This window comes from Rhinichthys klamathensis, unplaced genomic scaffold, assembly GCF_029890125.1.
Source record: "Rhinichthys klamathensis goyatoka isolate OS25496 unplaced genomic scaffold, OSU_Roscu_1.1 h1tg000708l_1, whole genome shotgun sequence".
NCBI lineage: Eukaryota > Metazoa > Chordata > Actinopteri > Cypriniformes > Leuciscidae > Rhinichthys > Rhinichthys klamathensis.
In genome coordinates, this window is record NW_026607127.1 from 237,796 (window position 1) to 309,884 (window position 72,089).

A 72,089-nucleotide genomic window follows, 5' to 3' on the forward strand; every position below is an offset into this window, starting at 1 on the left:
CTTAAACTGCAAGAGTTTAACTCTTTGGAGATTAGCATGTTTTTGATTGTTCCTCGTGATTATTTTGGCCAGTAACAAGATGTTTTTTGTGTGTTTGTTTTGCAGAAAATGAAGATTGTGTTTTTCAGCTTGACTTTTCAAGAAAGGATTTCAGCGAAGATGTGTTTTCATCTGTTCATATGAGTGAATATACTGATCAAACTAAGATCGCTGGAGATTCACTGAGCAGTCGAATGAAATCACAAACTCCAGATGTGAAATCACCGCAGATAAACAAGGATTGTGCGACAGCAGCACTGCTGTGTGTGAAGGCCGACCCGGAGACGGAGGACGGATGTGCTGTTGACCTCTCCAATCCTCATGCTTCTCCTGAACACACCGATCAAGAGATCAAGACGGAGAATACAGAGGAGAACTCTGACTGTGATCGCCAGCATATATTCACTCGTCCATTAGAGCCGGAGCTCAGCGACTGCGATGTGAAGGTGACGGTGGTGTCCGACACACACCTATATCCCGATACACACCTGTATCCCGACGGCCCGGAGTCATCAGAGCCGGAGCTCAGCCTCATCTCTGATGAAGAGTCTAATCCAGACGGACTGTCTGACGAGGGATTCTCTGGATCGTTCCACGTGATGGAGTCTCTGCAGGTCGCTAAGCCGGATCTCTGCTGCGTTCAGTGTAACCGGAGCTTCAAGCACGAGGCGTCGCTCCACATCCACCTGAGATCCCACGTCTCAGAGAAGACACACACTTGTGCTCAGTGCGGGAAGGGCTTCGACCGCGCCGACCTCCTGAAGAACCACCAGCGCACACACACCGGAGAGAGGCCGTTCGCCTGTGAGCTGTGCGGGAAGAGCTACGGGCACCAGGGTCAGCTGACCATCCACCGGCGGGTCCACACGGGCGAGCGGCCCTACGCCTGTCCTCACTGTGGGAAACGCTTCAGCGAACACAACCAGCTGAAGGTGCACCTGCGCACACACACCGGCGAGAGGCCGTTCCCCTGCTCCGTCTGCGGCAAACGCTTCACCAACGCCGGTAACCTGCGCAGCCACCAGCGCACACACACAGGGGAGAAGCCGTACGGCTGCGAGCTCTGCGGGAAGCGGTTCAGCGGGACCGGAGACCTGAAGACTCACACCCGGATCCACACCGGAGAGAAGCCGTACCGCTGCCAGCTGTGCAGCAAGAGCTTCAGCCAGGCCGGACACCTGACCATCCACCGGCGCATGCACACGGGCGAGAGGCCGTACCCCTGCGGAGACTGTGGGAAGAGCTTCACCGTGGCAAGCAGCCTGAAGCTGCACCAGCTCGTGCACACCGGGGAGAAGCGGCACACCTGCGGTCACTGCGGGAGGAGCTTCAGCCGCGCCGGACACCTGAAGCGACACCAGCTGACCCACAGCAGAGAGAACCAGCACACCTGATCCACACCGGGGAGAAGCGGCACACCTGCGGTCACTGCGGGAGGAGTTTCAGCCGCGCCGGACACCTGAAGCGATACCAGCTGACCCACAGCAGAGAGAACCAGCACACCTGATCCACACCGGGGAGAAGCGGCACACCTGCGGTCACTGCGGGAGGAGCTTCAGCCGCGCCGGACACCTGAAGAGACACCAGCTGACCCACAGCAGAGAGAACCAGCACACCTGATCCGCACCGGGGAGAAGCGGCACACCTGCGGTCACTGCGGGAGGAGTTTCAGCCGCGCCGGACACCTGAAGCGATACCAGCTGACCCACAGCAGAGAGAACCAGCACACCTGATCCACACCGGGGAGAAGCGGCACACCTGCGGTCACTGCGGGAGGAGCTTCAGCCGCGCCGGACACCTGAAGAGACACCAGCTGACCCACAGCAGAGAGAACCAGCACACCTGATCCGCACCGGGGAGAAGCGGCACACCTGCGGTCACTGCGGGAGGAGTTTCAGCCGCGCCGGACACCTGAAGCGATACCAGCTGACCCACAGCAGAGAGAACCAGCACACCTGATCCACACCGGGGAGAAGCGGCACACCTGCGGTCACTGCGGGAGGAACTTCAGCCGCGCCGGACACCTGAAGAGACACCAGCTGACCCACAGCAGAGAGAACCAGCACACCTGATCCGCACCGGGGAGAAGCGGCACACCTGCGGTCACTGCGGGAGGAGTTTCAGCCGCGCCGGACACCTGAAGCGATACCAGCTGACCCACAGCAGAGAGAACCAGCACACCTGATCCACACCGGGGAGAAGCGGCACACCTGCGGTCACTGCGGGAGGAACTTCAGCCGCGCTGGACACCTGAAGAGACACGCGCTCTTGCACACCAAACAAGATCTACAGCGACCACTCGTCCCTGAAGAAGGGTCGGAGCCGCGGAGTAACGGGTCGGAGCCGCGGTGTATCGGGTCCGAGCCACGGAGTAACGGGACCGAGCCGCGGAGTAACGGGTCGGAGCCGCGGTGTATCGGGACCGAGCCACGGAGTAACGGGACCGAGCCGCGGAGTAACGGGTCGGAGCCGCGGTGTATCGGGTCCGAGCCACGGAGTAACGGGACCGAGCCGCGGAGTAACGGGTCGGAGCCGCGGTGTATCGGGACCGAGCCACGGAGTAACGGGACCGAGCCGCGGAGTAACGGGTCGGAGCCGCGGTGTATCGGGACCGAGCCACGGAGTAACGGGTCCGAGCCGCGGAGGAACGGGTCGGAGCCGCGGTGTATCGGGACCGAGCCGCGGAGTAACGGGACAGAGCCGCGGTGTATCGGGACAGAGCCGCGGAGTAACGGGTCCGAGCCCCGGAGTATCGGGACCGAGCCGCGGAGTAACGGGACCGAGCTGCGGAGTAACGGGTCCGACCCGTGGAGTAACGAGTCCGAGCCGCGGAGTAACGCGACCGGTCCGTTCCTTCGACTCTAAGAACGAGCCCAGATCATTATGTTTGCTACAGTGACTGTTTGGTAGAAATTATGTACCTGTGACTAAGAAAAATAATTTTGACATTTAATGAGTAGATCCTTCGATGATGATGTTCAGCTCTAATAGCAAGATGCTGTTGGATCATGTCACTTCTACCCCATTAACATATTTGGGCTGAAGGACGAGATATGGCACACATACTGTACTGATGTTTACGGAAGCCCTGAACCGCAATGTAAAAAGAAAAAAAAATTATGAGAATAAAGTTGATTAAAAAACTTCTACGAAAGACTGTATTTTTTAAATATTTCGACTTTATTCTCTAAATATTTCGACTTTATTCTCGGAATTTTAGGGGGGGGGGGGGGGGGGGGGGTTTGCACTGATTTTAATTTATTTTACGTTTCGGTCCAGGGCTTCCCTAGATGTTTGATATGATGAGTCTTTATTGATTTGGCGGGTTTCTTCTGTCTGTGACTGTTTGAATTGTTCATTAGAAATTAATGCTGTCTTCCTCTATGACCTGGTTTGTTACATATTAAGAAGTTATGATATAAGCACATCTTAGATGAAATGCAATTTAATTTATGAATATTGTATAATATCTTCTCTATGTACAGCATTGTGTATTTAATGTTAATTTAAACTATTCTTGAATGTTTACTCTTCAGCTTCAGTGATAAAATAAAGCTTTCTAAATAGTTGTTGCATGTAGTTTTGATGTTAGATTGATTATAGTTTGAGCTGGTGATCATCACTGAGACCCGTGTGTTTTAAGCGCCTCTAGCGGCCTCTAGCGGCCACTCGTGGAACAGCACCAGTTCATCACTACAATAGAGCCAGTTTGGTCACTACATAGTTAAAATTTTAAAACAAAATCGTCTGGCTTTTAGCAATGATTATTTCCACATATTGTGTATGATTTATAGAATTACTATACCTATTATCCAACTTTTAAACTCTCACTTGCACTCATATAGCAAGATGTTTTCTTTGAGGTTTCCTCTGTTTTTGCTGTAAATGCACTCAAAATCTTCATATTTTTCAATCTCTTAATCTTCCGCTGAAGAGAAGTAAATCACTCTCACAGTTTTACAGAATGGGATATATATATATATATATATATATAGTTAAACAAATACATTCTATATTAATGTAAAATGATGTATGTATGTAGGATGGGTATAAATATATATGTGCATGTGTAAATATATAAAATATATTTATATATAAAAATTGTGAATGTATATTACATCCTAAGAAAGATTAATATTCATTGATTTTAGATGCAACTCAAACGTTCTTGGCAGCAGATCAAGACAAAATATACAAATAAAATCCAAAGTGGTGAGTATTAACCACAACCTTTTATTATCTTTACAACTGTTATGCTTTACATTGGACTACTTTAATTAATTATGGTGAAGCGAACGATGAAGCCGCTGATCTGAGACCGTTGCTGAGGCTCTGGGCTTTTTATTATGGCACATATTTGAATGTGTGGGATAAGAGAGAGACTGGCTCTTATCTCTTAGGCCTCGACCTCAATGGAAGAAATGTGAACAAGGTGTTGATTTAAAACCCTGACATAAATCACAGTCAGTCCTGTGTTTGTAGGAAGTCATGCCACGCTTTGAGATTTGATTAGCCTCTAAAAGCTCATGTTTGTGGTGGACAGACTCGTCAGGGCCTGAACTGTAGTGCACACTAAAGCTGAGGAGAAAACTAATGAAACGCATTAAACCCGAGACCAAACAGCTGGAAAAACAGATCTCAGAATGTGAACTTATTTCACCAAGTAACACTTTAGTATGAACACTATGAATATTTATTAATGCAACTTTCTCTTGCTCTCTTTCTCCCTCCCTTGCCACAAAACCAATAAAACCGTTTGAGAGCTGCAGTTTCCATGTGCTTTTATGAAGTGTAATATAGCATGCTTTCAGCGGAAGAAGCTGGTTTAGTGGAGCTCGCTGCTTTCTGACAGCGGCAGTATTGAGAAGAATCGCACATCTATCTGTGATGCCGTGCCTGTAAGAGGTCAAAGGTCACCTGGATCGCGACCCTTACCGAGGGCAGGACGGGTTTCATCATGACCCGTCTCTCACCGTCGTAGAACAGAAGAGGGGGAATTGTGTAGGTTTAGCCGTCACAGTTAAAATACACTTTAAGTGTTTAGTATTGTACCGAACTGAACTTGCCCTCCTCAAAGCGCTGACACACACACACACACACACACACACACACAGAAGATGTGTGCATCATGATAATGTGGCATCCAAGCAGGTGATATTAGGAACAAGCTTCAATAAAATAAGAGTTTTGTATAAAGAAAATGAAAAGAAGAAAATATCTGTTTATTCTGTAAATTAGTGTTTAAACCATTGAAGAAGAAAGCCCATCTGCATTCCATTTTTTTTTTTTTTTTTTTTTTTATGAAAACGGAATGGATGAGAAAACAAATATCAGTGATATAGTGACGATGGCGTTTGGTACTGGATTATAAAGAAATGTTTACAAGTTTAGTTTTCTTTGTGCTTTTTCAAAAATATGCGGGAAATTTGACTGGCTTTTATGATATTCAAAAACTTCTCCAGCAAAACTCAAACTATTGTTGCTGTTGTTTCAGCCAATAACGTTGAAGCAACTCTCCCTTTAGCCAATGAGCGTGTCGCCAGCGCGCAGGGCGGAGCCTCAGAGACTCGTGCGGGAGAGAGAGAGAGAGACGGAAGAGAAAATAAAACTCAAACTGCCGAAAGGAAAGAGAAGTTATTAGCAGAGTCGCTGTTCTGTCAATAAAATAACTTAATGGCCTTATTACAAACAGATCCGAACCGCCAAAGGAACGGACTAACCAACGCTCTTCAAAGTGGCGTGAGAAAAGCCTGTCCCGTGTATAACCCCGCGAGCGCGCAGCCGAGGGACCCGGAGCCGGAGCTCAGCACACACGGGCTCCCGAAAGCGTTCCTTCACAGCCTGAGAACCCTATTCGACATCCTCGACGACGGAGGCCGGGGGTTCGTCCAGCTGTCGGAGATCGAGAGCCGGTGGCGCGGCGCGGAGGAGCGCGATGTCCCCGCGGGGGTTCTGGAGGGTCTGAGGCGGGTCGCGTCGCGGCACGGGCGCCTGAGCTTCGAGCGCTTCGTCGCGGGACTCCGATACTCGATGTTCAACCCCGAAAACAGCAGCAAAACTCAGGCTAATAACCCCCGTCAGCAGCAGAACCCGCCGGAGAGATCCAGAACCGGGACCGGGCGGCCGCTGGAGTGCAGAGTTCGGCCGCTCGGACCGAGTAACGGAACAAACGCAGTCCACACTCGGAACAGACCCGACAAACACAGCTATTCTTCCCGTTACTCGGTCAGATCCGATCCGGTCCACAGCGAACATCACGGCCGATCCACGGAACCCGCTTCGGAATCTCCCGATGGACTAAACACAGGTGAGAGATGATTGACATCCGTTCACTTTCGCTGTGTGTATCAGAGAGTGGTGACAGGTAAAGATGGTGTGTGTAAGGTGTGTGTGTAAGGTGTGTGTCCTTTTCAATCCTTCACAATGGCAGGAATGTTTGGCATGTTTAGTGACGAACCCTTTAAGCGGAACTGTTCAAACACACATCAGTCAGTGCAAAACAACGCGATTTTTTGTTACCTTGTATTTCTCAATTTTTCAAATTAGGTATAAATTTTTGTGACAATAAAAATAATGTATATCTGCAGTCTGCTCTTAATGCATAGAAATCTGCTGCAAACTAGATTATTTTGTGACAAAAAGCTCTCATTTAAATGACAGAAAACCCTGAAGAAACTAGAGGAACTGGAATATGTGATGGTGAAGATGAATGATGAAGAGGATGATGATGGTGATGAATGATGATGGTGATGATGACGATGAAAGATGAGGATGATGGTGAAGATGGTGATGGTGAAGATAAATGATGAAGATGAAGATGGTGAAGATGAATGATGAAGAGGATGGTGAATGATGAAGGGGATGGTGATGAAGATGTTGAAGATAAATGATGAAGATGAAGATGGTGAAGATGAATGATGAAGAGGATGGTGAATGATGAAGGGGATGGTGATGAAGATGGTGATGGTGAAGATGAATGATGAAGAGGATGGTGAAGATGAATGATGAAGAGGATGATGATGGTGATGATGACGATGAAAGATGAGGATGATGATGGTGAAGATGAAGATGAATGATGAGGATGGTTATGATCAGGGGTCTCAAACTCGCGGCCCGCGGGCCATTTGCGGCCCGCGGGGTGATATTTTGTGGCCCCCTACTTGACATTAAAGTGTAATGTTAGTGTGGCCCGTCGTTGCGTGTGCCGCGTTTTAAATGGGCTACCATACGGTGGGTTTGTTGTCAATAGTTGCCATAGACAACCGCTAAGTACAAACATACTGCGCGCCTGGAAAAAATGAGCGCGTCGCTTCAATTATGAGCGCGCTTGCCGCGCACGCGCACCTACATTTGAAATAACGAACTTGAGCGCGCAAAATATGTGAGCGCGATATGTGAACTGCCCCTTGTAGAGCTACCACCAACCAGGCCGCGAGCTACTGGTAGCTCGCGAGCGACGTGTTGGAGAGAGACCCTGCTTTAAAACAATGTGAGAATAATCATTTTGAGCTTGTAATATGTGTCTAACAGGTTGATAAGAAGGTTTGCTTTGATTTGTGCACTCAGTAATTTGCCTGAGACACTATACATGTGTAGAAAGAATTCAATAAGACGGGCAGACATGACTGCAAATATTTGTATTTCAAAAGCAATAATTGTTTTTCTAAGTATATAATAAAAGGAAATGTGCCTTCCAAAAAAAACATTCAATATCATTAATGTGTTGTATAAAGAAAATAAAAAGGACATTAGCAAATATAAATATTACAAATATGTGTTATAGACAAAGAAAGTTTGTAAAATGAACTTCAACTGTCAGAAGGACAGCTCATGAAGAACCAATCATGTACAGAAAGGAATGTTCAAATTCAGAGGAACAGTTCAGAAGAAACGTTAATAATAAAGATTGAGAAGATTGGATCAGTTGTGCTCCTTTTTTGGAATACTTGAATACTCTTTTTTGTGGAATACTTGATGCGGCCCGCCTGACCCCGACTCTACCTCCAGCGGCCCCCAGTTAAGTTGAGTTTGAGACCCCTGGTTATGATGAAGATGGTGATGGTGAAGATAAATGATGAAGAGGATGATGATGAAGATGGTGAAGATGAATGATGAAGAGGATGATGATGGTGATGATGAAAGATGAGGATGGTGATGGTGAAGATGAATGATGATGAGGATGGTGATGGTGAAGATGATTGATGAAGAGGATGATGATGGTGATGAATGATGATGACGATGAAAGATGAGGATGATGATGATGAAGATGAATGATGAGGATGGTTATGATGAAGATGGTGATGGTGAAGATAAATGATGAAGAGGATGATGATGAAGATGGTGAAGATGAATGATGAAGAGGATGATGATGGTGATGAATGGTGATGATGAAAGATGAGGATGGTGATGGTGAAGATGATTGATGAAGAGGATGGTTATGATGAGGATGATGGTGAAGATGAATGATGAGGATGATAATGATGATGGTGATGAAGATGAATGATGTTGGTGATGATGATGAAGATGAATGGTGATGATGATGATGGTGATGATGAAGATGGGCTCAAGACTGAATGTGGTTCACAGATATGAAGGGCAGGGAAGCTGCCTCTGCTCCTGGGATTGGGAAACACACTCTGATCTTTCCCGGATCAGGATCCGCTTCGAGAGCTTGAGCATCTAAACCGGAAACTTGAGCTTTCTCTAATAAAGTAAATCTTCCATGGGTTTTCTACTTCAGTAAGAAACATCATTTATGTTATATTAAGCCATTCGAGTCTTAATACCCGGGTTCACTTTCAATAAATACTGGTGACAGTAAATAATTTATTTTAATATTATTTTAATATATATAAATATAAAAGACTACATTTCACTACATTGTAATTTTCACATCAAATTCCATGTAAGGTCCATATAAAGCTAATCCGAATAGTTTTAGCAATATAATCGTCTTAATGTACCAGTGAACGTTTGTCATGTCGAGCCTTTAAAGCATTTCAATCCTCTTAGAATCTGAACCTCGTTCCGATGGATATGGCACAAATACAGAAAGCTGAATCACTATCACATCATCATATTCATATTGGAACAAAAATTAAAACACAATTTTTAAAATCTTTAATCATCAGTCTGAGTCTATAGAGTAACACGTCGCTCCACCACGGCGATGTTAGCAAGCTTAGCTGAGCTGCTTTTATTCTAATGTTTTAATTCTATAGTTAATGAAACATGTCATATTGAGCCTGAATTGTCCTGACGTGTGTGTGTGTGTGTGTGTTTGTGTGTTCTGGGTCAGTCGAGAGCCTGGTTCTGCTGCGCTCACACAGCGAGTCGATGACGGGCTTCGCGAGCTCGCGGCGGCACACGGGAGACCAGCGGCGCCGGCACACCATCACGAGCGGAGTGGATTACGGGATGGTAAACATCAGCTCTTTATAATGTTTGTGAACATTTCGCTTTATTTACCACAGGTATCGTGGCTAGGGTAAGGGCCGGGGTCAGGGGTCAAGGGTCAAGGGTCAGGGGAAGGTCATTCGTACGAACTCATGCAATAATGAAATGCGGAAAGGAAAGTCGTATAGTGGTCGACCGATATATTCGTTTTTCTGATTGGCCGATGTGTTGGAAGCCGGATCCCAGCGCTCACACACACACACACACACTCTCCGTCTTCAGTGGTTCACCGTCTCTGCCAGTCAGATCTAATGCTGTGTTAGACAGAACTGGTAAACAACGAAAGTAAATGGTGTGCGAAAAAGTAAAGCCTTTGCTTTTATATCATTTGTAACAGAAAAGGCAAACAATCAGGCTAAAATACTTTCCCATTCACCGTCAACATTCAGCAAATGCACATCGACACCATTTACACAAATGTATCTAATATATAATATCTACTAAACATTTAATTTCACCAAGCTTGCAGATTTAACGAACCCAGCTGTGATCTGTTGTGAAGTGAGCATGGCCGTGCGGAGCGAGTGGATCGAACAGAAGATCAGCTTCACACGAGACGCCATCCAAACACTTCAGATATGGGTGTCTATCACGGCTAGGGTTGAGGAGACGAGGACTCAAACGCAGAAGAATAGGGCTTTTATTCATCAAAAAATTTAATAAAAACAAACAAAAACTACCCCGAGGGGGAAAACATGTCTTGACTGGGTCACAGGAAGAACACACAAGGATAGCATACATGTACTAATGACAACGAACCAGCACACTTCTTCTTCTTCTTCTTCTTCTTATTGGTGACTTGCAACCATATTGTTCTTGTCAAAGCAAACTCCGTTATCCTAAGCCCTCTAATTACCACTGTAATAAACCAGTCTATCCTGTCCAGCGATGTTCCATCTGCTCTTAAAACCGCCATAATCAGACCACTTCTGTAAAAACCCACTCTTGCTCCTGATATATTATCAAATTATAGGCCAATTTCAAATCTTCCGTTCATCTCAAAAGTCTTGGAAAAAGTTGTTGCCATTCATCTCCAGGACCACCTCAAAAACATCCACCTATTCGAAAAGTTCCAATCTGGTTTCCACACAGCTCATAGCACTGTCAGCACAGCTCATAGCACTGTCAGCACAGCTCATAGCACTGTCAGCACAGCTCATAGCACTGTCAGCACAGCTCATAGCACTGTCAGCACAGCTCATAGCACTGTCAGCACAGCTCATAGCACTGTCAGCACAGCTCATAGCACTGTCAGCACAGCTCATAGCACTGTCAGCACAGCTCATAGCACTGTCAGCACAGCTCATAGCACTGTCAGCACAGCTCATAGGACTGTCAGCACAGCTCATAGGACTGTCAGCACAGCTCATAGCACTGTCAGCACAGCTCATAGCACTGTCAGCACAGCTCATAGCACTGTCAGCACAGCTCATAGCACTGTCAGCACAGCTCATAGCACTGTCAGCACAGCTCATAGCACTGTCAGCACAGCTCATAGCACTGTCAGCACAGCTCATAGCACTGTCAGCACAGCTCATAGCACTGTCAGCACAGCTCATAGCACTGTCAGCACAGCTCATAGCACTGTCAGCACAGCTCATAGCACTGTCAGCACAGCTCATAGCACTGTCAGCACAGCTCATAGGACTGTCAGCACAGCTCATAGCACTGTCAGCACAGCTCATAGCACTGTCAGCACAGCTCATAGCACTGTCAGCACAGCTCATAGCACTGTCAGCACAGCTCATAGCACTGTCAGCACAGCTCATAGCACTGTCAGCACAGCTCATAGCACTGTCAGCACAGCTCATAGCACTGTCAGCACAGCTCATAGCACTGTCAGCACAGCTCATAGCACTGTCAGCACAGCTCATAGCACTGTCAGCACAGCTCATAGCACAGGAACAGCACAGCTCATAGCACAGAAACAGCACAGCTCATAGCACTGTCAGCACAGCTCATAGCACTGTCAGCACAGCTCATAGCACTGTCAGCACAGCTCATAGCACTGTCAGCACAGCTCATAGCACTGTCAGCACAGCTCATAGCACTGTCAGCACAGCTCATAGCACTGTCAGCACAGCTCATAGCACTGTCAGCACAGCTCATAGCACTGTCAGCACAGCTCATAGCACTGTCAGCACAGCTCATAGCACTGTCAGCACAGCTCATAGCACTGTCAGCACAGCTCATAGCACTGTCAGCACAGCTCATAGCACTGTCAGCACAGCTCATAGCACTGTCAGCACAGCTCATAGCACAGAAACAGCGCTCGTCAGAGTCACAAATGACCTACGAATGGCAGCTGATGCTGGCTCACCTTCCCTTCTCATACTGCTCGACCTGTCCTCTGCTTTAGACACTGTGGACCATGGCATTCTACTCGACCGGCTGCATCAAACCACCAGACTGACTGAAATAGCCCTGGACTGGTTCAATTCATATCTGACGGACAGAAAAGAGTACATTTCGCTTGGAAAATCAAGGTCCCGGGAACACACAGTTACCTGCGGAGTACCTCAGGGGTCGGTTCTTGGCCCCATTCTCTTTATCATTTATATCCTGCCACTCGGACATGTCATCAGCCGCCATGGGGTGTCTCTTCACTGCTACGCCCACGACACACAACTGTACATGAAATCCCATCCACAACCAACTGCAGCACCGCCAACATCACTCCGTCTCCAACACTCACTGCCTGTCTCGAGGAGATAAAGGTGTGGACGAAACAGAATTTTCTCCAACTAAACAGTTCCAAAACTGAAGCAATTCTCGTTGGCACCTCGCACCAAATTCAGTCATCCTCACTCTCCGGTATAACCATCTCTGGCCAAGACATTCCCCTTTCCACAACAGTTGCCAGTCTCGGTGTGAGATTAGATCCACAACTCACCTTTGAAGCCCATATCAAAAATCTCTGTAAGATCTCCTTTCATCATCTCAAAAATATCGCAAGCTCCGTTCTACACTTACCTTAGCTGATGCTGAGAACCTGTTCACGCCTTCGTCTCCGCTAGACTGGACTACTGTAAGCTCTTCTCATCGGGGTCCCCAACAAGAGTCTGCTAAAGCTACAGTACGTCCAGAACAGCGCTGCAAGGATCCTGAGGAGAGTGCGAAACCATGAACACATCACTCCCATCCTCCACACGCTTCACTGGCTTCCCGTTTCTGCTAGGATCGAATACAAGGTTTCACCAATGCATCTATGGAAACGCGCCCCCCTCCCTGAAAGAGCTGCTTACCCCTGTTTCTACAGCACGATCCCTCCGATCACAAAACTCAAACCGGCTCTTAATGCCAAAAACTGGACTCTGCACAGTGGGCGATCGCGCTTTATGCTCTGCCGCTCCCCGGGTTAGGAACGCCCTCCCGGACCATCTGAGGTCACCACAGACCATCGAGACTTTTAAAAAGGGATTCAAACATTACTTTTTAGCAGATCTTATGGATTGTAGAATGTCTAGATAAAGTGCTACAGGTCTGATCCTAAGAACAATGAGGTTTTTTCTTAAAATGTAAAGTGCTTTTACAAATAAAATGTATTATTATTATTATATGGAGCATTATCGCCACCTACCGTATCTTAATTACAGATACTTAAATCCTTGTGTTGTGTTCAGTCCAGTTCGTTGTAAAAAAGCTGAGATGAGTTTAAGCACCATCTTTCCGGAGTTATTTGAGAAAATAGTTGTAATGTCCATTTGTTTAATTCCTTCATTCCAGTCCATTCCTTAAAGCCAGTCTTTGAGTATTTAGTGCACACAAACAGCACATGGTCCACAGTCTCCAGTTTGACTGCATGTCTCACAATTTCCAGATGAATGTTTTCCAATAAGGTGCAGAGATGCATTTAACTTTGTGTGACCCAGTCTAATTCTGCTAAATTGACACTTCTCTCCTGCTCTTCCCCAATGACCCCCCCCCCCCCACACACACACACACACACACACTTTCTGCTGTATCTTGTATAAATGTCTTCCTTTATTTCCATTATCCCAAAAACTCTGCCACTGTATCGTAATTGTGCTCTGTATATACGATTTGATCTCTACTTTGCTAACTGGTTCTGCCACCTCTACCTGATTTACTTTCAACCCATTTTTAGCTAAAGAATCTGCCTTCTCGTTCCCTTGGATGCCAATGTGTGCTGGGACCCATAAGAACTGAACATCAATCCCCAGACTACTTACTCTGTATAAAGATAACAAAATTTCACTTGACTTTGCACTTTTGAGGCTAGCCAAAGCAGCACTTGAATCTGAACAAATTAGCATTGTCATGGGTTTGACTTCCTCTAGCCACTGTAATGCAAACATGATTGCCATCATTTCTGCTGCATACACCGATACATGATGGGTTAATCTTTTAAACACCTTAATCTCTAATTCTGCTATGTAAAAAGCACAGCAAACACAATGTACAACAGCTGATCCAAAAATTCAATTCAGTTCAAATGTATTTGTATAGCGCGTTTCACAATATATATTGTTTCAAAGCAGCTTTACAGAAAGTGCATTTCAGAAATGTACATAGAAAAAATACAGTTAGTTAATCATGTACTAATTTAGGGCATTATTTATTTTTGTTTGTTTTTTGCGCACAAAGTATTCTCGTCGCTTGATAAACTTAAGGTTGAGCCACTGTAGTCACTCGGACTATTTTAACGATGTCTTTAATAACTTTTCTGGGCCGGCCGGTTTCGATCCCTTAGAAGCCTATGGAGGAGTGATCCAGCTCTCAGATTTAATCACAAATATCTTAATTTGTGTTCTTTAGAGTAACCTCTGCTTTTCGCCAGTCCCTCACAAGTTTCTCACTCACTCCAGACTTTCTTTCTGCTGCTCGATTACCGTTTTCGCCTGCATATTTGACAACCTGCAGTTTGTATTCTGCAGAATAGGATTTTATTTTGGGGGGCATTTTGTTTGTGTTCAGTCTTTTTCAGTTGTCTTTAAGTTAATGTTTCAGTTTATAGTTTTTCAGTTGTTTTCAGTAAATGTTTTCAGGGCTAGGCTAGAGGAGCAGCATTGAGCGCCCTCTCGTGGCTGTAGACTGTAATGTTTTCTCTTGGTTCATGTCAGTCAGTATGAATTCATTTTGATATATAAGTCGCACCTGACTACAAGTCGCAGGACCAGCTAAACTATGAAAATGCTTTGTGAAGCTTTGGAACCCGTGTGAATCATTTGTCTCAAATCAGTGATTCGGAGCTTGTATCAAACTGCTAAAGTCACGTGATTTCAGTAAACGGGGCTTCGTTACGCGTCATAGCTGTTTTATTACAACACCTGATTAATTACTGTCTGCTTGCATACAATGTTTAAAATGATTTCCACGTATCTCCACCAAATATGTAGCAAATTAGCTCAAAATAAATATTAACTATTGTAATAATTGTAATAATTGTAATTAAAGGGGTCATATAATGGTACATGCACTTTTACAAGTTGATTGTACTGAAATGTGTGTTGGCAGTGCCTGTACACAACCATCATATAATGATAAAAATCCATCCAGTGTTTTTGTTTTAATCTCCTTATATGTTTTCCCCTGCCTCAAATTGAGCCGTTCGTTTTTGTGACGTCAATAAAACGGACGCCCCTCCCGCGATTGTTGATTGACAGCAGTGATTCAACACAGACCCGCCCTCGCTCGTCCTGTCAATCATAGTCGGCGCGGTCATTGTTGATATGCTGGAGCACTGTCTATGAGCAGAATGGCTCTAAGCGATTGTGGTGTTCTGTTCTTGGGTGTAATAACGAACACAGCAGTCATTCTGATGTTCCTAAATCCGAACCGCTGAAGACGCAGTGGCTGAGTTTGTTTTCGAAGGGAATATTCCCCACGAGCAACGTCAATGCTCTCATGTTTGCCGAATCATTTCTCAGTGGACTGCTTTATAAACGAGGATCAGTATAAAGCTGGTTTTGCTGAGAAGCTGCACCTGAATAAAGGATCGGAACCTATTCGTGTTCCTGCTGAACCTTCAGAAGAACTAAAGTGAGTGTAACGTTTTATTATTCTTTATATTAATATTTATATTAATCTTTGCAAATCGCCAGCTGCACGCTTCATGATGAATGCGTCGGTTTACACTCAGGGTACATTACAGCATGTTTTCTATGTACAACGTTCTCAATATAATTCATAATCCCACGTTTATAATGAACAACGCGTTATGGTTATTGTGTTATTGTGTTACAAACGGTGTATGCGCAGAACAGAGAGGCGGAGTCAGCACAGCTCATTATCATTTAAAGTCATATGCACTGAAACGGCGTGCTGAAAACAGAGCTGTTTTTGACCAGGTAAAATAAGTGTTTTCTTACAATACTAATGAGAATTTTTAATTAAAGTATATTACAAACTTTTAATTTAGACCCTAAAGAATCATATTAGCTTGTACAAAAATGGCATTATATGACCCCTTTAATTCTAAGAAATGTTAATTTCCGGGGGAGGGAAATGTCTTTCTTTCTGTACAGTACTACTAAGTGCATGTAGTCAAAATCTAAATCATAAAATAAACTTTGTTGCAAGCTGAAATTCAGAACCAAATATGTATTGTGCACAAGTTTTATTAACTAAATCACAAACATAACTAATCTAAACACACATATAATCACATACATGGGTAAAACAAGTGACCGAATGAAACGGGGAGCAGGAAATGGAACTATGGAAAAGATCCATTGATGAAATTGCCTGGTTTGTTAGACTCTGTTCGCATGGCTGGAGTGCAGACTGGCCTGGGCCGGAGAGGCCAAGAGAGGGAGGGGCTTGTGTAGAGGCAGTTTAAAGCCTGAGAAAGGTCCCACCTCTCAGGGCTGGCTCGACCAATAAGAAAGGTAGAATTTCCAAGCGGGAAATTCCTCTGTTGGAAGGGTTTATGAATCCAGTGTGGTTAGACATGGATCTTGCCGTTGGTCCATTTATACTCGGATAGTTATAACAAACCCGGACTGCATTTTATGAGAAGGCGATGTACACTAAAGTGTGAGTCATTAAATGATTAATTAGATGAGAGACACGATATAAGTGGGGTTACATTAACTAGTAGTTCTCTCATAAAGCATGCATGAAATAAATACAAATGCAAGAGACAGTATACAAGACGTAATATTATCACACACAATGTCCTGGGATGCATGTTCATTTATAGATCAGTTGGTCTATAAACTGACCACATTTTTAACAGGAATAAAACCATCTTATCTGATGGTAGTCATGGTTCTTGCCCTAGTTGGGGGTATGGGACCATAGATCCCAGAGTGAGTTTTAAAGATTATTTGTTAAATATAACAAATAATTGTGTCTCAGTTGTTACAATCGCTACTGACAGTTTCTGACATTTATAGTGCGTGAGATTGTCCTGTTTTGTTGTTGCCAGAGCAGGAGCTCTTGAGGCTCCGCCCTCTTCTGGAAAGGGGGCGGAGCAGGAGCTCTTGAAGCCATCTCATTTGCATAAAAGGGACACACAAAAACAGTGCGTTTTTGCTCACCCCCAAAAAGTGGCAATTTTAACATGCTATAAAAAATGATCTGTGGTGTACAGAATAGTTACAAAGTGTAACTTCTGCCTATTATTTTGGAAATCAGTTTTTGACATTTGTTAAACAATTAGAATCTGTATAAGATTCTAATTGTAAACAAAGAATTGATTAAAATGATTAATTGATTCACAATATGTAAATAATTTCCCCACCCTTAATCGTGGTGTGAGCGCAGTGGATGGAAATGTGACGTTGTGAAGTTTTCATGGATGTTGATAGTTTCTACATGTAGGAGATACTCAACCGGGTGGTTTGTGGTAAATGTCATCCGGCTGCTTCTAATGTTGTTTCTTATGAGCTTTATGATGATGATGATGATATGTTGATGTTATTAATGTTTCTGTTCTGCTACTGCATCATGACAAACTTCTGCATGCTGTTATAAAGTCAGTGAAAGCGTCGACTCAACAGATGTGAGTGACTGATGTGTTCAGTGTCTGAAGCTCCTCCCCTCTCATTCTCTGCGGTCGCTCCTCCCTGTGTACACACACACACACACACACACACTCTCCCCCCTGTGGTTCCTCTGGTTTGTCTGCTGGGTTAGGGTTAGTCTCTGTCCCTCCTCCTGATGGTGGTCGGTCGGCTCGGGCCCCGGGGCCTCGACTCTGCCGTATGGGTCGCTTACACCACCGTCTTCATCCCTCTGAGCAGCCGCCTGTTCTCCAGCAGAGCCCTGACCTTCTACCTCTGGGTGAGTGAGACAGGCAGACACACACACACAGACAGAACCCTAACCCTGCACTTCTACCTCTGGGTGAGTGAGACAGGCAGACACACACAGACAGACAGAACCCTAACCCTGCACTTCTACCTCTGCGCGAGTGAGACAGACAGACAAGGGAAGATTGTGTATGATGATTGTGTTTGTGAAGGTATTTACTGTGATGTTATTTCTCTTACAATGGCCGTTTACTCTGCTTCTTCCTGACGGTTCAATACGCTGTCTTGAATCGTCTGTTCTGCGAAACTTTCCACATATTTGAGTATTTGTGCAGGACAGAAGTGTTGACAGGCTCTTGCTCATCTGCCGTTTACATAGTTTCTGTTGCAACAGTGGTTGTGTGTGTCTCTGCTCCTCATCCCTTTTTACAAAGAGGATTTTCCCTGTCGACGGCCCTCCACACAAACACACGGCACAAAGCCTCGCCCTCCCTTTATTTCCCTGTTTCACTCTCGCTCCGCTGTAAAAACAGTTGAGATGACAGTTCATCGTTCTGCAAAGGACTGGACTAAATCACATCTTGATGCGCGCTGCTTTATTAATCCATATTTTGTTCATTGAAATGCTCTATATTAAACATGTTCAAGAGTTTCTTAAAGTTGTTCTCTTCAAAAATAAAAATAAAAGTTTCTCCCTTTTTAAAATTTCTACTTTACTTTTGAATGTGCTGAAGTAAAACCTCCTTACAACCCCCAAGTGCTGAAGTATGTAACAGACTACAAGTCGATATAAAAAAAATCTTCCATAGCTCAGTTATGAGCCTGAATCATGATTGCACTGTGTTCGTTGATGGCCAGAGGAGAACTGAGCGACTGAGCCTGGTTTCTCACAAGGTTTGGGTTCCTCGACACTGTCGCCTCTGGCTTCATTAGTTGGGGACGCTTAATATTCAACAATATTATTGATTTGACTGTACTGATGCTGTTGGATGAGGAGAAAACTACTTGGTTACTCACGTAACCTCAGTTCCCTGAGTTAGGGAACGAAGTATTGCGTAGCTATACGCAGTGGGAAAAGCTCCTTTTCCTCGATTTACTGAACCTATATGTAAAACACATTTGCAGCTGCACAGCTCGCACATTGAGCGTCTGGCTCGCTCATAGGCTGTGCTGCAGCAACTGCACATCCAATGGCGCGGGCGCCTCTGACGTGCGACCAATGAGATCACTCTACGTCATTACACGTCATAGCCCGTCATAGGGGCGAGGCCTCAGCCTATATTAGCCCCTGAATTCGCCATTATAGCAGGTTTATACGACTGAAGCGACAAATATCCAGTTAAAACAGTGCGGCCGGCTACGCAATACTTCGTTCCCTATTAGGGATGGGACGGTATGGAAATTTCATATCACGATTATAGTGACCAAAGTTATCACGATTATCAATATTATCACGGTTTTGTTAAAATGAGATGGAAATGTTCAAAAAGAACTGATGCTCACCCTGAAAACATTTGAAAATCAACAAACAAAAAATACAATTAGCAGGCTAGCAGCTATATGCACTTTTTTAAAGCATAAATATTATATTAACATTAACATGGAGCCCTGAGAGTGAGAGGTATAAGTTTTCCTAGTGCAGGTTTTAATGAACCCGTCATTAAACCCTATCATTAATAATGATAATAACACTTATGGATGTGTGTATGACTGAATATTATTATTATTATTATTATTAATAAATAATAAATCACTTTCTCTCTCTCTCTCTCTCTCGCTCGCACACACACACTTTAAATGAACAAAATATGTTGGTTGGGTCAGGGTGACTAAACTACTGGAATACTTATAATGACTGTTGTAAATAGCAACGCACTACACAGCGCACATCCATGTCTCGGATCACCGTGGACGCAATCTCTGGTTTCATTCAAATGTGTAACCTTATGTCTTGCGCCTCAGTTTTGATTGTATTGAAAATTAAATCAGAGTAATTTAGTATTAATACTACTACAATATTGTTGTAGTGATCACATTTACTTTACGATTGATTTGGACACTGTAACTTGTATAATGGATTTATAAACCGGCAAGATTTAAAAACATTAAGTTAATCACAATTCAATATTTCATGTCCCTGAAATTATTTCTGTGGTAAAAAATAAAACTGTAATAAGTTAACTATGAATGAATACAATACATTATCCCTTAAATGTCACCCTTAATAGTTTGAATATGTTCGTTCGTCTTGGCTCAAATCCACTTGCTGTAAAACTTTTCTCTTCGCGGAAGCTTTGCAATAATTACAAGTGAGATAATGAAATAATTCATCTCCAATAAATTTTTTGTCGAATTATTTGCCCAAGTTAGTTGTGGTATTAAGGTAAAAATTAACTCAGTGGGTGGTTGTCACGTAGTTAGATGACTTAGCAGATTTGACGTGTTTCCCCCTTTTGCAGCGACTTTCTTGCAAGATTTGCAGACAGGATGCCCATCCTCGATTAAATTGCCCTCGGGACTCTTGTAATAGCCAAAATACGACCATACCTCCGATTTTGTCCTCTTGGATGGCTGAAAAATCTTCCGTGCGCTGTCACTGCCTTCCGCCATGTCTTCTCGCGCAAAAAAACATTGCATCTGCGCGCCTGCTCGCGCTTGCGTCAGACTGATTCTGGCTGGACAGGATTTACCGCGAGTTTTCAAAATCACGATAATCAAACGCGGTTTTTATGATAATTAAATTTTAAACGATAATACTAACCGCCAGGACATTTTATCGTGGTTTATCGTGAAACCGGTAATCGTCCCATCCCTATTCCCTAACTCAGGGAACTGAGGTTACGTGAGTAACCAAGTAGTTCCCTTTCGAATGGTCACTTCGTATTGCGTAGCTATATGCAGTGGGAACGCTATGTAAAACGCCGCACTGAGTAACTGGTTGCCACTGCAACTCAGGACCCCTGAGCATACAGAACAAGCCATAACCCACATAATATGTATATACCAGACCAGACACCGTCAGGTCTAGGATAATACATACGTAATCACAACATACCATATCCACGGACTCCGACACCGTCTGGGTCATAGAATATAACACCACCAGCCTAAGCGGGTTTATAATGTGAAAATATGACCAGCAAAAAGTGGGCTTATATATATGTGAATGTGGTTGTGCACAGTAACAATTGATAATAAGACCAAACTAAACCGGGCCCTTATCATACCGAAAGCACCCTCGCCTGCAGTGAAGGTACTTCCATATTATAGAATTTCATAATGTGGATGGCGAGGCACAGCCGGCCGCATCACAAATGTCTTGAATGGGAAAGCCAGATGACCACGCCCACGACGAGGCCATGCCTCTGGTCGAATGGGCTTTGACACCTATAGGGCAAACCTGACCCACTGAGGTATAAGCCATAGAAATGGCCTCCACTATCCATCTAGACAGTCTCTGCTTAGTGACAGGATCCCCCTTGGATCGACCACCAAAGCAGACAAAAAGCTGTTCTGATTGCCTAAACAATGCAGAACGCTCCAGATAGATTCTCAACGCCCCGTAGTTCTCTGAACGCCCCCCCCCGTAGTTCTCTGAACGCCCCCGTAGTTCTCTGAACGCCCCCGTAGTTCTCTGAACGCCCCCGTAGTTCTCTGAACGCTCTGAACGCCCCCATAGTTCTCTGAACGCCCCCGTAGTTCTCTGAACGCCCCCGTAGTTCTCTGAACGCCCCCGTAGTTCTCTGAACGCCCCCGTTGTTCTCTGAACGCTCTGAACGCCCCCATAGTTCTCTGAACGCCCCCGTAGTTCTCTGAACGCCCCCGTAGTTCTCTGAACGCCCCCGTAGTTCTCTGAACGCCCCCGTAGTTCTCTGAACGCCCCCGTAGTTCTCTGAACGCCCCCATAGTTCTCTGAACGCCCCCATAGTTCTCTGAACGCCCCCGTAGTTCTCTGAACGCCCCCGTAGTTCTCTGAACGCCCCCGTAGTTCTCTGAACGCCCCCGTAGTTCTCTGAACGCCCCCGTTGTTCTCTGAACGCCCCCGTAGTTCTCTGAACGCCCCCGTAGTTCTCTGAACGCCCCCATAGTTCTCTGAACGCCCCCGTAGTTCTCTGAACGCCCCCGTAGTTCTCTGAACGCCCCCGTAGTTCTCTGAACGCCCCTGTAGTTCTCTGAACGCCCCCGTAGTTCTCTGAACGCCCCCGTAGTTCTCTGAACGCCCCCGTAGTTCTCTGAACGCCCCCGTTGTTCTCTGAACGCCCCCGTAGTTCTCTGAACGCCCCCGTAGTTCTCTGAACGCCCCCGTAGTTCTCTGAACGCTCTGAACGCCCCCATAGTTCTCTGAACGCCCCCGTAGTTCTCTGAACGCCCCCGTAGTTCTCTGAACGCCCCCGTAGTTCTCTGAACGCCCCCGTTGTTCTCTGAACGCCCCCGTAGTTCTCTGAACGCTCTGAACGCCCCCATAGTTCTCTGAACGCCCCCGTAGTTCTCTGAACGCCCCCGTAGTTCTCTGAACGCCCCCGTTGTTCTCTGAACGCCCCCGTAGTTCTCTGAACGCCCCCGTTGTTCTCTGAACGCCCCCGTAGTTCTCTGAACGCTCTGAACGCCCCCATAGTTCTCTGAACGCCCCCGTAGTTCTCTGAACGCCCCCGTTGTTCTCTGAACGCCCCCGTAGTTCTCTGAACGCCCCTGTTGTTCTCTGAACGCCCCCGTAGTTCTCTGAACGCTCTGAACGCCCCCATAGTTCTCTGAACGCCCCCGTAGTTCTCTGAACGCTCCCGTTGTTCTCTGAACGCCCCCGTTGTTCTCTGAACGCCCCCGTAGTTCTCTGAACGCCCCCATAGTTCTCTGAACGCTCTGAACGCCCCCATAGTTCTCTGAACGCCCCCATAGTTCTCTGAACGCCCCCGTAGTTCTCTGAACGCCCCCGTAGTTCTCTGAACGCCCCCGTAGTTCTCTGAACGCCCCCGTAGTTCTCTGAACGCTCTGAACGCCCCCATAGTTCTCTGAACGCCCCCATAGTTCTCTGAACGCCCCCGTAGTTCTCTGAACGCCCCCGTAGTTCTCTGAACGCTCTGAACGCCCCCATAGTTCTCTGAACGCTCTGAACGCCCCCGTTGTTCTCTGAACGCCCCCGTTGTTCTCTGAACGCCCCCGTAGTTCTCTGAACGCCCCCGTTGTGCACAGCCTCGTGCACACCTGGATGATTATCGCACGCGCTTATCGTCAGTGGTTTTCGAGGGGTTTTTCGGCGCGTCTTTGTGTTCATACCCAAGCGATTTTCACTGGCGATGCGCTGTGTGAACGTAAAAAATTCACTCCCTGACAGTAGATGGCGCTTTTTACTCACCATCGAATCCTATTTGATCTGCAATTCCTCTCCATAACATCTCCCTCTTATCAAGATTTTTGTAGTCGCTGTGGCATAGTCATACAGTTCATTGTGTGCAGACACCAGAGATACCAGTAGCTCTACATTCATCTTGCCTCGTTGCCTCTTCTTCTTCATCTACTTACTTCCTCTTCGTCGTCGTCTTCTATGTGTCGGCAAGACCATTTAGTGCTTGAGCGCCACCTGGTACTGTAACTTCAGCAGCTCCAGGCACGTGAACAAAAGCGTTCAGAGACTTATCTCACAAGACTTTTGAAAATTGTATCACATAGTCTAGAATATTTGCTCCAAAACTATGTGAGAATCATCCTGACTACTCATTTAGATAAGTCAATAAAGTCTTTTAGAATGTGTATGACGTGTTTTGTTTGAGAAAGCTTTATGCGAGGAGGCGTGATCTCTCATTAATATGTATGGCATTTCACACCTGAGAAAGACAAAGACCCTCCCATAATGGCCCTATTAGGTGCTATCAGGCCCTATCATTACGAGGAGCCTTGCACAAAGAATGAGGAGATTTAAAAAAGAATGGCTTTTAGATTGTTTGGATTTATTTACAACACAACATAATCCAAAGATACACAACAAAGGGAAAAAAAGCACATTAGTAAACACACTGATCTAAAGACAGAGGCTTGAACAGTCACACAGCATTGTCTCATTCCTGAAACATACCTGTCATTTCCACGGTGTTTGATTTTTCATTACAGTCTCCTCTGAATGTTGAACTCAGCAGCACTCTTTTTACATTTTGTCCCTGTAAAAAAAAAATAATAAACACCTGTGAACATGCTGATATCAAGAGAAACTTTATGGCTGCACGACTTTGGGCATGCATTGTAGATTTTTCTGGTTAAAATAGCTTTTTAATTATATATATATACACACACACACTGCTTAGAATTAGAAGTGAACACACCCATGCTAAAGTTGACTAAAAAGAGGAATAAAAAATCTTAATGCCTTAATTAAAAAAATGAGGAAAACTCCGACCTTTAGGGACATGAATAATGTCCCTGAATTCTTTGTGAATGAATAATGTATCGCAAATAATTAAATGTTCTTCTTTAAAATACAGGGTGCATACGTCTGGACTAGGCTTGCCGCGATAGACAGTGTTGACGGTGTTACCGGTTTTAAGCCCCATCACCGGTGACATCACTTTCCCACCGTGACACCGCGATGTCTTGACTTTTTTAAAGTATTCGTTTTTGCTAAAATATTTATTTGAATTAATTAAAAATAATAATTATCAATTATTTAGTTCAGAAGAGAGCATACATTATAATTAAAAACTGAACTGCGCAGTGCGTGCCAAGAGCCAGTCACGTCACAGATCGGCAAGCATCAGGATTCCATTTAGCACGTGTGGAGATGAGAACGAGTCAAATTACAGAAAAGCAAGATAATGGTGGAATGTGTAATTTATTTAGGCCTGTTTTATTTTCTTATTCGTTAATAAACGTTTTATGGTTCTTATTTTTTTGGGCCCACAGTTTGACGATTTTCAGCCTATGCATGGGGTTATTTTTATTCGTTCGTTATGCTAATAAAAGTTCTGTCTATAAATAAAAGTTTTATTATCAGCGAGCCGAGTTTTTTTTTTTTTTTTTGTCCATTCAAGCAATTGACGCTGAATTGCCAATTGACGCTGAATTGCCAATTGACGCTTATTTCGAAAGTGAAAGTATAACGCGCACGCATTTAAAAGCTATTTAACCCACCCGCCCCGCCCCCCACGGTGACACCGGGATTACCGGTGTTGTGACACGTCGATTAACCGGTGGGAAATTTTCCTCACCGCGGCAACCCTAGTCTGGACACTTCTATCCCCAGAAACTCCTAACAAAAGCTGATGTCTTTATTTTGAAGCTTATTTGAAGCTTATTTGATTTGAAAAACTTTATCCAAAACTAGTCAACGAAATTTTGTTTTATTTCGTCTGTAACAGTGCGTATCTGTGCGTTCATTCACTCATTCATACACACACACACACACACAGAGAAACATGATTCACATTTAAACAGTATGCTATTTTTCCGTTTACAGACACTAACGTTATTCTATATCGCGATTAGAACAAAGCACAAAACACTTACACTTCTCAGCTGAATCTGTTGCTCCTCTTCGAAGTGAAAATAAACCAGCCCTTCTGTGGTAAATGTCCCAGGATTATTCCTCATAGCCGCGCAAGACGAATCTTAATCTGACTAAAAAATATTGTGTGCTTACAGCATTTGCCTGGGGGCGTTTATCTATAGCATATGGCCTCAACACATTATCTTATGAATAGCGCGCTCTGCGAGTGGGTGTGAACAAATTAACGATAATAAGCTGAGACAGGAGAAACTGTACTTCTCTTTAGTTTCAGACAGATTACATTGCAGGAGAATATTTGTTTTAAATGTGAATTGTTTTATTTAAAAGTAGAAATTTAAAGTGTTCTTTAGACGTATGTTTCATGTTTGTGTGATAAGTATTAGCGGAGTTTCCGTTCATTTTCCAGACATGTTTCAGAAAGATTTTTGCGGAGACAGAGTGGGCTGAAAGCGCACCCTGTTTATTTTATTTATAAAAAAAAAAAAAAAAGGTTTTGATGTTAATGTGAGTGTACACAAAAAAAGAAGACCCTCTATAGTTTATAATCATGTATTGATTTTATTTATATGACCATAAATGACGGAGTATTTTAAGTCTATGTTGCTGCTATGTGAAAAAAAAACAGCAAAACGCGCCGGCGCGTTCTTGGTCCCCAGAGGGTTAAGGGAGTTTAACGGTGTGTTTGTGTCAGCTGAAGCAGATGAAGGAGCTGGAGCAGGAGAAGGACTCTCTGCTGGCCGGCCTGGATGTGTTGGAGCGAGCCAGAGAATGGTACCAGACCCAGATCCACAACATCACTGAGACCCAGAGACTCGTGGGCCAGAGCCGCCACTCCACCGTACGTTTCCCATCACTTTAACACGCTGTCATTACTGTGCTCATCAAGACATCTCATTCAAAACCGCTGTCTTCCAATGGGAGCATTTATTTATTGATCGTTTCTAGCGGTCTGAGAGTCTGTCTTTCTGACTGAAATTAAGAACACGAAATCAACCAGAGCTCTGACAAAAATGCTCTCCTTTTTTTAATGATATTTCATTGTACTCTAGTTGTCGGTTTTAAAACCGTTCCCAGTAACTCAAAAAGTATTCTTTCAGAATTAATCATATTTCAGAGTGTGGAGTGCAACGAACGACAGCATAACAGTGGAGGTTTGCATTGAAGTTTTAAAGCAGTTTTCGTTCAGATGAGGGTTAGGGTTAGCTTCGAGTTTAGCTTCAGTCCAGTGAGAACTACAGGCATGCGTGTCAGAACTAAACTGAGTTTGAAGATAATAAAAAATACTTTGTCAAGGAAAAATTCTAAATGCTAATTTGATTTCAGTGTTTGACGTAAATGAACAGTGAATGTGTATTTCTGTGGTTAATACAGATGCCCCAGAAAACCAATTCCAGGGATCAAATACTGACCTCATTAATCTAAAAGCTCATTTCTGACACCATATTGTGTTTCTTCAGGAGTTTTTGGGTGAATCTTGTCAAAGTCGAATAGATGTTCTTCTGCCAAAACTGCAGGAAATCACGCGCTGCCTCAGTGATTTAATTTCCTTTTCTGGGAAGGTTCGTATAAACATCCTTATTTATATATATTATTTATAGATATATTATTGTGGTGGAAAATGTGAAGGTGATTGACAATAATCAAGTGATGTTGCTTTAGTTTCCTGACAATTATTCTACAGCTGAATCAGTATCGTGTGTGTGTGTGTGTGTGTTTGCTGTTCTCAGACGGTCTCGTCCTCGGACTCGCTGTCGGCCGGCGTCTCGTCCAGCACTGCTCCTCCTCAGGCCATACACACACTGAAGGAGCACAACCGCTTGCTCACACAGGTCAGAGGTCACACACACACACAGCCGGACCACACATCACTCCTAACACCCGATCAGATCCGTGAACTCGAATAAGAGACAGTTTCCTGTTTCATTCAGAAATGCATCACATTACAGTGAAGGACTATAATGCGTTAAGAGCTCGCTCAAGCACTGGGAGCTAAACCATTTAGTGCTTTGTAAGTAATCAGCTATATTTTAAAATTTATACGATGTTTAATAGGCAGCCAATGCAGTGTTGACAGAACCGGGCTAATATGGTCATACTTCCTGGTTCTGGTAAGAACTCGAGCTGCTGCGTTTTGGACCAGCTGGAGTTTGTTTATTAAGCGTGCAGGGCAACCACCCAGTAGAGCATTACAGTAATCTAGCCTTGAGGTCATGAACGCATGAACTAACTGTTCCGCATTCGTCAATGACAGCATATGACGTAATTTAGATATATTTTTAAGATGGAAGAATGCGGTTTTACAGATGCTATAAATGTGGCTTCCAAATGAAAGATTGGTATCAAAGAGCACACACACACACACACACACACACACACACAGGTTCCTAATCGACGACGAGGACTTGACAGAGCAGCCATCGAGTGTTAGACAGTATTTTAGGTTATTATGTGCGGAGGTTTTTGGTCCACTCATTAGAAACTTTGAAACTTTTTCAGAATTTAGTAGTAGTAAATTACTAGTCATCCATATTTTTATATCAGCTATGCATTCCGTTAATTTTGTGAATTGGTAAGTTTCATCAGGGCGTGAAGAAATATAGAGCTGAGTATCATCAGCATAACAGTGAAAACTAATGCCATGCTTCCTAATGATATCCAAGGGTAGCATGTACAGAGTGTGTGTGTGTGTGTGTGTGTGTGTGTGTGTGTGTGTGTGTGTGTGTGTGTGTGTGTAGCATATACAGAGTGAATAGCAGCGGTCCTAGTACTGAGCCTTGTGGTACGCCATACTGAACTTTGTTTACTGCTACAAACTGATAAGTGATAAGTGTGATTTGAACCATGCCAATGCCAATGTTTTAAAATGACTGATTTGCTCTGATAATCTGTTTGGGCCCAACCTACATGCTATAGTGCATAAATGTTCGGTACCATCGATACTTGCGGTACTGTAGAAAAACAGGTACCGTCAGGATTTTAAAATGTTGATACCGACTTGGTACCGAAGGATCGGTTCTCATGACATCCCTACAGTATACGGCTGAAATAAACCAGTATTTCCACTTGCCATCGAGCAGCATTTACTACGGTAAAACTGACTGAGTGGATCTCTGATCCCTGAGCTGGTGTGAGTGAGTGGAGGCGGGGCTATTTGCATATTCATGTGTTTTTCACTTACAGGAAGTGACAGAGAAGAGCGAGCGCATCACTCAGCTGGAGCAAGAGAAATCTGCGCTGATCAAGCAGCTGTTTGAAGCTCGCGCTCGCAACGCTCACGACAGCAGCGCACTCGACTCCACCTTCATCTGACCATCATCATCATCACTCCAGAGACCAGCCCAACACCACTGTTCACTTTGAGCCCAATCACGCTTTCATCTGAGGCAGAGTTTACATGTTTTTCAGTGCGATTTGAACACAATAATGCCAGAGAAGCACCAGCGCAGTCTATACCAACCCCTTCAGCTGGAGCTCCTCCATCTCAGCTGAGACTACATGCGCAAATACAAGAAATAAGCAGAACAATAAACTGGATTCCAGCGCAGGGCGGTCAGATGGCATGAATAAACACGTCGGTGCAGAGGCTGCTTTTAAAGTTCACTACACGTTTCTTCTGGACAGTCTGTGTGAATGGAGCTTTTATCTGAGCAGTCGATCCGTGAGATCAACGGTTTGGTGCAGATCTTTCTTTTAGTTAGGTTTTTCAGTTGTGGTGCTTTGATTAGCGTGCTGTCTTTTCAGAAAAAGTTGCATTTGTAAAGTTCCTCTCCTCCATCCACACACATGCAGACGTCTTTGGCTGTTTTTGAGCATCTCGCCATAAGCTTTGCTGTTAAAGATGGCATGGAAAGTTAAAAAGACTTCTGAAAGGTTGCAATGTAACAGAAGTAGCAGCAGATCTTTTCTTCTGTATTGTGCCTTACATCTGAATGAAACTGATTATGGAAATCATTATGGAATTATGCATTATGGAAACGGAAAAGAAGAAATGTAGGGCGGGGCTTGGTTCTGTCCAGCAGTTGCTGATTGGATGGAGGCGGGTCTGAATGTAAGGGGCGGGGTTTAATCGCACTGAATGATTGGAGAGGTCCTGCACACATCATCACCATAGAGAAGTCTGTCCTTTCGCCGGACGTTATATTTTGATTTTTTTAAAGCACCTGAGGACCCCTTCATTCGGGCCCAGTCCAGTGCTCTCCGTAAGAAACCACATGTTCAGGGTTCCTTAAGACTTTTCTCTCAAAGGAATTTCTTTGAATGCGTGCGTGACTCGCTGTCTAATACCATAGACAGTTGTTGACTCCTCTATTAGTTTGCAGAACAGAAAGTCTTTATAATAATGGAAGTCATTCTGTTTAAACGCAGAAATGCGAAGCTTGTGTATTTGTTTAAGCACTTGTATTAATTCTTTAGTTAAACATGAGTGATATTTACACTAAGTTGTTCTATGAGGCAGGACTAATGAGTGAAAATGATTGGCTGTGGTAAATGACCACTCAGCGACGCCCTCTACAGATGCGGTTTAAAAAATACCTGGAATATTCGTTTATGCACAATTGTTGTTTGATTCTTTGAATGCTCATTTTCACTTCATGTGTGAAGATTAATTGAACCTGAATTTATGAATGACTACAGCAGTGACTTACATGAATCACTTACTTCAGAGGACTAGATGCTTCCAATCTATATTTACTATAGCCGTATATAAGCACAACGTGGCATGAAAGTGCATTTCAGACCTGAATGATGTGAACATTACTAAAAAACTTGGTCAGTTTCAGCCCTGATGGAAGGAGGTCAACACGAGAAAGGAAGGATGTTTGTGGACGTGATCTGGACAGCCAATATTAGATTGCGATCATCTAAAGATGGTTGATGTTGGATAAGGAGAATGTTTGTGGGGTTTACAAAAGTGGTGTTGAAGCAATTATACCTGTGTGAAATAATGCATTTAATTTTACCTGACCTTTATAAAGCACTGAGGATCTGGCACATGATTTTCAGTTATTGCATGGAATAAATCAGCAATTCGGTTTACAGGAGCTAAATCTGTTCATGAATAAGCAAAAAGAAAAGACAGACATACAGTATGTAGTGTTTTCACTTCCATCATTCTGTGTGAATCTGAGCTGATAATGAAGAATCACTGGAAAGATCTCGGCGTTCTCAGCGGTTCGGCGTCTGGAAGCTGCTGTGGAAACATGATGGTTTAATGATTTAAGTGATCATTAAGAGACATTAAGGAGACCAATCAATGAAGCTGAAGGGCAGTAATGTCATTAGAGGCTTTATATATATGTGTGTGTGTGTATGTATGCTGCACATGTAATGTAATGAATATCATTATACTGTTGATCTCAACTCTCATGTCTTTTATGTAATCCACAACAACTTTTCCATTATTAAAGCAGGTCGTTCATTAGTGACACGTGTTCTTGAGACTCTTCTGTGTCAGTCAACATCGCAGAGGTTTATTTTCGCTTTTCTACAGAAGACCTGTAGGTTAGATTAGTGTATCGTGTAGGTTTTGGTTTCAAGTTTTTTGCAAAAATAGCTAGTAACACTTTATTTTGATAGTCCATCTGTTGAGACTACTAGTTATTAGTAGCCATTACAGTACCATAAATGACAACAGATTAAAAACTGACAAAATCTTTAGTTTACCATCTGTTGATAATCAACTAAAGATTAGCTGCTTGTCAACAAATATATAGTTTGCAATCAGCGGTGTGCACCAAATGTCCTAACCTCGATTTAAATTGGACAGACAAATTACCATACGATCCAGTGACACCATATCTAATCAAGCTCTCGAAAATAGACTGGTAAAACAAGTACATGATTCTCTGATTCACTCCGAACGCTTTTAACCTGCGTAGAAAGTATAATCTCTGCTGTAACCTGGAACAAAAATTGTTAACATGAAGAGACCAGGGCCGGGTTTCCCGATAACGATGTATCTTAGCTCTTAAAGGGGTCATATAATGGTACATGCACTTTTTCAAGTTGATTGTACTGAAATGTGTGTTGGCAGTGCCTGTACACAACCATCATATAATGATAAAAATCCATCCAGTGTTTTTGTTTTAATCTCCTTATATGTTTTCCCCTGCCTCAAATTGAGCCGTTCGATTTTGTGACTTCACACGCTCGGAAGCCCCTCCCACGATTGTTGATTGACAGCAGCGTTTCAACACAGACCCGCCCTCGCTCGTGAGGGAGCTGTCAATCATAGTCGGCGCGGTCATTGTTGATATGCTGGAGCACTGTCTATGAGCAGAATGGCTCTAAGCGATTGTGGTGTTCTGTTCTTGGGTGTAATAACGAACACAGTCATTTTAATGTTCCTGAATCCGAACCGCTGAAGACGCAGTGGCTGAGTTTGTTTTTGAAGGGAATATTCCCCACGAGCAACGTCAATGCTCTCATGTTTGCGCGAATCATTTCTCACCAGACTGCTTTATAAACGAGGGTCAGTATAAAGCTGGTTTTGCTAAGAAGCTGCTCATGAAAAAAGGATCGGTACCAGCTATTCGTGTTCCTGCTGAACCTCCAGAACAACTGAAGTGAGTGTAACGTTTTATTAAACTTTATATTAATATTTATATTAATCTTTGCAAATCGCTAGCTGCACGCTTCACAATGAATGCGTCTAAGGTTTACACTCAGGGTACATTACGGCATGTTTTCTATGTATGATGTTCTCAATGTAATTCATAATCCCACGTTTATACTGAACAACGCGTTACGAACAGAGAACAGAACAGAGGGGCGGAGTCAGCGAAGCTCATGATCATTTAAAGGCATATGCACTGAAACGGCGTGCTGAAAACTGTTTTTGTAAAATAAGTGTTTTCTTACAATACTAATGAGAATTTTTGATTAAAGTATATTACAAACTTTTAATTTAGACCCTAAAGAATCATACTAGCTTGTACAAAAATGGCATTATATGACCCCTTTAAGAGCGCTCTCTACGTGCAAGTTTACGAACGCTCGCCGCAAACGTGTTCTACGTGCTACTTAAGCGTCGCTGTCCATTCGTGAAGTGCTGAAATATAACCTTATATGGAATCGTATTCTGAACGTTTAACCTAATAATCGTCATTTGTTGTGGATTAGAAATCAAGACAAGTCTATATGGATATAAAGCACCTATACAGGCTGACAAAATGGCTGAACAAAAACAAAAAAACAAGAGAAGATACCTTTCAAAAAGATCAAATTAATGTCTTTTTAGAGGAGATAGAGGGAAACAAAGATTTTATTTTTAACAGATTTGAAGGACACCATACAAATAAGGAAAAACAAAACATCTGGAAGGACATTGTCACATTGCAAACTAACTGCAACCGTGTTCAAAGATCAGGGAAGGAGGTCCGCAAGAAATGCCCAATACATGGCTGGTTTTCGTGCACGTCAGCAAGTCATTGACAGCTTTTTTTAATTCATCCCTATTTTGCCCGGTCTTTAAAGCATGTTTCCCAGATTACTTATTTTATGATTTTTTGATTTTTGTTCATTCGTTTAATTTAGATGTGTATTTCTATTTTTTTCTTCCCTTTTTAATAATTTCATTTATTCATTTAAACAAAACACGAGTACAACAAAGTGTACAATAAAGTACAATCAAAACCTTATATTATACTTACGTTGCAGTGTAATCTGTTAAATCTAGATAAAAGTGTAATCTGCCGGTTGTCCTGCAGTTGAGCTCATAACTCTGTCTTCTTACGATGCACTTGGGGATTTACGATTACTCCAGAGCACTCGTAGTTCTACGAAGATTTTCTAGTGCTACTTAAGTTACGATGCTTTTGGGAAACAGACCATAATATTAAGATTAGTCGTACGATCGTTTTTACGATCAATTTAGGCTTACGATGCTTTTGGGAAACGCAGCCCAGCATAGTGAATTATCTATATAGACTCCCAAGTACTTATATGAAGGAACCTGTGCAATGATATTACCATGTGTCATCACCGGACTATGATCCTTCTTCTAGAATCGAAAATCATCTCAACCGTCTTAGTTCCATTGAGTATTAGCGAGTTATTGTCACACCAGCCTACAAATCTGTCCACCTCAGAGAAATAATGTTAAGCATTGTCTTTCCTATTTAATAAGCTTAAAATTGCTGTGTCATCAGAAAATTTGATTAAAAAAGTACTGTCTTTACTTGCTATGCAATCATTGGTGTATAATGTAAATAAAATTGGTGAGCAAACGCATCCCTGCTGGTATGGATTTACCTTAAGCTCTTTTAACTTTGTGGTCAACAACATGGGATTCAGGGTATTAAACGCTGAACTAAAATCAATAAAAAGTTAATGGCATATGCTTGAATGTCTTCTAAATGACTAATATCCAAATTAGAGATTAATGGCATCTTCAGTACCTCGCCTCTCCCTATATGCGAATTGGAACGGGTCGAGTAATTTGACTTGATCCTTTAAATGATATGAAAAGTGTTAGTTATTATTTTAAGAGGTGTTTTGGGGAAGTAAAAGCAGGAATCGCGATATGACTTAATGTATTTAATAAACTTCAAAAGGCTATTTTATTTGAATAAATATGTGAGCAAACTTACACGTTTCAACGTAAAAAATCTAGCGTTCAGCGTCAGTTCAGGCAGGCCGCGTAGTCGAGCTCAGCTATCAGCTGATACCCAGTCTATCAGCTGATCTGATTCATACGCCTTCAATTAGTTCTTCAATCAAGGGCCTTATTTAAAGGCATTTTCAGTCTGTCTGCTTAGCTGCTTCCACTGCATGCTTGCTAACGTAGCTTCTCGCAATACGATGAGATTACTCCTATATTTTGCTGTACTCACTCAACTGCTGATCATGTCTACCACCGCAAATAATGAAGACCAATGGCAAGTTGAATCCATTGAAGAATCCCAGCAACAATTAAGTCAAGCAGAGGAAGCCTTTCAAGACGAAAGCAACGCTTCTGTCCGTCGGAGCTCTCGCCTTGCGAGGAAATCTTCTAGTCCTCCTAGCATCATTGATTGGCCACTGCCGAAGTTACTGGAAACCTTGTATAGACACGATATCCCGGCACCGACTGGAGCTACGCAGCAGCAGATCTTCCTCCTCCTCCTCCATTCTCCAGCAGGAAACAGCCGCAGAAGAGAAAGAGCCTCGACCCGGCTTTTACTTCGTCTGATGTTGCACCCAAGCGGGCAGGTGGTCCAGCCGTCTCAAACCGAGCAGTCTACTCCTCTTCAGTCCAAAGCAATGGCCCAGTGTTATCAGCATTGTCCAGCATTCAGTTTTCGCTCTCCGGCATGAACTCCAGAATTCAGGCTTTGGAGTCCGGTTCATCATCTAGGTCCTCGGCAAATCTTCTCTTCTCCGGCACGTCTTTCGAGAACTGCACTTCAGGCCCGGCGCGGCTGCCCGTGTTTACTCCGCAGCTGGATGATGACGTCGTCAATTCGGCGACTATTCCGCGAAGAACGATGGGAAGTGCAGTTCCCGTGTCTTCAGGCTCTCCATTCTTTCCGCCGGCCGCGGCGATTTCTCATCAGCTGAGAAGCCAAATCGTGGCAGGTAATGATGTCAATCTTGTGAAAATATTACTGTGCTCAGAATGAGTGAGAAGCATGTTGTTGATTGCGGCGATGTGTCCGTTATGCTTAAAGACAGCGATCCCCGGCTTTCAAAAATGTTAACACTAGCTGAATTTAACGTGGCATTTGGGGTTTACAGAGATGTCATTTGCGAAATCTATCCGTCTCGTAGAGCCGAGCTGGACACATATTTAGCAATTATTTCTGACTTGGCTTTGACTTATGGAGGAACTCTCTTCTATGACTATCACAAATCATTCTCTGCAAAAGCTGCTATGTTTATTCACTGTTTTAATCAGAGACTGGACTGGTCTGTAGTCGACTTAACCCTCATAAGCAGACATTTCACTGGTCATCAAGCTCTCTCCTGCTCGATCTGTGGCTCTCATTCTCACACTCTCAATCTATGCCCAAAATCTGTGTCTCCTCTAACTTCTAAGCCTGGTTTTGATTGTTGACTCGAAGGTAACACCATTCGCTACTCCTTTGTGCTATAATTTTAATGAAAATGTTTGCAAATTCTATAATTGTAAATATGTTCATGCTTGTAGTTACTGCGGGGACGGCCACCCAAAATCTGTGTGCCCGAGACGAACCCGCTTTATGAAAAAGGAGAAAAAGAAATAAAGCCATCAACCCCAGTCAATGTTCAAAGCTGGGACAGGCACTGAGAAATCATCCTAAGCGCTGCTTCCATAGGCGTCATTTACGGGGGGGACGGGGGGGACATGTCCCCACCACTTTTTGCCAGGGTCGATATTGTCCCCAACACTTTTGAAACATCTCTCGGCACGGATGTACCAATACAAATAAAACATCTAACTAGCAGCATTCGTTTCATTCATTTGTTAAATAAGAGGCGATCTAGCGCTGAAATGTGTTGTCTTCACTCGGACGCGCGCTTAAATCCGTTGCGGAGATTCTATTCATTCCGGTGAAATCACAAATCAAAATGCACACAAACGTGTCCCTGCTTCCCGGTATACGAGTGCTTATCCGCACTCGTATAGTTTTTTTTCCCTCATCAAAACCGATAATGTTTATCAGTGATAAAGTATATCAAGATTCTTGATATACAACCACTGATAAACATTATCGGTTTTGATGAGGGAAAAAAAACTATACGAGTGCGGATTAGAACCCAGAACCTCCGACACGCTTGGCAAAAATTCTGCCACTGGACCATTACAGTACATGCGCAACACTTGCGGATCTATATATTTATTCACGTAAAAATTCACGTTATTCAGCTCATTCATTGCGTATAGGGGCTGCTACAACGGCTGCTTCCTCTACTCTACCGTTAAAGCTATGGGAAGATGGTCTTCGGCAGCTTATGAACGGTATCTCCGGCCAGATACTCGAGCCATCCTTGAGGCTCAGAAAGCTATGAGTGATGCTTGTGATCTGTAGTTGAAATAAATATTGCTTCAGTAATTAATTGGCTTTTTTAATTACAGCTTCATTAGATCTAGCTTCATTTCTCTTGCTATCTTCACGTAAAATTTTTAGCTTATTCCTATAACTAAATAAGGTTGGCTTCTTGAACGCTCATTTCGATCCTCTCCTGGCTCTTCGTTTTAGCAAAAGAGCCAGGGATGATTGCCTAGTATGGTCTATTTCCCAGCTTTAAATGGGAGATTGTCCCCAGAAGCTGCTGCTGTTACCTGACTAGCTTTCATGGAGCTCATGAAAAAGATGGGTAATTCAGAACAGAGCCATACCGCCAAAAAATAATTGTTTTTTGGTATTTTTGACTCAAGTGGTCCTGACTGAAATCTAGCGTTCAGCGTCAGCTCAGGCAGGCCGCGTAGTCGAGCTCAGCTATCAGCTGATACCCAGTCTATCAGCTGATCTGATTCATACGCCTTCAATTAGTTCTTCAATCAAGGGCCTTATTTAAAGGCATTTTCAGTCTGTCTGCTTAGCTGCTTCCACTGCATGCTTGCAACCCACCTCCTCCCCTAGCTCCTCCTTTAACTCTGTTTAACTTCATCAGTGTCATTCTGTTTTCACTGATGCATGCTCTGTTCTCAATTGGCGGTGTAACGAAGAGGCAGAGTCGTGCGGATCCATTCGCAGTAACTTTATTAAACAGAAAAGCACACAGAGAGAAAACAGGAAAACCCGGGATACTTGGAAATGTCTGCAGGGCAAAACCAGACTTCGCACTGGACACAGGGATAACTCAGGCTTAAGACAGGTGCGCTAAACAAGATAATCAAACACAGGTGCATCAAATCAACCATAATCAGTTCAGGGTAAAAACATAATGGAAATAATAAACTAGGAAGAAGTGCCCCCCAGAGGCTCAAGCGGGCACTCCAGCCGCAGATCATCACATAGCCCCCCCTCAAAGGAGCGGCTTCCAGACGCTCCTAAGAGCTCCGGGGGGAGGTCAATGGGGGCTGGGATGGAGGGCCAGGCCCGTGCAGGGGAACGGGACCAGGAAGTAGCCCAGGCGGGCCTGGGCCGCAGAGCTTGGGCGGACCAGACTCGGCCGGTGACCAGGGTGGAGCAGGATGAGACGAAGGCCAGGGTGGAGCCCCCTCAGGCTTCCCTGGGTGTGAAGACCTCTCGGGCCGCCATGGCAGAGAAGACCCCTCAGGAGACCATAGCAGCACGACATTCATGGTCCCCTCGTGGATCCTACCAAAAAAATACTTGGAGGAACCTACGGGGACAAGTGTTGGAACAAGAACCGGCTCTGGGACTGACAAGGGCTCTGGGACTGACAAGGGCTCTGGGACTGTATGTTCGTGAAGAACAAGATCGTCAAGGCTGTCGTGAAACTCTGGCTTGTCGTGGCTGACGTGAAGCTGTGGGACAGTCTCATGGAGCTTGAGAGACGGGGCCGGCAGGGCGAGGCGCAGAGGCGGGGCCGGCAGGGCGAGGCGCAGAGGCGGGGCCGGCAGGGCGAGGAGTCTGGGTACGCTCACCGGAGCCTGGCGAGCCGAACGAGTCCTCCTCCTCCTCCTGCGGCGGCGCGTCACAGGGCTTGATTCACTCGATGCACTTGATTCGGCACTCGATGCACTGGACGATGCACTTGATTCACTGGAGGATGCACTTGATTCACTGGAGGATGCACTTGATTCACTGGAAGATGCACTTGACTCGGCACTTGGCACGCTCGACTCGGGACTCGGTTCACTAGACTCGGGATTCGGTTCACTTGACTCGGGATTCGGTTCACTTGCCTCGGGATTCGGTTCACTTGCCTCGGGATTCGGTTCACTTGCCTCGGGATTCGGTTCACTTGACTCGGGATTCGGTCCACTTGACTCGGGATTCGGTCCACTTGACTCGGGATTCGGTTCACTTGACTCGGGATTCGGTTCACTTGACTCGGGATTCGGTTCACTTGACTCACTTGACTCGGGACTTGACTCACTTGACTTGGCACTTGACTCACTCGACTCGGCGGCACTTGACTCGGCTGGCACGCGCTCAGACTCAGTAGAAAACTCTTGAGGCAGGAATATAACGGAGCTTACGTGAAGTGTTAGAACGTCGGGATTCACATGTTGCGTGGATACGGCGGACCCTTTACGAAGCGCTGGTTCAACTGGGCTTTCATGTAGCGCAAACTCGGCGGAGCACGTGTGATGCGCTGGTTCACCGGGAGACAATTGATGCGTGGATTCAGTGGGTACCTTGTAAAGTGGCGAATCGTCGGGTCCTTTGTGAAGCAAAAGTTCCAAAAAACCAACAGTAAAAGGCGAACCGCTCATGGAAAGGGCCAGGTCAATATATTGGCTCAAAGTGCAGTCAGGTTCAGGGTAGGGCATCCTTGAGCGAAGCGGTTCGGACAACCCTCCGCGGAAAAAGATCTTTAAACATACGGTGGTCATTCTCGTGAAACGTGCGAGTTCAACAAACTCCTCGACATACCACTCAATCGAACGACCCTCTTGACGTAAACACATGATCTCTGCTCCAGTATCCGTGTCGTACTTCACTGGGCGAGCTTCTTAGCCAACCTCTCAACCGACGAGGTGAGTTGATTCAGTTGAACCTGCTGTACAGCGCTCAGATCTGCATTGGCTGACTGGGAGGCATACAAGGCTGCTGGATCCTGTTGGGGCGAAGTCTTCTGTAACGAAGAGGCAGAGTCGTGCGGATCCATTCGCAGTAACTTTATTAAACAGAAAAGCACACAGAGAGAAAACAGGAAAACCCGGGATACTTGGAAATGTCTGCAGGGCAAAACAAGACTTTGCACTGGACACAGGGATGACTCAGGCTTAAGACAGGTGCGCTAAACAAGATAATCAAACACAGGTGCATAAAATCAACCATAATCAGTTCAGGGTAAAACATAATGGAAATAATAAACTAGGAAGAAGTGCCCCCCAGAGGCTCAAGCGGGCACTCCAGCCGCGGATCATCACAGGCGGATTTGTTTGCTGCTTTCCCAGCTTTAAATGGGAGATTGTCCCCAGAAGCTGCTGCTGTTACCTGACTAGCTTTCATGGAGCACATGAAAAGGATGGGTAATTCAGAACAGAGCCATACCGCCAAATTTAACTTTAACAATCATGCAAATAAATATTTTGGAAAAATAATTGTTTTTTGGTATTTTTGACTCAAGTGGTCCTGACTGAAATGATGGTGCGGTTGCGGGCTGTAGTGTGTGCTGTTTCAGAGAGTTGGCAATGAATACACACCTTCGTCAAGTGATCCACTGTTAATGAATGATGACAATGTATACTTATGGTGTTTATATTGTAATTTATTGTAGATCGTTGCGAGAGTGCCAATTTATCACGATTCTATTTTTCTATTTTTATACGTTTGAATAAGCAGCTGGAAGTAGTAAAAACATATATTTCAAAATAAAAGTGATTATGTATTTCGGGTTTGTTTATAATGAAAAGTCACACATTATGCATACAAATTTGGTAACCCTTTATTTGAATGCCCTTGTTACACGTTACATGTATTTACTATAGTAATAACTATAAATTATGCATAATTACATGCAACTAACCCTACACCAAACCCTAATCCTACCCTAATGCTATAGTAAGTACATGTTGTTAATTATTATTACTTAGTACTTAAATGTATAATTACAGTGTAACAGGGATACATTAAAATAAAGTGTAACCAAATATTTTTTCCTAGATTATCATCGCTATTTTGGTTACATAATAAACTGTATCAAAATATATTGAATTTAATTTGATGTAGCTTCTCTCTGGGCTGCCCTTCACAGAAAATAAGAACATATAACATAATTTAACACATAGATTTTACTAGTATCAGCACACTAATTTGTTTGCTGTCTTTTTAAAAGAACATTATTGTATAATTTAAAAAAAAAATATTGCTCAACATCTGTATCGACATATTGGTACTTACTTAACATGATTTTTACACAAGCTTTTGTTATATAAATGATAATTTATCGTGTGTGTGTGTGTCAGGGTTCTCAGACGAAGCAGACAAGGTGGTAAGTTATTAGTGCTTTTATTGCAGCAAAGATCGCAGTCAGAGATAACAGGTGAGAAATCAAAGGCACAGAAACATAAAGGAAGCTCAGCTGAGGATAATGTCCTTCTTCTCTTTGTTGTAGGTGGCTTGACGGAGGTTCAGAACAGATGGATAGAGCTTGACGGAAGGTAACAGGTAGGTAATCTGAGAGTCTGTGAGCCATGAATTGACGAGACCAGACAAGTGACTGCAGTGAGAATTAATGTTTTATAGTCCATGTGGGTGATGGGACACAGGTGACGGTGATTAGTAATCAGGGGATAATGAACGGGGAAATGTCCGATTGGATGAAAGGGAATGAGTGGGCGGTGATGATGATCGTGGTGGAGATGGAATCCTGACAGTACCCCCCCCTCCCGAGGCGGCTCTTGACGCCTGAGAAGGGTGCTGCCGGCGGCGAGGTCGACCACGACCCCTGGGAGCAGGGCGGTCTGGATGATCACTGTGGAACTGGGCGAGTAGAGTAGGATCCAAGATGTCATCTCGCAGGACCCAAGAGCGTTCCTCTGGCCCGTAGTCCTCCCAGTCCACCAGGTACTCCAGCCGAGGACCTCGCCGCCGGTAATCCATGATGGTACGGATACGATAAATCGGATCCTCTTCGACGGGAACGGGAGGAGGAGGCATGTCCGTAGTAGGGTTATCTGAGGGAAAAGGAGTAACAGGGTCAGTGAAAGGTTTGAGCAACGAAACATGGAATGAAGGAGAAATCCTGTAATGAGGGGGAAGGTTGAGCCTATAGGTCACTTCGTTCAACTGCCTCTGGATGGTAAACGGCCCGATGAATCGAGGACTCAGCTTACGGCAAGGCAGACGGAGACGGATATCCCGAGTAGATAACCACACCTTCTGTCCTGGCTGATACAGAGGTGTATCGAGTCGGCGACGATCCGCTTGTTCCTTGTGTCTCCGTACTGCCTGTTGGAGATGCACATGAGCTGAGTCCCATACCCCCTCGCTCTGATGGAACCAGTAGTCGACAGCTGGTACCTCTGAGGGCTCACCCGACCAGGGAAAGAGTGGTGGTTGATATCCTAGGATACACTGAAAGGGGGTGAGCCCGGTGGTGTTCTGCCGCAGGGAGTTCTGAGCATATTCTGCCCAGGGGAGGTAACGGTTCCAGCTGTCCTGGTACTGATGGCAGTATGTTCGCAGGTAACGTCCAATCTCCTGAATCTTCCGTTCAGTCTGGCCATTCGTCTGCGGATGGTAGCCTGAGGAGAGGCTGATGGTGACCCCGAGGAGTTTGAAAAAGGCGTGCCATACTCGAGAGATGAACTGAGGTACCCTGTCCGAAACAATATCCTCTGGGAGGCCGAAGTTCCTGAAGACGTTGTGGAAGAGAGCTTCTGCTGCTTCCAAAGCTGTGGGAAGACCAGGTAAGGGAATCAGCTTGCAGCCTTTGGAAAACCGGTCCACAACGGCGAGTACACAGGTAAAGCCTCCTGACTTGGGTAGATCAGTCATGAAATCGATCCCGATATGTGACCACGGTCGTCGAGGAAGAGGTAATGGCACAAGCTTGTCCTCAGGGAGTCTCCTCGGGGTGTTGGTTATGGCACAGACTGAACACCCGCGGACGAACCTGGAAACATCCTCCGAGATGGACGGCCACCAGTACCGTTGACTGAGGAGCGAGAGGGTACGCTTGCTACCCGGATGTCCAGAGCCCGGAACTGTGTGAGCAGAGTCCAGAAGGGGAGTACGAAGATGTGGAGGTACGAAGAGACGCCCTTCTGGACCTCCCGGCGGAGCGGGTTGGCGTGTAAGTTCCTGGGTGATCTGTTGGTCGAGTTCCCAGACGATGGGACTGAGGATTACGGCTGGAGGGAGGATAGGTTCTGGATGAAGGTCTTCAACGGAGGCATGATAGAGTCGAGATAGCGCATCTGCCTTGCAGTTCTTACTCCCAGGTCGGTATGATACCCCAAAGTCGAAGCGTGTGAAAAACAGCGCCCAGCGGGCCTGCCTAGGGTTCAGTCTTTTAGCCTCTCTTAGGTACTCAAGATTACGATGATCAGTTATCACCTCAAATTGATAGTTGGCTCCCTCCAGCCAGTGTCTCCACTCCTCGAGGGCCAGTTTGATGGCCAGAAGCTCCCGGTTTCCGATGTCATAATTCCGCTCCGCCGGGGTTAACTTCTTGGAAAAGAAGGCGCATGGAAGGAGTTTGGGTGGCTCACCCTGCCGCTGAGATAGAACTGCTCCCACTCCGGTGGAAGAGGCATCCACCTCTACTACAAACGGAAGGTCCGGGTTGGGATGAATGAGGATGGGAGCAGTGATGAATGTTTCCTTTAAGCGCTGGAAGGCCTGGACTGCAGTGGGAGACAAGGACAGAGACTTGGGCCGGCCCTTGAGAGCTGAGGTGAGGGGAGCTCTGATCAGACTGTAATTTCGGATGAATCTTCGATAGAAGTTAGCAAAACCAAGAAAACGTTCCAGTTCTTTTACGGAGGTTGGTTGTGGCCAGTTCTGGAGGGTTTCCACCTTCCTCTGGTCCATCTGAATGCCTCGTTGGTTGATTACGTAACCCAGAAAGTGTACGGTAGAGGTGTGGAATTCGCACTTCTCCAGTTTCAAATATAATCTGTGTGCTCTCAGTTTTTCGAGGACCTGGATGACATGTTGATGGTGTTCAGACATTGAAGACGGGTATATGAGTATATCATCAATGTAGACGACTACGAAACGGTTGAGGAATTCTCGAAGGACTTCATTCATTTACCCTTGAAAGACGGAAGGAGCGTTGGACAATCCGAAAGGCATAACCTGATACTCGTAGTGGCCTGAGGGGGTCACGAAGGCAGTTTTCCACTCGTCCCCACGCCGGATTCGGATCAGGTTATATCAGGGGTCTCAAACTCGCGGCCCGCGGGCCATTTGCGGCCCGCGGGGTGATATTTTGTGGCCCCCTACTTGACATTAAAGTGTAATGTTAGTGTGGCCCGTCGTTGCGTGTGCCGCGTTTTAAATGGGCTACCATACGGTGGGTTTGTTGTCAATAGTTGCCATAGACAACCGCTAAGTACAAACATACTGCGCGCCTGGAAAAAATGAGCGCGTCGCTTCAATTATGAGCGCGCTTGCCGCGCACGCGCACCTACATTTGAAATAACGAACTTGAGCGCGCAAAATATGTGAGCGCGATATGTGAACTGCCCCTTGTAGAGCTACCACCAACCAGGCCGCGAGCTACTGGTAGCTCGCGAGCGACGTGTTGGAGAGAGACCCTGCTTTAAAACAATGTGAGAATAATCATTTTGAGCTTGTAATATGTGTCTAACAGGTTGATAAGAAGGTTTGCTTTGATTTGTGCACTCAGTAATTTGCCTGAGACACTATACATGTGTAGAAAGAATTCAATAAGACGGGCAGACATGACTGCAAATATTTGTATTTCAAAAGCAATAATTGTTTTTCTAAGTATATAATAAAAGGAAATGTGCCTTCCAAAAAAAACATTCAATATCATTAATGTGTTGTATAAAGAAAATAAAAAGGACATTAGCAAATATAAATATTACAAATATGTGTTATAGACAAAGAAAGTTTGTAAAATGAACTTCAACTGTCAGAAGGACAGCTCATGAAGAACCAATCATGTACAGAAAGGAATGTTCAAATTCAGAGGAACAGTTCAGAAGAAACGTTAATAATAAAGATTGAGAAGATTGGATCAGTTGTGCTCCTTTTTTGGAATACTTGAATACTCTTTTTTGTGGAATACTTGATGCGGCCCGCCTGACCCCGACTCTACCTCCAGCGGCCCCCAGTTAAGTTGAGTTTGAGACCCCTGGGTTATATGCACTCCCAAAGTCCAGTTTGGAGAAGACGCGTGCTCCACGCAGCTGCTCCAGGGCGGCAGGAACCAGAGGAAGGGGATAGCTGAATTTGACGGTTTGTGAGTTGAGATGACGGTAATCGATGCACGGCCGCAAGCCTCCATCCTTCTTGGCCACAAAAAAGAAGCTCGAAGCGGCAGGGGAGGTAGATGGTCGAATAATCTGCTGATTAAAAGCTTCTTCCACATACTCCTCCATGGCCTTCTGTTCCGGGATGGACAGAGGGTAAATACGACCTTTATGAAGGGTTGCTCCGGGTAGCAAGTCGATTGCGCAGTCCCATGGCCGGTGTGGTGGTAATTTAGTTGCCAGTTCCTTACTGAAGACGTCCTGGAACGCCCGGTACTCATCTGGGATTTCGACCTGAACCTGGACTTCAGGGCTTTCCACCGAAGTTGAACAGACAGGAACTCTGGATTCACCCGTAGTTGACTTGGAACGAGACGAAGGAGGGTTCTTCTGAATGGACTTGAGACAGGATACATGGCAATCTCCACCCCAATGGAGTACTTCCCCAGTTCCCCAGTGGAGTACTGGCTGATGTTGAACTAACCAGGGGCGTCCCAGGATTCTATTCAATTCAATTCAAATTTATTTGTATAGCGCTTTTCACAATACATATTGTTTCAAAGCAGCTTTACAGAAAGTGCATTTCAGAAATGTACATAGAAGAATATAGTTAGTTAATCATCATGTATTAATTTAGGGCATAACATATCGCCGGCGTTGAGTCGTCTCTTCACAGGCGTCGAGTCGTCTCTTCACAGGCGTCGAGTCGTCTCATCGCAGGTGTTGGAGCATCTGAAGTCTCCGTGAGAGGCTGGATACAAACTGGAGCTGACGAACGCTATTTACCTCGGGACTAGCGTCCCGAGATAACAGCAGAAAAGCAGATGGGAAATAATTAGCGTAGCTGCTGTTCATAATATTAATGCATTCGATCTGATTCAACAGTGGTATAAAAGGTAAGCATTATGTGAATGCTTGGCTGAAGAGATGCGTCTTTAATCTAGTTTTGAACTGGGAGAGCGAGTCTGAGCCACGAACAGTATCAGGAAGGCTATTCCAGAGTTTAGGAGCTAAATGTGAGAACGCCCTCCCTCCTTTAGTGGACTTAGATATCCTAGGAATGACCAGAAGCCTCGAATTTAGGGATCTTAAAGAACGCGATGGATTGTAGGGCGATAGAAGGTCCATTAAATACACAGGAGCTAAACCATTTAGGGCTTTATAGGTCAGTAGTAGTACTTTGTAATTGATACGGAACTTAATAGGTAACCAGTGCAGAGATGATAGAATCGGTGTTATATGATCATATTTTCTTGACCTAGTAAGAACTCTAGCGGCTGCATTTTGCACTAACTGTAGCTTGTTTATTGAAGATGCAGGACAACCAGCTAATAAAGCATTACAGTAATCTAGTCTCGAGGTCATGAATGCATGAACTAACTTTTCTGCATCAGAAACAGATAGCATGTTACGTAATTTAGCAATGTTTCTAAGGTGGAAAAAGGCAGTTCTTGTAACATATGAAATATGATTTTCGAAAGACAAGTTGCGGTCTAGTATAACACCCAGGTCTTTTACTGTAGTCGATAAGGTAACAGGACATCCTTCTAAATTAAAGTTGTATTGTAAGAGATTTTGTGGGTAGTTTTTTGGACCAATAAGTAATACCTCAGTTTTATCTGGATTTAATAGCAGGAAATTACACGTCATCCAGCATTTTATATCTTTAAGACATTCTGTCAATTTAGATAAGTTAGTGTATTCATCTGGTCGTGATGAAATATATAATTGAGTGTCATCAGCATAGCAGTGGAAATTAATTCCATGTTTTCTTATAATATTACCAAGTGGCAGCATATATATTGAGAATAGCAGAGGGCCTAACACCGATCCTTGCGGCACTCCATAGTCTACTGACGTTATCTTCGATTTTTCCCTATTTAAACAGACAAAATGGTAACGGTCCGATAAGTACGATCTGAACCAGCTTAATGCCTGTCCCTGAACACCAGTGTAGTTTTGTAGTCGATCCAAGAGTATTTTATGATCTATAGTGTCGAACGCAGCGCTAAGATCGAGTAGAACTAGTATAGAGATACAGCCTTGGTCAGAAGCTAAAAGTAAATCATTTGTAATTTTAACTAGCGCAGTTTCTGTACTATGATGCGGTCTGAATCCTGACTGAAATTTTTCATATATCTCATTTTCTTGCAAGAAAGAGCACAATTGAGCGGACACAATTTTTTCTAGTATTTTAGACATAAATGGAAGATTTGAAATGGGTCTGTAATTTGCTAAGTTATTTTGATCTAATTGCGGTTTCTTGATAAGAGGTTTTATTACTGCCAGCTTGAATATTTTTGGAACATGACCTAAAGATAAAGACGAGTTAATAATATTGAGAAGAGGCTCTTCCACTACAGGTAACACTTCTTTCAGTAGTTTAGTGGGTATTGGATCCAATAAACATGTTGTTGGTTTAGATGCAATGATAAGTTTATTTAGCTCTTCCTGTCCTACAGTTGTAAAGCGGTGTAGTTGTTCTTGAGGGACGATAATTGAGGCTGAATCACAAGACACCATAGAGGATTGTACATTTACAATTGTATTTCGGATGCTTTCTATTTTCTCATTGAAGTAATTCATAAAATCATTACAACTATACTGTAACGGAATATTTTGCTCTGGTGATGTCTGTTTATTTGTTAGTCTAGCCACGGTGTTAAATAAAAACCTTGGATTATTTTGGTTATTTTCTATTAGTTTGCGGAGATGCTCTGCCCTGGCTGCTTTTAGAGCCTTTTTATAACGTGACACACTGTCTTTCCACGCGATTCTAAAGACCTCTAAATTAGTTTGTTTCCATTTACGCTCTAAGTTACGAGTTTCTCTCTTGATAGCATGTGTAGTACTATTGTACCATGGTGCTTTAGTTCTCTCTCTAACCTTTTTCAATCTAATTGGTGCAACAATATCTAATGTACTAGAGAAAATGGTGCTCAAACTGCTGGTCATTTCCTCTAGTTCATCTGTTTGTTTGGGTTCACTGAGCAGCTGAGATAGATCAGGTAAGCTATTTGAGAATCTATCTATAGTGATTGGAAGGATTGTTCTGCCTGGTCGATAACGCGGCGCAACATGACAAATTTCAGCAGTACGTATTATACAAGTTACCATGTGATGATCAGTGAGATCATCACTTTGCGGTATAATATCTATATCGGTTGGATCGGTTCCATATGATATAATTAAGTCTAGTGTATGATTTAGACGATGAGTGGGACCACTGACGTTTTGCTTGACCCCAAAGGAGTTTAATAAATCTGTAAACGCAGTCCCTAACGCATCATTTGTGTTATCTACGTGTATGTTAAAATCTCCAACAATTATTGCTTTATCGACATTGACCAATAGATCTGAGAGAAAGTCTGCAAACTCTTTTAGGAAATCAGTGTAGGGCCCTGGAGGTCTATATACAGTAGCCAAGGCTAGAGATAATAGGGATTTCTTTCTTACATCTAAGAGCGTAACATTTAGCACAAGTACTTCAAACGAATTAAACCTGTGACCTGTTTTCTGAGTAACATTAAGAATATCTCTATAGATTGTTGCAACACCGCCGCCACGACCGATCAGACGGGGCTCATGCTTATAACAGTATCCTGGCGGAGTAGACTCATTTAGACCGAAATACTCATTTGGTTTAAGCCAGGTTTCAGTAAGGCAAAGTACATCGAAGCTATTATCTGTGACCATTTCATTTACAATAACCGCCTTAGGTGTGAGCGATCTCATGTTTAGAAGACCTAGTTTTAGAAATTGTTTTTGTTCACTGATATTTAGATTTTCTGGTTTAATTACAATAAGATTTTTCCTAGATCCTACACTAGATTTATTGTTTGGCCTCACTAGACGAGGAATAGACACAGTTTCTATATAATGTTCTACACTACTTATATCAATTAAGTTGGGACAGCAAAGACTGTGAATTGGACTTTGACTTACTAGTCAGATGGTGTGCAACGTCTTGGAGATGTTGTCCGACAGAACAGCCGCTCCGATTCTGCTGGGGTGCAGGCCATCAGCACGGTAGAGCCTAGGTCGCTCCCAGAACAGATTCCAATTATTTACTGTGACGGGTCTCCGGTTGTTCCCGCTGTGTCGACCGGTGGGTGTGACTGGGAGACTCATCAAGAGAATGATGTACACCTGTGTAGGATCATCAAGTGATATACACCTGTATATAAGCTTAGGCTTTGAGAATGTGGAGTGAGCTTCGAGATCTTCAGAGCTGCAAGACTCTTGTGAGAGCTTTTGCTCCCATACCTTTTTGTGTTGGGTTTGTTTATTTTCCTTTGCTATGATTTGATCTTAGTTCTGTCTGACATCTTAACACCGCTTGTCAGACAGAAATGGCAGTTGTGTTGTAATTGATTTCCTGTTATATATATTTTTCTATTTATGTTAATAAATACACGTTCAACCTGACCAACTTCACTATGTCCTCCACTCATTTGTCACGGCTTTGAGCCGGTCGTGACAAATATGGGGGCTCGTCCAGCCAATTGTTTTGATAAAGTTTCGTTAGTAGTTTTTGTCGTCCAGCCAATTGTTATTTGATTAACTTTCGTTTGTGTCGTCCGCCAATTGTTATTTGAAGATTCGTTCGTAGTTTGTTAGTGTGACAAATATGGAGGCTTGTCCGTTGTTTAAGGTGATAAATATTTTCCGGTTTGGACAAATGTGGATAAGTCTGTTCGCTTTGGTAAGAGAAATTCATTCGTTCATTTGGTTCTGGTTAATGTGATACATTTGGATGATTATTATTTGTTTAAATTAATTTTGTTAAGTTGGTTAATTCGTTACAAAAAAAAAATTTCTTGACAATTTTTGTTAAGTAAAACTTGTGGAGGGTTTTAGTGGTTGGTTTGGTTGTTCTGGTTGGTTACGGGAGTTTAATTTGGTGTATTGGCTACTAAATTTGAGAAAAGAGGTGTTTTGGCTTAGGCTTTTCCCTGCGTAGGTTTAAGTCAAGTCAAGTCAAGTCACCTTTATTTATATAGCGCTTTTTACAATACAGATTGTATCAAAGCGCTTCACAGTGATAACATGAAAACAATATAACAAAAACAATATAACAATATAACAAAGTTTGTTTCTAAAAGAAATTGCGTCAACGTCCACCTTAAGTAAGGCAGATCAATAATATTATTGAATATTAAATGTTAAATGTCCCCAACTAAGCAAGCCAAAAGCCAAGGCAACAGTGGCAAGGAACCAAAACTCCATCAGCTGACAGAATGGAGAAAAAAACCTTGGGAGAAACCAGACTCAGTCGGGGGGCCAGTTCTCCTCTGGCCAACGGAGGAACAGTGCATGATTCGGGCAGCATTACAAGTCAGATTGGATCGGAACATTTAGAGTATTTTTTGGAAGTCCAAGTATGCACGCCGGTCTTAAGACGAGTTGTTGAGGATCAGTGCCGTCCACCATAGAGAGTCCATATCGCCCGTGTTGAGTCGTCACTTCATAGGCTTTGTGATTGGAGCATCTGAAGTCTCCGTGAGAGGCTGGATACAAACTGGAGCTGACGAACGCCATTTTCTCGGGACTCGCGTCCCGAGATAACAGCAGAAAAGCAAAGGGAAAATAATTAGCGTAGCTGCTGTTCATAATGATGATTTCCATAACACAGGCGTAAAAGACAAAACATGAAGACAGTGACTCTTGCGTCCCAAAATCACCCCCCTCCGTCCCCCACTCAACTCAGCCTTGCTTACTGACCTCTACGTCCCTCCTGCTGCTGAGACCTAACCATAATCTCACAATCTCTCCGCAACCCAACCATACGCGCCAACCCGTTGACTAAGGCTGTCGAGCCCCACTGGTGCGTGAATAGGCAGTTTCAGTGGACAACGGTTCCGTATGGCATACTACCTACCGCAACACAATATCTGCCCAACCACCCGTCATTCACGCAATATACACAGGAACGTAATGACTGCAAATACTATGCAACCTATACAGATAACCTACAGTCTCTTCAAGTTTTATAGTATTAAATGCATTTGATCTGATTCAGCAGTATAATAAAAGGTAAGCATTATGTAAATGCTTGGCTAAAAAGATGCGTCTTTAATCTAGTTTTAAACTGGGACAGCGAGTCAGAGCCTCGAACAATATCAGGAAGGCTATTCCAGAGTTTAGGAGCTAAATGTGAGAACGCCCTTCCTCCTTTAGTGGACTTAGATATCCTAGGAATGACTAGAAGCCTCGAATTTAGTGATCTTAAAGAACGCGATGGATTGTAGGGCGATAGAAGGTCCATTAAATACACAGGAGCTAAACCATTTAGGGCTTTATAGGTCAGTAATAGTACTTTGTAATTGATACGGAACTTGATAGGTAACCAGTGTAGAGATGATAAAATTGGTGTTATATGATCATATTTTCTTGACCTAGTAAGAACTCTAGCGGCTGCATTTTGCACTAACTGTAGCTTGTTTATTGAGGATGCAGGACAACCGGCTAATAAAGCATTACAGTAATCTAGTCTCGAGGTCATGAATGCATGAACTAACTTTTCTGCATCGGAAACAGATAGCATGTTACGTAATTTAGCAATGTTTCTAAGATGGAAAAAGGCCGTTCTTGTAACATATGAAATATGATTTTCGAAAGACAAGTTGTGGTCTAGTATAACTCCCAGGTCTTTTACCGTAGAGGATAAAGTAACAGGACATCCTTCTATATTAAAGTTGTATTGTAAGTGGTTTTGTGGATAGTTTTTTGGACCAACAAGTAATACCTCCGTTTTATCTGGATTTAGTAGCAGGAAATTATGCATCATCCAGCATTTTATATCTTTAAGACACTCTGTCAATTTTGATGAGTTAGTGTTTTCATCTGGCCGTGATGAAATATATAATTGAGTGTCATCGGCATAACAGTGGAAATTAATTCCATGTTTTCTTATAATATTACCAAGTGGCAGCATATATATTGAGAATAGCAGAGGGCCTAACACTGATCCTTGCGGCACTCCATAGTCTACTGACGTTATCTTCGATTTTTCCCCATTTAAACAAACAAAATGGTAACGGTCTGATAAATACGATCTGAACCAGCTTAATGCCTGTCCCTGAACACCAGTGTAGTTTTGTAGTCGATCCAAGAGTATTTTATGATCGATAGTGTCAAACGCAGCACTAAGATCGAGTAGAACTAGTATTGAGATACAGCCTTGGTCAGAAGCTAAAAGTAAATCATTTGTAATTTTAACTAGCGCAGTTTCTGTGCTATGATGCGGTCTGAATCCTGACTGAAATTTTTCATATATCTCATTTTCTTGCATGAAAGAGCACAATTGAGCGGACACAGTCTTTTCTAGTATTTTAGACATAAATGGAAGATTTGAAATCGGTCTGTAATTTGCTAAGTTATTTGGATCTAATTGCGGTTTCTTAATGAGAGGTTTTATTACTGCCAGCTTGAATATTTTTGGAACATGACCTAAAGATAAAGACGAGTTAATAATATTAAGAAGAGGCTCTTCCACTACAGGTAACACTTCTTTCAGAAATTTAGTTGGTATTGGATCTAATAAACATGTTGTTGGTTTAGATGCAATGATAAGTTTATTTAGCTCTTCCTGTCCTATAGTTGTAAAGCGGTGTAGTTGTTCTTGAGGGGCGATAATTGAGGCTGAATCATAAGACACCATAGAGGATTGTACATTTACAATTGTGTTTCGGATGCTTTCTATTTTCGCATTGAAGTAGTTCATAAAATCATTACAGCTATACTGTAACGGAATATTTTGCTCTGGCGATGTCTGTTTATTTGTTAGTCTAGCCACGGTGTTAAATAAAAACCTTGGATTATTTTGGTTATTTTCTATTAGTTTGCGGAGATGCTCAGCCCTGGCTGCTTTTAGAGCTTTTTTATAACGAGACATACTGTCTTTCCACGCGATTCTAAAGACCTCTAAATTAGTTTGTTTCCATTTACGCTCTAGGTTACGAGTTTCTCTCTTGATAGCATGCGTAGCACTGTTGTACCATGGTGCTTTAGTTTTCTCTCTAACCTTTTTTGATCTAATTGGTGCAACAATATCTAATGTACTAGAGAAAATGGTGCTCAAACTGCTAGTCATTTCCTCTAGTTCATCTGTTTGTTTGGGTTCACTGAGCAGCTGAGATAGATCAGGTAAGCTATTTGAGAATCTATCTATAGTGGTCGGAAGGATTGTTCTGCCTGGTCTATAACGTGGTGCAACATGACAAATTTCAGCAGTGCGTATTATACAAGTTACCATGTGATGATCGGTGAGATCGTCACTTTGCGGTATAATATCTATATCGGTTGGATTGGTTCCGTATGATATAATTAAATCTAGTGTATGATTTAGACGATGAGTGGGACCACTGACATTCTGCTTGACCCCAAAGGAGTTTAATAAATCTGTAAACGCAGTCCCTAACGCATCGTTTGTGTTATCTACGTGTATGTTAAAATCTCCAACAATTATTGCTTTATCGGCATTGACCAATAGATCTGAGAGAAAGTCTGCAAACTCTTTTAGGAAATCAGCATATGGTCCTGGAGGTCTATATACAGTAGCCAAGGCTAGAGATAATAGGGATTTATTTCTTACATCTAAGAGCGCAACGTTTAGCACCAGTACTTCAAACGAATTAAACCTGTGACCTGTTTTCTGAGTTACATTAAGAATATCTCTATAGATTGTTGCAACACCGCCGCCACGACCGATCAGACGGGGCTCATGTTTATAACAGTATCCTGGCGGGGTAGACTCATTTAGACCGAAATACTCGTTTGGTTTAAGCCAGGTTTCAGTAAGGCAAAGTACATCGAAGCTATTATCTGTGACCATTTCATTTACAATAACCGCCTTAGGTGTGAGCGATCTAATGTTTAGAAGACCTAGTTTTAGAAATTGTTTTTGTTCACTGATATTTAGATTTTCAGGTTTAATTACAATAAGATTTTTCCTAGATCCTACAGTGGATTTATTATTTGGCCTCACTAAACGAGGAATAGACACAGTTTCTATATAATATTCTACACTACTTATATCAATTAAATTGGCACAGCAAAGACTGTGATTTGGAATTTGATTTTCTAGTCATACGGTGTGCAACGTCTTGGAGATGTTGTCCGACAGAACAGCCGCTCCGATTCTGCTGGGGTGCAGGCCATCAGCACGGTAGAGCCTAGGTCGCTCCCAGAACAGATTCCAATTATTTACAAAGAGCAGTTTTTGTTCATTACACAATGACATTAACCATTCATTTAGTGCAAATAATCTACTGAACCTTTCCTGTCCTTGTCGGTACGTGGGAAGCGGTCCAGACACGATGATCGTTGCCTCAGGCGCTGTGGTGCGTACCGCCTCGATCAGGCTCCTGTAGTCCTTCTTCAGAACCTCCGTCTGCCGCAGCCTGATATCGTTTGTTCCAGCGTGAAGCACCACAGCTCCGACGCGCTCTTCACCGTTCAGGATCTCGGGAACCTGTGCGGCGACATCAAGTACACGAGCACCAGGAAGGCAGTGAGTGCGCACCTTACCCTTACCTGAGGTAGCACGGACATGACGGACCATGGAAGTGCCAATGATCACGGCGTCGTCGCGTTCCGACTCGCGAAGAGGGGAGAAGCGGTTCCGGGTGGAGATCTCGAAGACCGGGAGGGGCGGAGAGGTTCTTGCTCTGGTCCTGGCTCGTGTCTTCCGCTGTGGGATCACCCAGGGTCCATGGTGTTGGGTTGGTGCCGGAGTGAATGATGCCAGAGATGATCGCGTCCTCCTGGGCAGAGAAACGCACGGAGTGGACGAAGTCGGAGTCAAAAAGTTACTAACCACTGACTTGTGTGCATCGGCGCGTGACGTTTCAAGCGCTGATCGCCGATCCCGCAGCTCGGCTTGCCTCTCTAGCAGACCACGGATCTGTTTCTCCACCGATTCAAGCTCCAATCGTACCGAAATGAGTTCGAATGTGTCCTCACCTGCACTCAGAGGTAACGTTAGACACACATCTGATATGTTCGCCATAACAGATGAACAGTAGATTAGTAGTGATACTACCAATATCACTAGTAATTTAGGACTGAAATGCTGGATATAACCTGTATCCTTTCAGTGAAACGGGTGTAAAATCAGACGGTCAATAGGCGCGAGGCCACGCGTGAAATGCTAGCGGACTAAAGGCTAGTAGCCGAGATTCGCAAAGTTGGGTCTAAGTAGCGATATCAAAGCAATCCGATTGTTTTTTATAAGGAATAGTATCGATTATAAGTTCCCATGATATAAAAATAGAAAGTGCTTGTTTATAAATGAGTGGTAAAAAAGAAAATCAAGGATTAATGAATTGATTCGACGGAGCTTTCAAACACAAACACCGACTGCTCGCGCATGCGCGTCTGAAGTGAGTTACAATCATTCGATGTTTTAGCGGGATTTCCTTAACAGGATTTTCCGATCTTTTTTATTTTAGTTTGTTATTTTTGTACGGTGAAAGCAGTTAGAGCATTTGTCTCGGGAACACGTCCGTGTTTGTAGTAGTGACTCGTTAATTGGTTGCTATTGCAAACGCTGGTTTATAGTGTATAAAAACCCGCTGCAAGTAACTGTATGAAGATTAGGGTTGAGTTTAGGTAGTTTTAAATCTTAGTTAGAGGGAATTGCTTATTCCAACTTCTGTCTTTAAACTTTTATTTTGTTTTTTCTTGAAAATTTAGTAGCCATACATTTTTCATAATGTCCTCAAACGTTGAGGAATTTGTTAGCGCACCGTCTGAGAGCTTGTTGAATGACTTAACCAAGGATCAATTATTAGAACTTGCAGAATTCTACAAAATTAATCTGATGAGTCAAGATAAACGTCTAAAAGATCAGATTAAAACCTTGGTAAAGACAGAGTTAGTTGAACGTGGCATTTTAGAGACTCAATTTTCAGAAGACACGTTAACTTTTGGCAATGCGACATCAACACAGTCTCATTTAACATTTGAACAACAAAAGCAATTATTGATAATTCAAGTAGAGATGAAAGAAAAGCAGTTAGAAGCGCAAAATCACATTGAAATCTCTAAAGTCCAATTGCAGCAACAACAACTTGAACTTGAACGTTATCGTTTGGATTTAATAAGAGAGGGTAAACTTTCTATTACTGGAGAATCAGTACGTGATTCAAGTTCATACAAGTTTGATACGGTAAGAAATATGAGATTGATTCCTAAATTTGATGAGAGAGAGGTTGAGCGTTTCTTTATATTGTTTGAACGTGTTGCGGATGCACAACGTTGGCCAGATGAAGAGCGAACGCTTATGTTGCAGTCTGTATTTACAGGCAGAGCTCAAGAAGCGTATTCTTCCCTTAGTGTAGAGGATGCTTCTGATTATCAAGCTGTAAAATCAGCAGTGTTGAGGGCTTATGAACTAGTTCCAGAGGCCTATAGACAAAAGTTTAGGTCCTGGAAGAAGAGTGAAAAACAGACGTATGTTGACTTTGTACACGATATTTCGGTCTATTTTAATCGTTGGTGTGTAGCTTCTGATGTAAAAACACTCGACGATTTAAAAGAATTAATGGTACTTGAACAATTCAAGAGTTCCATTTCAGATCGCATTGCAACTTACATTAGCGAGCATAAACCTGACACTGCGTATGAGGCGGCCGTCATGGCTGATGAATTCTCGTTGTCTCATAAAACTGTTTTTGGTTACAGATCGGGTGGAGAAAATTTTAAAAAAGAGCCGTGGCGAAGTTCTAGTAAGTTTACCAGGTTTGTGAATGATTTACCCAGCAGACAGTTGCATAGCTCTGTTGAAGAAAAAGACAGAGCAAATATGTGTAATTATTGTCATGAGTTTGGTCACTGGAAGAATGAATGTCTCTTATTGAAAGCAAAAGCTGACAATTCTAAAGTGAAATCTAATTCTTGGTCTCCTGTAAAGTCTGTGGCGTTGGCTGTGACTACTTCAACAGTGAATAATGTGCAGAAAATGTGCTCGCCATGTGGTTCAGCATTTACTCCTTTTGTTACAGAAGGTTCTGTTAGGTTGGTAGATTCCACAAAAGTCGTACCAGTAAAGGTTCTACGTGATACAGGATCATCAGAAACCTTTGTGTTAGAGTCTGCGCTGCCTTTTTCACCTGATTCTTACACTGGAAGTAATGTGCTGATTAAGGGCATTGGCTTGAATGTTATGTCTGTTCCACTGCATAAAGTTATTTTGCAATCTGTATTGGTCCAGGGAGAAGTGGAGGTGGCTGTTCGTTCCTGCTTGCCTGTGGAAGGAATACAGGTAATTCTGGGGAATGACTTGGCTGGTGATCGTGTCTGGCGGAATGATTTACCACATCTAGTGGTAACACCATGCCCAATGATCTTGAAACCAGATGGTGGTGAGAATTTGACCTGTTCAAGTGTGTTACCCACTTGTGTGATAACACGATCTATGAGTAAAACACAAGCTGAGGTAAAACATGAATCTAAGAAGGTGGTGACGGAAACTCTAGAAGTTCCTTCAATTTTATCAGTGTCACGTGATGAACTGGTTGAAAAACAAAAAACTGACTCAACTCTTGTTGAATTGTTTGACCGGGTTGTATCATATGACGCAATTGAGAATCTTTCATCTGGGTATTACCTAGATGAAGGATTGCTAGTTCGAAAATGGGTGCCACAGGGAGAGTTTGCGTTGGGTGATCCCATGGTGCAAGTTGTAATTCCTCAGTCTCTTCGGCAGCTAGTGTTACAGACTGCTCATGATACGTCTGGGCATATGGGAGTGAAAAAGACGTACAAATTACTTTTGAAACGGTTCTTTTGGCCGAAATTGAAGCGTGATGTGTCTAAATATATTAAATCTTGTCACACATGTCAGCTTACTGGGAAGCCAAATCAATCTTTGAAACCTGCTCCTCTTTTTCCGATTCCAGCCATTAGTCAGCCGTTTGAACATCTCATTGTAGATTGTGTCGGGCCGTTGCCTAAATCAAAAGCAGGAAGTGAGTATTTGCTTACAATCATGTGCCAAGTAACTAGATATCCTGCTGCATATCCTTTACGCTCTGTGACGGCAAAACTAGTCATAAAGGCGCTGACTCGGTTCATTTCAATATTTGGAATACCACGAATTATCCAATCTGATCAGGGAAGTAATTTCACTTCTAATTTGTTCGGTCAAGTGTTGAATCAACTTCATATTCAACATAACCTCTCCAGTGCTTATCATGCCCAAAGTCAGGGAGCACTGGAGAGATTTCATCAAACGTTAAAATCTCTTTTGAGGTCGTACTCTGTTCAAATGGGTAAGGACTGGGAGACTGGTCTGCCTTGGTTGATGATGGCGGCTCGGGAAGCTGCGCAAGAAAGTACTGGGTTCAGTCCGAACGACCTTGTTTTTGGACACGACGTGCGAAGTCCGTTGGCTGTTTTATCTGCTGACTGGGAAAAGTCTGATCCACCGAAAAAATTTTTGTCATATGTTAGTGATTTTCGTAGACGAGTTTATGAGGCGTGCCACTTGGCGAAGTCATCTCTGAGCAAATCACAAGATCGAATGAAACTACTTTTTGATCGTCGAACAGAGTTGCGTTTGTTTCAAGTTGCGTGGTCCCACTCATCGTCTAAATCATACACTAGATTTAATTATATCATATGGAACCAATCCAACTGATATAGATATTATACCGCAAAGTGATGATGTCACTGATCATTACATGGTAACGTGCATAATACGTACTGCTGAAATATGTCATGTTGCGCCACGTTATAGACCAGGCAGAACAATCCTTCCAACCACTATAGATAGATTCTCAAATAGCTTACCTGATCTATCTCAGCTGCTCAGTGAACCCAAACAAACAGATGAACTAGAGGAAATGACTAGCAGTTTGAGCACCATTTTCACTAGTACATTAGATATTGTTGCACCAATTAGATTAAAAAAGGTTAAAGAGAAAACTAAAGCACCATGGTACAACAGTGTTACGCATGATATCAAGAGAGAAACTCGTAACCTAGAGCGTAAATGGAAACAAACTAATTTAGAGGTCTTTAGAATCGCGTGGAAAGACAGTATGTCACGTTATAAAAAGGCTCTAAAAACAGCCAGGGCTGAGCACCTCCGCAAACTAATAGAAAATAACCAAAATAATCCAAGGTTCTTATTTAACACCATGGCTAGACTAACAAATAAACAGACATCACCAGAGCAAAATATACCGTTACAGTTTAGTAGTAATGATTTTATGAATTATTTCAATGAGAAAAAAGAAAGCATTCGAAACACAATTATAAATGTACAATCCTCTATGGTCTCTTATGATTCAGCCTCAATTATCGTCCCTCAAGAACAACTACACCGCTTTGCAACGATAGGACAGGAAGCGCTAAATAAACTTATTATTGCATCTAAACCAACAACATGCTCATTAGATCCAATACCCACTAAACTACTGAAAGAAGTGTTACCTGTAGTGGAAGAGCCTCTTCTTAATATTATTAACTCGTCTTTATTCTTAGGTCATGTGCCAAGAATATTCAAGTTGGCAGTAATAAAACCTCTCATTAAGAAACCGCAACTAGATCCAAATAACCTAGCAAATTACAGACCCATTTCAAATCTTCCATTTATGTCCAAAATACTAGAAAAAGTTGTATCCGCTCAACTGTGCTCTTTTTTGCAAGAAAATGATATCTATGAAAAATTCCAGTCAGGATTCAGACCGCATCATAGTACAGAAACTGCGCTAGTTAAAATTACAAATGATCTACTCTTAGCTTCTGACCAAGGCTGTATCTCAATACTAGTCCTACTTGATCTTAGCGCCGCGTTCGACACTATAGATCATAAAATACTCTTGGATCGACTACAAAACTACACTGGTGTTCAGGGACAGGCATTAAGCTGGTTTAGATCGTACTTATCTGACCGTTATCATTTTGTCTCTTTACACGGGGGAAAATCAAAGTTAACGTCAGTAGACTACGGAGTACCGCAAGGATCGGTGCTAGGCCCTCTGCTATTCTCAATATATATGCTGCCACTTGGTAATATTATAAGAAAACATGGAATTAATTTCCACTGTTATGCTGACGACACTCAATTATATATTTCATCACGACCAGATGAAAACATTACCTCATCTAAATTGACAGAATGTCTCAAAGATATAAAATGCTGGATGACGCGTAATTTCCTGCTATTAAATTCAGATAAAACGGAGGTATTACTTATTGGTCCAAAAAACTACACACAAAACCTCTTACAATACGACTTTAATATAGAAGGATGCCCTGTTACTTTTTCCACTACAGTAAAAGACCTGGGTGTTATACTAGACCGCAACTTGTCTTTCGAAAATCATATTTCATCTGTTACAAGAACAGCCTTTTTCCACCTTAGAAACATTGCTAAATTACGTAACATGCTATCTGTTTCTGATGCAGAAAAGTTAGTTCATGCATTCATGACCTCGAGACTAGATTACTGTAATGCTTTATTAGCTGGTTGTCCTGCATCCTCAATAAACAAGCTACAGTTAGTGCAAAATGCAGCCGCTAGAGTTCTTACTAGATCAAGAAAATATGATCATATAACACCGATTTTATCATCTCTGCACTGGTTACCTATTAAGTTCCGTATCAATTACAAAGTACTACTACTGACCTATAAAGCCCTTAATGGTTTAGCTCCTATGTACTTAACGGACCTTCTTTCGCCCTACAATCCACCGCGTTCTCTAAGATCACTAAATTCAAGGCTTCTGGTCATTCCTAGGATATCGAAGTCCACGAAAGGAGGGAGGGCATTCTCGCATTTAGCTCCAAAACTCTGGAATAGCCTTCCCGATACGGTCCGATGCTCTGACTCGCTGACACAGTTTAAAACTAGACTAAAGACGTGTCTCTTTAGTCAAGCATTCACATAATGCTTACCTTTTAGTCCTCTGCTATGCCATACGGAACCGTTTGCCACTGAAACTGCTTAACGCACCAGTGGGGCTCGACAGCCTTATAGACAAACGGGTCGGTCCGTATGGTTGCGGTTGGGTTGCGGAGAGTTTGGGTTGCGGAGAGTTGTGAGATTATGGTTTTCTAACACCTACTCCCGTGTAATGGAAATCATTATGAACATCAGCTATGCTAATTATTTCCCATCTGCCTTTCTGCTGTTATCTCGGGACGCTTGTCCCGAGAAAAATGGCGTTCGTAGGCTCCAGTTTGGTATCCTGCCTCTCACGGGGATTTCGGATGCCTCAACGCCTGTGATGAGAAGACCAACGCCTGTGAAGAGACGACTCAACGCCTGTGAAGAGACGACTCAACGCCTGCGAAGAGACGACTCAACGCCGGCGATATGTTATCCCCTAAATATTACATGATTAACTAAATGTATTTTTTCCAGGTACTCCCTGATATGCACTTACTGTAAAGCTTCTTTAAAACCCTATGATTGTTAGCCAGAGGAGAACTGGCCCCTGACTAGCCTGGGTTCTCCCAAGGTTTTTTTCTCCATCCAATCTGATGGAGTTTTGGTTCCTTGCCACTGTCGCCTTGCTTTTGGCTTGCTTAGTTGGGGATATTTAATATTCAACAATATTATTGAACTGTGTTGTACTACTTTCATGTTATCACTGTGAAGCTGCTTTGATGCAATCTGTATTGTGAAAAGCGCTATATAAATAAATGTGACTTGACTTGACTTGACTTGTTTCAACCTGGTGACCAGGTACTGGCGTTGTTGCCTGTTGTTGGGTCACCGTTTCAGGCTAAGTTTGTCGGACCATATACTGTTGCTCGTCAGATTTCTGATTTGAATTATTTGATTAATACGCCAAATCGAAGAAAAAAGACTAGAATGTGTCACATAAACTTGTTAAAGCCTTATTATGCTCGTAAAGATTTCGAAGACCTTATGACAAAAGACCAAGTTAGTCTGCCTGATTCGCATGTTAAACCTGTTATGTTTGCAGATGTTTCTGTTAATAATGACAGTGTTGAATTGGTTCCGACTCCAGTAGCTGGGGAGGAAGGTGAAATCTATCCGGGAGATTGTGTTCTTCAAGGTCGTCTTAGAAACTCAGAAGCACTGAGTTCTTTGAGCGTTCGGCTTGGTCATCTATTAGGTCTGTACAACATTGATGTGGGAGGTGTAAGTCCAATTCGTCAACGTTATTATCGAGTGTTTGCGAATAAGAAAAAACTACAGGATGATGAAATCGAATATATTCTAAAAATGACTTCGCTGAACCTGTTTCTAGTTGGGCTTCTCCACCTTGTATGTTGGGTCATCAGAGGGATCTTTGGTGGTCTATACGGATCACAATCATTTAGTTTTTCTGCACTCCTTACAAAACCCCAACCTCGGTTTTCTGCTGACGTCTTGTCCCGTGTTTGAGTGCTTTAAAGTCTGATTTCTCTGACTGTGTCTCTCTTTTTCTTTCTTAATTTTGCTTCCTAGGCGCCAGGTTGCTGAAAGTGGGAGAGTTGACGGGATTGGGGAGAATTGCAGGCCGAACCAACTATTGCTACTTGGACAAATTGAGTTGTGGGAGTTGTTTGTTTTTATTAAGACTCTGTGCTCTCTTCTTTTTAGGGGGGGGTGTGTGACGGGTCTCCGGTTGTTCCCGCTGTGTCGACCGGTGGGTGTGACTGGGAGACTCATCAAGAGAATGATGTACACCTGTGTAGGATCATCAAGTGATATACACCTGTATATAAGCTTAGGCTTTGAGAATGTGGAGTGAGCTTCGAGATCTTCAGAGCTGCAAGACTCTTGTGAGAGCTTTTGCTCCCGTACCTTTTTGTGTTGGGTTTGTTTATTTTCCTTTGCTATGATTTGATCTTAGTTCTGTCTGACATCTTAACACCGCTTGTCAGACAGAAATGGCAGTTGTGTTGTAATTGATTTCCTGTTATATATATTTTTCTATTTATGTTAATAAATACACCTTCAACCTGACCAACTTCACTATGTCCTCCACTCATTTGTCACGGCTTTGAGCCGGTCGTGACATTTACAAAGAGCAGTTTCTGTTCATTACACCATGACATTAACCATTCATTTAGAGCAAATAGTCTACTGAACCTTTCTTGTCCTAGTCGGTACGTGGGAAGCGGTCCAGACACGATGATCGTTGCCTCAGGCGCTGTGCTGCGTACCGTCTCGATCAGGCTCCTGTAGTCCTTCTTCAGAACCTCCGTCTGCCGCAGCCTGATGTCGTTCGTTCCCGCATGGAGGACAACGGCTCCGACGCGCTCGTCACCGTTCAGAATCTCGGGAACCTGTGCGGCGACATCAAGAACACGAGCACCAGGAAAGCAGTGAGTGCGCACCTTACCCTTACCTGAGGTAGCGTGGACATGACGGACCATGGAAGTGCCGATGATCACGGCGTCGTCGCGTTCCGACTCGTGAAGAGGGGAGAAGCGGTTCCGGGTGGAGATCTCGAAGACCGGGAGGGGCGGAGAGGTTCTTGCTCTGGTCCTGGCTCGTGTCTTCCGCTGTGGGATCACCCAGGGTCCATGGTGCTGTGTCGGTGCCGGAGTGAATGAAGCCAGAGATGATCGCGTCCTCCTGGGCAGAGAAACGCACGGAGTAGAGGAAGTCGGAGTCAAAAAGTTACTAACCACTGACTTGTGAGCATCGGCGCGTGACGTTTCAAGCGCTGATCGCCGATCCCGCAGCTCGGCTTGCCTCTCCAGCAGACCACGGATCTGTTTCTCCACCGATTCCAGTTCCAATCTTACCGAGATCAGCTCGAATGTATCCTCACCTGCACTCAGAGGTAACGTTAGACACACATCCGATATGTTCGCCATTATAACAGATGAACAGTAAATTAGCAGTGATACTACCAATATCACTACTAATTTAGGACTGGAATGCTGGATATAACCTGTATCCTTTCAGTGAAACGGGTGTAAAATCAGACGCTCGATAGGCGCGAGCCCACGCGTGAAATGCTAGCGGGCTAAAGGCTAGTAGCCGAGATTCGCAAAGTTGGATCTAAGTAGCGATATCAAAGCAATCCGATTGTTTTTTTATAGGGAATAGTATCGAGGATAGGTTCACACGATATAAAAATAGAAAGTGCTTGTTAATAAATGAGTGGTAAAGAAGAAAATCAAGGATTAATGAATCAATTCGACGGAGCTCTAAACACAAACAAACACCGCACGCGCATGCGCAGGGAGGTTAAGGAGATGACATCCACGGTGGACTCCTCCAGCACCATAAGAGAGATCTCTTCCGAATGTAAACAGCCAACACAAAGAGTTAGAGGGGGTGTATAATGGCGAATACGACCTCGACCTAGTGGCTTGCCTTGTATGATTTGGACGGGAAGATCTTGAACCAGCCGACGTCGCCGGATATTCAGTTTTTGGAGGAACTGGGATGATATGAAGTTCCCCGCTGACCCGGAGTCAACGAGGGCTTGCGCTGGGAGACAAACACAGGAGGTTAAGATATGCACACTGGTTCGCGTTAGGGATTCAATCTTCGGGGTGAGTTGGATAGAACTTACCGCCTGCCGCGGAGGACGTACAGGGCAAGAACTGAGGAGATGCTTGTCTGACGCACAGTATAGACAGAGGGAATGTTGAAATCTGCGCTGGCGTTCAACAGCAGAAAGGTGAGTGGAGTCTATTTCCATAGGAACTGGTGCTGGAGGAGTGACAAATGGAGCCGGAGGCGGAGAACTTACAGTGGGTACAAACCGATCACAAGCAGTGAGGCGCTGGGAAGTCCGGATTGTCATCTGAATCAGATTCTCTAACCCCATGCTGTCTTCATACACGACCAACAGCTGGCGGATATTGGGATTCAATCCGTGACGGAAGGCTGAGATCAGGGCAGTTTCATTCCAACCGCTAGACGCGGCGAGAGTGCGGAACTGAAGGGCATAAGAACTCACAGAGGAATTTCCCTGACGAAGGTTAAATAGCTGGTCATGAATGGACAGTTCAGATACTGTTTGCCCAAAAACTTCTTTGAAATGCTGTTTGAAAGCAGAAAAGGATTTGACCACCGGTGAATCTGAATCCCATAAAGACTGACCCCACCGAAGCGCGTGACCAGATAACAATGATATAATGAAAGCCACACGGGCTTCGTCACTACGGAATTGATGCTCATTCATGGTGATGTACAAGGATACTTGCAACAGAAACCCACTGCAGTTCTCCGCCTCACCCGAGTATGTCGCTGGCCGGGCCATGGGACTCGCAGAGGCAGTGAACGAAGCAGCGGGAGCTTGCGGAAGTGGAGGTGGTGGAAAGATCGCTGCAGCGACCAGTGGATGATTCAGTGAGGGATCCTCTTCAGGCTCCGACTGGCTCTGCATCTTGTGGTCTGGTCTTCTGTCAGGGTTCTCAGTCGAAGCAGACCAGGTGGTAAGTTATTAGTGCTTTTATTGCAGCAAAGATCGCAGTCAGAGATAACAGGTGAGAAATCAAAGGCACAGAAACATAAAGGAAGCTTAGCTGAGGATAATGTCCTTCTCTTTCTCTTTGTTGTAGGTGGCTTGACGGAGGTTCAGAACAGATGGATAGAGCTTGACGGAAGGTAACAGGTAGGTAATCTGAGAGTCTGTGAGCCATGAATTGACGAGACCAGACAAGTGACTGCAGTGAGAATGAATGTTTTATAGTCCATGTGGGTGATGGGACACAGGTGACGGTGATTAGTAATTAGGGGATAATGAACGGGGAAATGTCCGATTGGATGAAAGGGAATGAGTGGGCGGTGATGATGATCGTGGTGGAGATGGAATCCTGACAGTGTGTGTGTGTGTGTGTTCGTGTTCCAAGACCATATATTAAAAAACTTATATACAATTTGATTTCCTGAAACCTCCAGGAAGTGACGATGTAAAAGATGTGGACGGTTGAGAAGAAGTGTCAGGACAATCACACTGCATTCTGTTTAAGTAAGCAATGCAAATATATTACATAACTAGAGTATTTGACATATTACACTATTTGTATGGTGCATTTTGAGTCCACAGGGGTTTTTAATTTTATATTATTACAACATTATTTCCCTGTTATCTCTGTAAAGCTGCTTTGAAACCATCTGTATTGTAAAAAGCGCTGTATAAATAAAGGTGAGTTGACTTGACACAGAGCACAGTTGCATTACAGCATGTTATCATAATTTATGGTGGCATAATAAATATTATGGTCACTCTAACAGCATAGCATATCCTATTCAAAAGCATTTCCTGTAATATATCCCACCATACGTTTCCAGATATCTGACAGTAACCAAACATTTTTCTTTATAAAAAAAATCAAGTTGACGCTATTTTAACCATACTTTGAATTATTATTTAGGCTGCTTATAAAATATTTGTTTTAGCTTCTAACAGAAGATTATGGTGGTGATTATGTGTCACTGCTTTCAAAGAGCATCAAGTTTAGTCAGTTATGGCTCGTTTCCACTGACCGGTACAGTGCGGTTCGGGTCGGTAAACCATGATCTGGTTAGCGTCAAAAGACTTTGTGAAAAGAAATGCTTTAAGGTGCATTTTGAACATGGGCAGGGATGGGGCAGAGCGGACGTGGAATGGTAGACTGTTCCAAAGTATAGGAGCAATTGCAGAGAAAGCCCTGTCCCCAAAAGTCTGCAACCTGGTGGGGTGGGGTGGGGTGGGGGTGGGGGTGGGGGTGGGGGGGACCAACAGGTCCTTGTCAGAGGACCGCAGGGAACGTGACTGAGTATAGGGATGGAGGAGGTCACTGAGGTATTTTGGTGAGAGTCCATGTAGAGATTTGTAAGTGAGCAGAAGGATCTTGTAGGTGATGCGTGACTTGACTGGCAACCAGTGTAGCTGTTGAATGATAGGAGTGATATAGGAGTGATAGGAGTGATAGGCTTTGTGTGGGTTAGCACCCTGGCAGCAGAGCTCTGTACATACTGCAGTCTGTTAAGGGCCTTAGTGGGCAGTCCAGACAGGACACCATTGCAGTAATCCAGACGGGAGGTGATAAAGGCATGAATGAGTGTCTCAGTTACTGAATCTGTGAGTGAAGGCCGGAGTCGTGAGATGTTTCTGAGGTGGAAGAAGGCCACCTTGGTGATGTTATTAATATTGGACCGGTAAGATAGAGTGGCGTCCAGAATGACGCCCAGGTTGCGCACCTCAGGAGAAGGGGAAATGCAGCAGCCATCCACAACCAGGGCCAGGTCACAGATTTTACTGAGGAAAGGGAGATTGGAGATTGGACGATAGTTGTTGGGGTCGTCTGGTTCTAAGCCTGGCTTTTTGAGAGTGGGGATGACTGCCGCCATTTTAAAGCTGTGTAAGTCCGTCTAATTTGATCCAATGGCGGCATTCAAATTAGCGGTGAAGGTCTCACGCAGTGTTCCGTCTTTTCCCACGGCAAGGAGATTTTTAATTAAATGTAATACATTTATCTTATGTATTAACTCGTTTCATCTGACTCCATAAAATGAAAAAGTTTTGCAATGATATCTGTGCATCATTAAGTATACGTTAATGTTTGACTATTCCTTTTAACTCCAATGAAAATAAAGTCAAAGTCTGTTACAATAATCAAATATAACAATTTAGTATGTCAGGTAAATGTATTATAACAATTCCATAATCAATTGAAAGATAATCAATGCAAATCATCAAATGTTCTAGAACAAAGAGGAAAATCTTTTACCCGACATGAAATACATGAATGCTGAGCCTCGGCGACTCAGCATCCACGGGCTGATCTGAGATACAGAAAGAGCCACGATCCCTTGCTGCATTCCATTAAATAGCCAGACCTCATTTCATATGTAAACCTGTGTTCACAGTGGAAATTTACTGTTCACCCCCCCAGACTTACTGGGGGCAGAAGTTGATTTACATGGTACCATTTGCTAACAGTGGAAATTAGCATTGAGTTCACACCTTTTGAGAGCAGGAGGGTTTACCCATCCACCCTTCTTTGTGTGTATGTTATCTAAAAACTCTTAAAAACCTTATTTCCTTTTGTTTTACTTATTTGGAATGAGACATCTGAACCAGCCACCCTGAGACCTTTAAAATGATACTAAACACAATAATCATTCACATTAAACCATATATATACTTGTGTGCGTTTTTTAGTGTTACTGACTGAGAGAGAGAGAAAATGTAGATAAGGTGAAGGGGGGTGTGGGGTGTGTGTGTGTGTGTGTGTGAGATGTTCAAATGTTAATGTGCAAGCAAGGTCCTTTGCCTCATAGATCTGTGGTGAGGTTGATTCCTTCAACCAGTTTTCTTCAGTCTTACAGCTGGATGGTACCAGACCAGAGTTAAGAGATGCATTTATGATGTTTTGCATTGAGTGGCAGAGGATGGGAAAACAGGCCTTGACCAGGGTGGTGGGCATTGGGTCAAGACTGCTGGTTGAGGTTTTGGCTGAGATTACCAGTTTTGTTACTTGATCAGCATCCAGAGGAGAGAAGACGGATAGGCAGCACTGCGGTGAACCGGCAGCTGAGTAGTGAGAATCATGTTTAAGCAATGTAGGGCAGGGGGTAATTCCAGGAGTCTGGAGCTGCCGGTGGATGGTGTCCACTTTCTGCTGAAAAAAGTCCAAGAACCTGGAGCAGAGGTCTGCTGCATCTGAGGGTTTAGTGGTATCAGGAGGGTGGAGAAGACGGTTGATGGTGGAGAAGAGCAATTTGGGGTGTTTTTGTTGGTTGCTGATGAGTGTGGAGTAATACCTTGTTTTATTCTGGGAAAGTGTTTCTTTGTAATTTGTGACGTGTTCTTTAAATTCTTCATGAAGGACAATGAGGCCAGAACTTCTGTATCATCTCTCAAGCCTACGTCCCATGGTCTTCATCCTGCGGAGCTCGGGGGTGAACCAGGGCGCAGGACGAGAGAAAGACACATAACGCGTGATGAGAGGAGCTATAAAGTCCAGGCTGAGAGAGAGGGCACGGTTGTAGTGTTCCACCATGCCATCTACTGTTTGGTTGGGGTGGTGGGTGGCAAGATTGATCGCTAAGCAGTCAGATAGCGTGGAAGTACACACCTGTTTGATGTTTCTGGCGTTTAGTGCACTGCTTTGGGAGTGGTACAGGAACCAAGAATAAAATAGCATAGTGGTCAGAAACAGCCAGGTCAGTGCACTGCAGGTGGAGAGGTGTTATGCCAGCACAGCACACCAGGTCCAGGGTATGCCCTTTGACATGTGTGGGGCCATGGACGTGTTGTGTAAAGTTGAAGCAGTCCAGCAGTGATAGAAAATCAGTAGCAAGAGAACAGCTACTGGAATCCACATGGATGTTAAAATCACCCAGCAGGATAGTAGACGGGGATTTTGGGCAGACAGTAGCAAGTAGTTTAGTGAGCTCTGATATGAAGCAGGCAGAGGCTTTAGGGGGGTGGTAGATTAGGACAACCTGTAGCTGCATGGACCCACTCAACATGAAGTGAACACACTCAAATGAGGTAGTATTCGCTAGAATCTCTTTTACCAGGATGTCAGCACGATGGATAACTGCAAGTCCGCCACCACGGCCAAGGCTGCGAGGCTTCTGGATATAGCCATAACCTGCGGGAGTGGCATGGTAGAGAGTTATGAACTCTTGCTGGTTCTGCCATGTCTCAGTAAGACATAAAAAATCCAGTGATTTATCCAAGATGAGGTCATGGATAAGGAGGGCTTTATTATTTAATGAGAGAACATTAAGCAACATGAATGATGCCCTGGTTATTGCATTGTCAGGGGTGACAGTGTTGTCCACACAGACCAAAGATCGCAGATTTGCATGAGATGGGCGTGGTTTGTGTCGATGATGTCGCCACCGTGACGCATAGCACCAAACAGCTGGGACAGTCAGAGTTTCGTGATCGTAAACAAACTTATGACGAGCAGCCCTATGAATATAGGGGGAACGACGCAGGAGATGGAGAGATTTTATCACCTCAAGGCAACTTGGAGATGTATTAGAGCTAAAACTCATGAGTTCCACTGCGGTATATTTGATGAATGTCATAACCGAGGGGCAGCAAGCAGTTGCTAGCATCCTAGCTCGGTTTGCTAATTCCATAACGGTGACAGGAGGCCAGGAAAACCACAGCACAGCAAAGGAAAGCATCTTTAGCAGTTTCAGTTACCAGCAGAAATGGACCTGACAGGGGATCCACGGTAGGTTACTGTACTTCAGTAGCAGGTGTCATCTGATGGGTTGATGATGTAGAAAATTGCGGCGGTAAGCAGCGTTAGACAGCCGTGATCAATGCAGCAAGACCGAGCAAAAGCACAATTATGATCCCGACACTAATGTTAGAGGTGACCAACGTGTTCAGGCTGGTTGTAGAGCATAAAATTCACAATAGTGTCACTTAACGTTAGATCAGAGATTAGATCGGAGATGAGAAGCGGCCAGCGTCCTCTCATGCACCAACACACACATTATGGATCTCATAACCTGGATCCAATTATCATAAATCTTTATTAATAAACCACAGATTTGAGCTTTAAACAACTACATTCTCGCCTGAAAAACTCTTAAAACCACATTTCGTGACACAATAACAGTAGTATTATATTTCAACTGTATATTAAAAACCGGCGCTTCTAATGTTGTCATTGCCCTTGTAGCTCGCGCAAGTGACGATACTCCGTCAACCAATCGGCGTCCTGCAGTGAGTCTAGCTCCGCCCTTTAGTATCGCACCACTGTGCTAGGGACCCCAGCGGAAGGGGACCCAAAAATTGGTACGGTATGGTTCGGCATTTTGGTACCATTCACAACTTTTGACAGTGGAAACGCAAATAATTGCGTACCGTACTGTACTGTACCGCTCAGTGGAAACGAGCCATTACTGTACTGTACTATATTGTACTGTTTAGTCAGCTATGTATGTTTGACAGATTGTATTAATATACTTATGTTTTGTTATGCTTAGAATTTGAGCAGCAACATGTCAATAGTAGAAAAAAACACAAAAAATACACAAACAGCAGTAACGACCAACAACTGAAGCACAGAGGTTTAAATAGACTGAGAGGGACAGGTGTTGGTGATTAATGTCACGGGAACTAATGAGGGTAACTATGGTGACAAACAAGGTACAAGGCAAAACAGGAACCAAACACAGGAAGTGAACAGAAAAAATGGGGAACTAAGAATATACTTCAACATAAAAGTCCTACAAAACACAAGACAGTACAGGGATCGTGACACACACATTCTCTTTATGTGAAAATACAATGTTCTTATTTAATGATCATTTTTGTTAATCTTTGTAGATTTGCGCAGGGTTTACATCTACGGCATGTAGACATGCTACAAGATGGCATTGCAAAGAGCACATCAACACTTTCCATGATGTCAAAGAAACTCAGAAGAATTTGTGTAATAAGCCTGAAGAAGCACTAAAAGAAAAAGAGACAGAGTTGGTGGAGTTAATGTCCTTGTTCACATTGATGAGAGCAAGTTTTGCCACAAACACAAGGTAGTATAATCTAAATGTGCAACGTACTTGACAAATGTTTTACATTTTACATCAATACTGTACGTGAATCATAGTTTAAAATAGATATAAGCTGTTGACGAAACGCGTCCATGCCAACTAAAGGATACAGAGCGCTTTAATTCGGTTTATTAATCAACCTCAGTTTATTGTAGCCTAAGGTGAATTCAACAAGGCATGTTTTCTGAAGCAACAAAGGCTAAATAATTTTTTACAGTTGTTTTTTGTAATTGGTGTGGCTGACACGCAGTGACATATACAGTATTATCAGATGTGTGATGTTTCTACCCAGAAACATTTCATTTCAATAGAGACCCGGCGTGTGCAGTGCGGGAGACAAAAAAAACTTGCTAAAAAAGATCCAGCGCATCCGCGAGAGAGGCAAAGAAAAACGATTTTAATTATGTTGCTTTGTACTATTTTCATTGTGTACTGACAAAACTGCAATTTCTTTGACAAATTAAAAACAAGAATAAGATTCTGTGTTTTTCATTTTGCATCGCATATGTAAACGCTAAACACGACTTGTTTTAAATAAATAAACTGTCCCGACTCTTTATTTAAACCTTGAAATGTGCGAGGGTTTTTTAAACTGAATTAATTTTAGTGATCTTTTACATTTTTATTGGTTTTTATATTGAAACTGAAAGCAATACTATTAAGTCTGTTCTTTTTTGTAGAAGTCAACAAAATCTGTATTTTTTCTGATTTGTTCAATGTATGTATGGAAATTTTCTTTCGTTTCTATGGCCGGGTATTACTGTCAGTCGTCTCAATTTCATGAAAGATTCACAAAACAATAATTTAGCAGATTAAAGACGAGCTTCATCATCTTCATTTTCTGGTGCGATCGGCTGATAATCTCCTTCAACGGCACCTTCGGGTTTTGTCGTCTGTGCAGCGCAACAGAGGCTCTATTGTGCCATTATTAATTAAACAAAACGCTTGACTTTAATAATCTGTTACCTATTTAACCATCAAGAATGGTAAAACATTAAACGCTGTCGACCAACATCGGTTAACAGCATGTATGTAACGAGGAGTCAGAGGCGTTCAGATCCATTTGCAGCACTTTATTTAAACACACCAGAAGACAAAGAGAAGCAGACATAGATCTCAGGCAGACAATGAAATAGAGGGACAATCCAGAACTCGTGGTCGTAAACAGGCTGAGGTCGAGGCAGGCAGCAAACGTTCGTACACAGAGTCCAGAGAACAGGCAAAGATCAGGGAACCAGGAAAACCAGGGATATTAGGAAATGCTCAGGAATGCTAGGAAATGTCTGCAGGGCAAAACAAGACTTCGCAATGAACATGGGGAGAAGGGGCCAGATAAAGGAGTCTGAGTGTGCACAGGTGACAGTGATGATGATGAGGCAGGGATGGATGGTGATCAGATGGTGAAGGGGGTTATGGGAAGTGCAGTCCTAATATTCAGGGGAG

At 43.5% G+C, this 72,089-nt stretch overlaps 3 protein-coding genes and 1 pseudogene across 3 annotated transcripts in view; 3 read left to right on the forward strand and 1 right to left on the reverse strand.

Annotated features, from left to right (window-relative positions):
- LOC130076903 (zinc finger protein 391) overlaps window positions 1-1,909 on the forward strand; it is an 11,108-nt gene extending 9,199 nt beyond the window's left edge. The window contains exon 2 of the mRNA XM_056242202.1: window positions 106-1,909. Coding sequence (XP_056098177.1) covers window positions 106-1,433 — 1,328 coding nt within the window. The 3' untranslated portion in view covers window positions 1,434-1,909. The remainder of the gene's footprint in view (window positions 1-105) is intronic.
- Window positions 1,910-5,466: 3,557 nt separating this feature from the next.
- sapcd2 (suppressor APC domain containing 2) lies at window positions 5,467-29,292 on the forward strand. The gene is made up of 6 exons (XM_056242191.1): window positions 5,467-6,346; window positions 9,308-9,459; window positions 25,898-26,044; window positions 26,664-26,765; window positions 26,934-27,035; window positions 28,387-29,292. Exons 1-6 carry the CDS (start codon window positions 5,713-5,715, stop codon window positions 28,513-28,515), a joined length of 1,266 nt encoding a protein of 421 aa, XP_056098166.1. The 5' UTR covers window positions 5,467-5,712; the 3' UTR covers window positions 28,516-29,292.
- Window positions 29,293-57,509: 28,217 nt separating this feature from the next.
- LOC130076896 (uncharacterized) lies at window positions 57,510-60,528 on the forward strand. Its single transcript, XM_056242193.1, has 2 exons — window positions 57,510-57,619; window positions 59,199-60,528. Exons 1-2 carry the CDS (start codon window positions 57,510-57,512, stop codon window positions 60,097-60,099), a joined length of 1,011 nt encoding a protein of 336 aa, XP_056098168.1. The 3' UTR covers window positions 60,100-60,528.
- Window positions 60,529-65,592: 5,064 nt separating this feature from the next.
- Window positions 65,593-66,467, reverse strand: LOC130076897 (uncharacterized; annotated as a pseudogene).
- Between the last annotated feature and the right edge of the window lie 5,622 nt (window positions 66,468-72,089).

Bases quoted from the DNA above. Each gene is read 5' to 3' on its own strand.
- sapcd2 (XM_056242191.1), top strand. From the start codon at position 5,713: ATGGCCTTATTACAAACAGATCCGAACCGCCAAAGGAACGGACTAACC. The intron at 6,347-9,307 runs GTGAGAGATGAT...TGACGTGTGTGT, and splicing joins TCCCGATGGACTAAACACAG to GTGTGTGTGTGTTTGTGTGT. The intron at 27,036-28,386 runs GTCAGAGGTCAC...TTTCACTTACAG, and splicing joins ACAACCGCTTGCTCACACAG to GAAGTGACAGAGAAGAGCGA.
- LOC130076896 (XM_056242193.1), top strand. From the start codon at position 57,510: ATGGCGGCTCGGGAAGCTGCGCAAGAAAGTACTGGGTTCAGTCCGAAC. The intron at 57,620-59,198 runs GTCTGATCCACC...TCTGCTATTCTC, and splicing joins TTATCTGCTGACTGGGAAAA to AATATATATGCTGCCACTTG.